This window comes from Nomascus leucogenys, chromosome 1a (assembly GCF_006542625.1).
Source record: "Nomascus leucogenys isolate Asia chromosome 1a, Asia_NLE_v1, whole genome shotgun sequence".
Lineage (NCBI taxonomy): Eukaryota > Metazoa > Chordata > Mammalia > Primates > Hylobatidae > Nomascus > Nomascus leucogenys.
Window position 1 is genome coordinate 71,323,158 of NC_044381.1, and position 68,816 is coordinate 71,391,973.

General features: G+C 40.1%; 1 protein-coding gene across 4 annotated transcripts; it reads left to right on the top strand.

The window, feature by feature from the left end:
* Nucleotides 1–18,603: 18,603 nt before the first annotated feature.
* Nucleotides 18,604–52,460, top strand: CGRRF1 (cell growth regulator with ring finger domain 1). 4 transcript variants are annotated; one of them, XR_004029664.1, is made up of 7 exons: nt 18,604–18,839; nt 31,290–31,429; nt 38,729–38,906; nt 39,222–39,369; nt 46,063–46,170; nt 46,397–46,848; nt 49,010–52,460. XR_004029664.1 is itself a non-coding variant. In XM_003267712.4 (6 exons), exons 1-6 carry the CDS (start codon nt 18,736–18,738, stop codon nt 46,715–46,717), a joined length of 999 nt encoding a protein of 332 aa, XP_003267760.1. In that variant the 5' UTR covers nt 18,604–18,735; the 3' UTR covers nt 46,718–47,644. The 4 variants fall into 4 exon arrangements, 3 of the variants coding, with proteins under 3 accessions (XP_003267760.1, XP_030666635.1, XP_030666641.1); XM_003267712.4 differs by lacking the exon at nt 49,010–52,460 and having other exon boundaries at nt 46,397–47,644; XM_030810775.1 differs by lacking the exons at nt 18,604–18,839; nt 49,010–52,460 and adding an exon at nt 21,857–21,920 and having other exon boundaries at nt 46,397–47,644.
* Nucleotides 52,461–68,816: the final 16,356 nt, after the last annotated feature.

The following is a 68,816-nucleotide window of genomic DNA, read 5'->3' on the forward strand; positions in this document are numbered from 1 at the left end:
AATTTAGATCAAATGCCTAAATTTTGAAGATGTTTTATTTTATTAATAATTTGTAAAACTGTCTTTACCAAAGATTACTAAAATAATGTGGACTAAAATGCATTAAAGCTTTTCTTTTGACCAAATATTTTATTTAAGCACTGAATTTTCTTTAAGCCAATTGATGAGAGCTCTTTTATATAAACATTACTCACACTACATATAAGCACAGACACAGGCAGAAGCAGGTCTGGTAGGGTTACACATTTTTCATTTGCCAGTTAAGTTTTTCTTTCCCATTTTAGACTATCAGTGTCTTGATTACCTGTTTTCTGCCTTAAACAGTTGTCAGCTAGGCAACTCTAAATTTGCATTTTTCAAAACACAACTCAGGTAAACAAGATACAGAATTCACATTTTACTCAAACGAAGAAAAAATGGCCTGAGTAAAAGTTAAGATGGCCAGGAAAAGCAGACATTCTTACACATCAAGATTTCCTTAAAGATATAAATTTTGAAAGTTAGATTACTGGATTTAGAGTGGAGCCTTTTAAAGAACAGAGACCAGAAAGCATGCAGTTTCTAAGACCTAATAGGTGGGCATGGCTGAAAGGCAGAACAGAACCCCAGAAGCCAAGGAGCTCATTTTTATACCAAATTTTGGGTTCTCAAAAAAAAGAAACCACTACAGGATGCGACAGTGTAATGCTTTCACACTGTATTTCGTTGTTTTTTGTTTTGTTTTGTTTTTTTGTTTGTTTGTTTTGAGACAGAATCTCCCTCTGTTGCCCAGGCTGGAGTGCAGCGGCGCAGTCTTGGCTCGCTGCAACCTCCACCTCCCAGGTTCAAGCGGTTCTCCTGCCTCAGCCTCCCTAGTAACTGGGATTACAGGCGCATGCCACCATGCTCGGCTAATTTTTTTGTATTTTTAGTAGAGACGGGGTTTCACTGTGTTGGCTAGGCTGGTCAACTCCTGACCTCAAGTGATCCGCCCACCTCGGCCTCCCAAAGTGTTGGGATTACAGGCCTGAGCCACCGTGCCCGGCCCACGGTGTATTTCATTGTAAGGACATTTTCTGAAGCTGCTGGACAACCAAATGCCTATCAGCCAGCTCTGTAATCAGCCCATCTCACATTTCATACCTTCCAGGTGCACAAGAGCCTGTTTTTCTCATCTAAATGTGCAAAGAAAGGAGTATTACCCTGTAATAATAACTGTTCACTGTAAGCAACTGTCATTAACCATCCCTAAAAGTGTATTTCCTACCTAGCTATTACATACAAAAGCTAAAAGTTTTCTCACAAAGCAAAATAATTTTTGATGCCCCCAAAAGTAAAACAGGTCAGGTAACACAATGCAAAACAGAGCAAAGCCTTCGATTTTAAGAGGAACCTGTTTGCTTACAATTCTTGGGGTTCCACGAGGACAACAAAATTTTCTCCCAAAACAGGGTCGATGGCACCTCCTATGTTTCTCCCAAGGAGTCCCAGGCTGCCAGAAATTACCTTAGGTCCTCTCATGTGGACGTACAGGGTGGCAAGAAGACAGAAGTAAATGGAGAAATGATTCAGTCAACTGAGAAGGAAAAAAACACTTTTCCCTGCCAAAAAAAACAAGACCTAAGAAGAGAAAAAAGCCTAAAAGCCTTATAAAATTAGCTGACTTTTAACCATAGAACTCTTAAAAACAAAACAAAACAAAAAACTTGGCTAGATGTGGTGGCTGATGCCTGTAATCCCAGCACTTTGGGAAGCCCAGGCGGGCAGATCACTTGAGCCCAGGAGTTGGAGACCAGCCTGGCCAACATGGCGGCGACACCCCGTCTCTACTAAAAATACAAAAATTAGCTGGACATGGTGGCATGCACCTTTAGTCCCAGCTACTTAGGAAAATGAGGCAGAAGAATCACTTGAACCTGGGAGGCTTTAGGTTGCAATGAGCTGAGATCATGCCATTGCACTCCAGCCTGGGTGACAGAGTAAGACTGTCTCAAAAAAAAAAAAAAAAAAAAAAAAGCCAGAGGTGTCAGCTGTTTGTCCCAGATAACAAAAGATTTAAAAATATATGTATACTTTTTGAGAAGGAGTCTCACTCTGTCGCCCAGGCTGGAGTGCAGTGGCGTGATCTTGGCTCACTGCAATCTCCGCCTCCTGGGTTCAAGCGATTCTCCTGCCTCAGTTTCTGAGTAGCTGGGATTATAGGTGCACGTCACCACGCCCAGCTAAGTTTTTGTATTTTTGTAGAGATGGGATTTTGCCATGTTGGTCAGGCTGTTCTGGAACTCCTGGCCTCAAGTGATCCACCCGCCTTGGCCTCCCAAAGTGCTGGGATTACAGGCGTGAGCCACCATGCCCGGTCACCTCTGTCTTTTAAACCTTTCATATATACGTATATGTCCGCCACCCCCTACTCCCCCTTCTCCAGTCCCTGCAAAGGTATTTTCCCTAGTGAAACCAATAAGCCTTAGCTAAAGCTATGACTTAACCACGAGTGTATGAGGTGTCTTCAAAGAGATGTCAAGTGGTTTTTACATGATCTAGAATCACCCCAAAGGTAGCTTAGAGAAGGGAAAATTCAAGACAGAAAGTCAGAAGTTGTTTATGGAGGGGAAAAGAATCAATAAATAGCAAAGATCACACAAATAACAAATCAGAAAAGACTCATTCCTTGGGAATTGAACTCAGGCGGCCCTATGTGAAGGGAGAAAGCCTTAGCTACTGAGGTAACATATGGGGTCATTACCATGCTTTTCTCTGAAGGAGCCTAGAGCAGTCATTTTCAAGCCTACACAGGATTTTAACTGCTTGACACGATTTTTTTTTTTTTTTTTTGAGAGGGAATCTTGCTCTGTCCCCCAGGCTGGAGTGCAGTGGCGCGATCTCGGCTCATTGCAAGCTCCGCCTCCTGGGTTCACGCCATTCTCGCCTCAGCCTCAGCCTCCCAAGTAGTTGGGACTACAGGTGCCCGCCACCACGCCCAGCTAATATTTTTGTATTTTTTAGTAGATACGGGGTTTCACCGTGTTAGTCAGGATGGTCTCAATCTCCTGACCTCATGATCCGTCCGCCTCGGCCTTCCAAAGTGCTGGGATTACAGGCACGAGCCACCATGCCTGGCCACTGCTTGACATGATGTTTAAGGCTAATCATGACATTATTATACATTCTTCTTTTAATATAAATCTTTTTGAAAAATTGTTAAGAATACGTGATCTCTAAAGTCCTTTTTCTCTTAATGTTGTACTTACCTCTGATAGAGACTCAATCCAAAAGCCTTTTAGAGCCCAGATGGTAATCATTCAGGTTTTTTTTTTTTTAACCATACAAGCTAAAGATATTTCTAGAGAGATGGTAAAGGAGGCATCTTCATGGTCCCCCAAGAATTAACTCTCAGAAATGAGCTTAAGATAGCAAAAGATGACAAAAGCCCCATAGGGATGGGACATTTTAAGACAAAACTCACCCCAGGCCTTGACACTTTCGCACCAAGAGTGTGCTGGCTCATCTCAACCTCTCGGTCCTTTCAGACTGGCCTCCTGATATGAACCTGATAATTTCTGCCCTTTGGATGGAAGAGACCATGAGAGAGTATCCCCATATGGCAACAAGGTCAAGCTCCCAAGGACATAAAACAAGATGAGAGGGAAACCTCATCCACTTTTTGGTTCAGGGATCCACAGCAAAGTTTGTAACTAACCAGTTTGCCAGGCTGCTGAAAGCAGCGGTCTTTTGTAAGTCCTAAGCCTGCGTTCTATCCTGTGGTATCCTTCTCCTTGACAGAGTGACATAGAAAGACAAATTCATAGCGCAAAGTACACCAGATTCACTACAATCTAAAACGTGTCACACAAATCCCTGTTCCCATTAATTAGAACCTTGCAGAGGAGACAAACAATGATTTTCATCATTCACTTAACTGGTTTGCACAGAGAGAGAGAGAGGCCAGAAGCCTGGCTAGTAAGGAATCCTTACCCTTTTACCAGCATGCCAGAGGTTTGGGTTATCTTTCTGTGAATGGCTCAGGTGACCCTGCTCTCTCTGCCATACCTGTGGGGGCCAAGGTGCCTACGAAAGAAAATCATCTTTTCTGTTTTATGGAACCATAGGCGAAAGCCTCTCAAATTTAAATTTATGGAGTTAAGTTTACTTATCTCTATAGTTGCAGGTTAACCATTTGAACTCTGAACTTTTCCTATTAGGCAGAGAACCAATACTGGCAGTTGCACCCAGGCATCCCTGGTGCCTTCCTGAAGGCTAGATGGGCGTCCTCAGCACTGTGTCTCAGGCAGTCTCCCCAAACCAACAGGACTATACGTTTGTACAGACAGAAACTCTAAAAGATTACAGGCCTAGGGAAGTGACATAATGAGGGGTTTCAAATAGTTACAGGATCAAAGTTCAGGGTGCCAGAGACAGAGAGAGGAAAAGAGAGAGAGAGAATTTTTTTCTTAGGATTTGAACCCACAACAACTTAGGCCAGGGAGGGATGTGACCTGTCCCAATGCCTGCTGAGTTGACCAGACCTGGATAGTCAACTGTTTTCATCCTTCCTGCATGGATGGCTATTCAGGTGACCCAGACCGGTAAAATAGGCAGGCTGTTTCAACCTGTCCCTCACAGATGTCTATTCAAGCAACCCAAACCAGTAAGGATTAGGAGAGGAGAGGCAAAGCACTCTGAGTGACAGAAAAGATAGGAAGAGGAAAGGAGACAGAGGGAGGAAAGGGAAGGGAGAAAGGCATCGTCTGTATGGGGAAGGCGAGGAGTTCTAGGAGGCCGGAGAAAGACTCACCCATTGCAGTGACATTGAATCAAAACTTCAGGCAGCCGCTTGTCAGCCATAAAGGGATCTTTTCCAGCAGTCCCGTCACCTCACAAGTCACCCTCTCAGATAGAGAAAGCCTCTCCACGTCCTGTGATCTTGGATGAGCCCCCAAAGAATATGTTACTGACCATAAGTTTTGGGGCTCTTAATGCAATAGGAATTGACATGAGGCCAAAATAGTTTCCCCAGACAAGGCTTCATTGGAGTTTATGTCCAGGCATAATGGAGGCAGCATGAGACAGACAGAGAATTCCCTGACTCAACTTCTGAAAAGAGCTGGTGGGGCTTTTTTATTAGGCAATATTAAATACATTTATATAGCCTATCTCCAATTAATTTGCCTTTTGTCAGTTGATTTTTCAGCAAAACTTCAGAGGGCAAAGGGGAAGTTTCCCCTTGGCTCAAACACCCTTTTCCTTCTGTTTTTTTTTTTTTTTAATGTTTTCCAGGCCAGGCACAGTGGCTGACGCCTGTAATCCCAACACTTTGGGAGGCCGAGGCAGGTGGATCACGAGGTCAGGAGATCAAGACCACCTTGGCTAACACGGTGAAACCCCATCTCTACTAAAAATACAAAAAATTAGCTGGGCGCAGTGGCAGGTGCCTGTAGTCCCAGCTACTCTGGAGACTGAGGCAGGAGAATGGCGTGAACCCAGGAGGCGGCACTTGCAGTGAGCCGAGATCGTACCACTGCACTCTAGCCTGGGGGACAGAGCGAGACTCCGTCTCAAAAAAAAAAAAAAAAAGTTTTCCAAACAGTATAAGCTATAAAATGGCTGGTCTCATACAGACCCGAAACAGGCTGCAGAGACTGATGTATTGACAAGGAGGCCAAATTGATGAAAATGTGATTTAGTACATGAGAGGTGTGAAATGAATATAGACTATTTGCACTCAGTCTATAGAATATATTTAATCAGAAAAACGTATTTCTATTTACAATGAGGTTTGGGAATGCCATTCTGGCTTGGGTTATTGTAGGGTAAGGAGCAAGTTCCAGAATGTTTTCCAGCATTTTTCTGCCATGGAAATAGCCCTAGATCACCTCTGTAACAAACAAAAGAATCCATCAGTATTAAGCCATGTCGAGTTCACCAAAATGTGCTTTATCTCATGAAAAGATTTGACGTAAGACAAGATCAGGGTAGAAAGGAGTATTCTAATTAAAAACTGGGGAAAGATCAGAATTAGATTAATCATTTCTGGCTTGAACTTTTCTAAGTTCTTCATTCTATGAATTAGCAGCCTTGCTAGTATATTTGTATTATCAACATAAAATAATGTAAAATATCAGGATCCAGTTAAGAGTTTACTTGAGTGCAAGGTATGAGGGTAACAGGCTGTCCATGGGCACACAGACACAGAAGAATGGTGAGTAGTTCTCCTCTGTGGGGGAGAGTGAAGATTGTTTGCCTAGGCAAAAATGGACATGCTGAACAGAATTATAACATGTTTCATAAAAAGGCTAACATACAAACATAAGATTTGATTGGCTACTACTGATTACTCTCTAAAGGGGTTCCTTCACATTCTATCAGAAAGAGGTAACAATCACAAAGGTGTCTATCTCCAACGTCATTTAGTCTAGGTTTGAAAGAAGAATAGGGATTCTGGTTAATGTATAACAACTCAACACAAAGGTCAGGAAGCAACAGTCATGCACTAAAGAAGAAAAACAGCTGTGTTATGTGACTCAGTTTCCAGGGCTGAGTTTTTCCTTTTGGCATAATAAATTTGGAAAGTCCTGAAATTTTCTTTTCTTTTCACAATTTTCTTTAAATATTCCCACACATTCATTAGTTCAACAAATAGTTTTTTTGTTTTGTTTTGTTTTGCTTTTGTTTTTATTTTGTTTTGAGACAAGGTCTGGCTTTGTTGCCCAGGCTGGAGTGCAGTGGCGTGATCTCAGCTCACTGCAACCTTCACCTCCTGGACTCAAGTGATCCTCCCACCTCAGCCTCCTGAGTAGCTGAGATTATAGGCATATGCCACCACTCCCAGCTGATTTTTTTGTATTTTTAGTAGAGACAGGGTTTCACCATGTTGCTGAGGCTGGTCTCGAACTTGTGAGCTCAAGTGATCCACCTGCCTTGGCCTGCCAAAGTGCTGGGATTGCAGGTATGAGCCACTGCACCCGGCCAACAGATAGTTTTTGAGGGCCTATTATGTATTCTTCCTGGATGCTAAGGTCCCAAGTCCTTTTCTCCTGGAAGTAACATTCTAGTGGAAATGAGGAAGTGACAGACAAGAGCATAGTAAACAATATTGTATGTTAGAAGGTGATTAGTGCTATGGGAGAAAAAATAGGAAAAGGGAGGTTGGGAGTGCAAAGAAGGAGGGATTTGCGATTTTAAATAGGATAGTTGTAGTCCTCACCAGGAAGGTCATGTCTGAGCAAGTATTTGAAACTGAGAATAAAAAAGGGGGGACTGGGTGCAATGGCTCATGCCTGTAATCCCAGCACTTAGGGAGGCCAAGGCAGCAGGATCCCTTGAGTCCAGGTGTTTGAGATCAGCCTGGGCAACATTGTTAGACTCTGTCTCTACAAAAAAAAGAACAAAATTATCTGAGCATGGTAGTGTGTGGCTGTAGTTCCAGCTGCTCAGAAGGCTGAGGTGGGAGGACTGCTTGACCCCAGAAGGTCGAGGCTGCTTGCAGTGAGCCAAGACTGTGCCACTGCACTCCAGCCTGAGTGACAAAGACCATGTCTCAAAAAAAAAAAAAAAAAAAAAAAGAGAGAGAGAGGGATTTTGAAACTGTGGGAATTAGCCATGTGGATATCTGGAGGAACATCCTATGCAGAGGGAACTGCACTGCCAAGGTCATGAGGCAGAAGCATGTATGTTGTTTTAGGGAACAAGAAGATAATCAAATGACTGGAGCAGAATGAGCTTGGGGTGAGTTGTAGGAGGACATGAGGTCATATTGGGATTGGAGGGCTGGATCACCTAGAGCCTCCTTAAGTGATCACAAGGACTTTGCCCACCCTAGGGTTATGGGGATGGCTGAACACACCCCACCTGACACTGGACAGGTGAGATCAACAGCAGTTTATTCGTCTTATATACTTCCAGCAAAGGGGAAGAGGACACAGCATGGCCCAAGGGTGCTGCACTTGGGAACAGAATGAACAATCAGGAGCTGTGGAGGGCAGACTTTGTAGTGAGTGGGATACTCAAGAGGGTGGGATGCTCCAAAGGAGTTCAGGGAATGCCACCCCCAAATATGATGCTTTGGTATGCAGATTACTTTGAACTGAGGGCACGTGGGGAACAAGAGTTGCAGGCAGAGGCATTCTCTGAGCATCCCCCAATCTGCCTGAAGATGAATCCTCCAAAAGGAATTCGATTGTCATGAATCCCCTTTCTGGGAATCTTATTAACCATATCAACCAGGGAAGATGAACTTGGATTGCAGGGGAGGAGACTAGAGGTTGACCCATGCCCAGACAGACTATCACCTATGTTTTTGAAGGGTGCTTTAAGACAACTTTTATTACCCAAGGGACTTTTTATCTGTATAACAAGACAACCTTTATTCAGCAAAATTTCCTCCCCTCGCTTTTCCATAACTTATATCATCATCAGCCCTCAGAAGCCCCTAGCCACTATTCCTTTCTGTAGCTCAGGATGCTATATAAGCTTCAATCATCTGACTCTTCTTCAAGTCTCATATTTTGTGGGATTCTCATGCTTACATCCATTATTAAATATGGCTTTTCTCCTGTTAATCTGTTGCATATCAATTTAATTTGAGGCCAGCCAAAGAACCTAGAAGGGTAAAGGGAAGCTATTTTTCCCTCCTCTACAGCTCTTTGGTTCCTGCAGTAGGATGTGATGGGCTTGTCTAAATAATCCCATGGGCTGGCAGGGAACTGAAACCCACTACTCAGGGATAAGCAGACACTGTGCCTGGTACTCCTGATAAGGAGGGCAGTTTGGCTAGGGGACTTTATCCATGGGAGCGGAGTGGGGAAAGGAACTTGAGGTTAAGCCTTTCCCAATTTCACCAGATGTCAAGACAGCACATAATATTAGATCTTAACTTCAGGACTTGCACCACAGGAAGTCAAAACTTGTAGAATGACTAGAATGACACCCAAATTTTCTAGTTCTTTTTTTTTTCTCCTTTACTGTCTGACTCTGACCTAAGGAGGCTGAATCAAAGAAGCTGACTCAGATAGCAAAGTAGAGACTTTGAAAACTGAGCTGCCCTTCTGTATCTTGATTGTGATTACAGTTACATAACCTCTATACATCTGTGAAAACTCATAGATCTGTGCACCAAACATGGTGAACATTACTGTATATAAATGAAAAATTAAATTAAATTTTAAATAAGTTTTTTTCTTTCTTTCTTTCTTTTTTTTTAGACAGAGTCTTGCTCTGTCGCCCAAGCTGGAGTGCAATGATGCGATCTCAGCTCACTGCAACCTCCGCCTCCCGGGTTCAAGCAATTCTCCTGCCTCAGCCTGCTGAATAGCTGGGATCACAGGCACACACCACCATTCTCGGCTAATTTTTGTATTTTTAGTAGAGACGGGGTTTCACCATATTGTCCTGGCTGGTCTCGAACTCCTGATCTCGTGATCTGCCCACCTTGGCCTCCCAAAGTGCTGTGATTACAGGCATGAGCCACCGTGCCCAGCCTTAAATAAGTATTTTTTAAAAAGAAAAAGAATAGACTGTGGAGAGCAGAGGCAGAAGGACACTATTCAGGAGGCTACTGTGGTAACCCAGGAAAAGACATGGCCTGGACCAAAGTGGAAACAGTGATTTGGTGCGAAGTGCCCAGGGCCAATAGAATTTTCTGTACCAGGGTTTCTCAACCTCAGCAATATTGACATTGGATAATTGGATACATTTTTTGTTGTGAGTAGCCTGCACTGTGCATTGTAGGATGTTTAGCAGCATTCCTGGCCTCTACCCACTAGAGGCCAGTAGCAACTTCCTAGTTGTGACAAACAAAAATGTCTCCAGACATTGCCAAATGTTGAAGTGGCAGGGAGGAACACTCCCAGTTGAGAATCACTGTTCTAGATGAATGTCCTAAGCTTTGGGCCACAGACTAAATACCATATTAATCATCAGTGTCAGCTCAGTTGGAGCAGGCTTCAGATAGCCTCCTACCACTTAGTATGTATAGACAATAGAAGTCCAACATCTGAAACCATGAGAGTTTCAGGAACTTGGAAGTTCAATGGGCTATAGAGTTAAGCTGTTAGGTTCTGCCAAAGTACTATAAGATTTTTCACAATTCCTGTTATCTATGACCTCATATCAAAATTGCACATTCAGTTCCGTTTGCCAGTTTCTCAAGATTGAAACTCAAATTCAGGACACTTATTATTTATATTCCTACCTATTTATATTTCCAAATGGAGATAAATCTGACCTTCCAGGAAAGAATGTGGACTATAGGAAGACAATATGAATGAAAGGGTTGGCAGCTCCAAGACCAATACATAAGGGAGATTATAACTTTCAAAAACATGTTAATATTTTTGCGTTTCTTGGCCGGGTGCGGTGGCTCACACCTGTAATCCCAGCACTTTGGGAGCCAAGGCAAGTGGATCACCTGAGGTCAGGAGTTTGAGACCAGCCTGGCCAACATGGCGAAACCCCACCTCTACTAAAAATACAAAAATCAGCCGGACGTGGTGGCTTGCACGTGTAGCCCGAGCTGCTTGGGAGGCTGAGGAAGGAGAATCGCTTGAACCTGGGAGGTGGAGGTTGTGGTGAGCCGAGATCATACCATTGCACTCCAGCCTGGGTGACAGAGTGATACTCCATCTCTAAATATATATATGTATATATTTTTTTTGCATTTCTCTTATGGGACCTTCTCCTTGGCCAGTCAGAAGCATCTATCAGCATCAAAGGATAAATAGAACTGTGATGTCAGAAATTAAAAAGAAAAAGCTAGGCCGGGTGTGGTGGTTCACGACTGTAATCCCAGCACTTTGGGAGGCCAAGGCGGGCGGATCACAAGGTTAGGAGTTTGAGACCAGCCTGGTCAATATGGTGAAACCCCGTCTCTACTAAAAATACAAAAATTAGCTGGACGTGGTGGTGGGCACCTGTAATCCCAGCTACTTGGGAGGCTGAGGGAGGAGAATCGCTTGAACCCAGGAGGCAGAGTTTGCAGTGAGCTGAGATCATGCCACTGCACTCCAACCTGGGCAACAGAGCGAGACTCTGTCTCAAAAAAAAAAAAAAAAAAAAAAAAGCAGCTTTTGACTTCTAAAATAAGATGTTTGAATCTCAAGAAACACAGTCATCTTGAAAAAGCCTGACACTACCAAGAAATAAAGGCTTTATAAACTTTTAAAGTTCAGTTAACATTTCAAAATCGAGACCTTGGCAACAGTAAGAGTGGTATTTAATGTACGCCATACGGCAGGGAAAGTGAGGCTATGACATAAGGAAAGTACCTGCCAAGTAGGAGGGAAGGAAAGTCTTCTGCTTGTGATCTGCTGGAGTGTGGAGAGAAGAAAGGGCTAGAGCAGGTGCAGCATCATATCCACCCATTCTGGCTTCCGCCTTGTTCTGTGAAAAGGCCGTAAAAAGCCGAAGGAGCAGAGAAACCAAAGAAGGAGGCAGACAAATACAGTTTGTTGGTTTTGTGTGATTTATTAGGGAAACTTACAGACAGAAATGTTGTCTTGGGCAGCTGCAAGACAATTAGATCTCTGCACTACAACACCCCAGACCCAGGGCTTATATCTTGGGAAAAGAGCATATGTGCTCTGGAAGGAATGTGTAGGTGGCTATGGGTGTCAGAGGAGAGCCTATGGTTTCTGCAACAATGAGGGTTGTTTTGGAGGAAACTTAAAATGAATAGATGTTCCTGTTAGAGAAACCCCTGCTTTTCAGGCCTCTGGTTTAATAAAGCATGAACAGAGGGACTCCATCTTGAGTGAGTAACTAAGCACTCACAAGGCACTTATAAGGTTAATATTTCTGGTCTGAAAATAGTCACATCTCAAGCTGACCACCACTTATAAATGCAGAGTATTTATAACCATACAGAGCATCTCCCACCAAGCCTTCAGAATGTCCAGATGTCCTAAGCGTGCAGCCCACTTTACTTAAAGATACCATTAACTAGGAGGCTTAGGTTGAAGGATTAATGGTCATCTGTAACACCAATAGCCCCTACCTTTAGCGAGCACATCTGCATGTTCCAAGTTTATTATTGCTCCTTTTAGTTTCTTATAAGTATAGAGGCACTAACAAAGAATGGAATGTTCCTTCTCCTGCTGAAGACTCCTACTTTGTAAGAGAGTAGTTTCCAATAAACTTGCTTATTTCACTGTTCTCTCTGACTCGCCTCAAAATCTTTCTTACACGAGATCCAAGAACCCGCTCTTGGGGTCTGCATCGGGACCATCTTTTCCAGCAATGTTTCTACATAAAGAGTAAGTAATCCCAGCACTTTGAGAGGCGGTGGCAGGAGAATCACTTGAGCCCAGAAGGTTGAGGCTGCAGTGAGCCGTGATCATGCCACTGTATTCCAGCCTGGGTGAAAGAGCGAGACCCTGTCTCAAAAATTAAAATAAAATAAAATAAAGACAGTTTTGTCCCCACATCCCTCCAGGCTGGGATCTCAGGGAAGCAGGTGGTTGTAGTGGAAGCATCCAAATAGTTGGGGTATTGGGGCTGGGCGCGGTGGCTTATGCCTGTAATCCCAGCACTTTGAGAGGCCAAGGCGGGCAGATCACTTGAGGGCAGGAGTTTGAGACTAGCCTGGCCAATGTGGTGAAACCCCGTTTCTGCTAAAAATACAAAAATTAGCCAGGCATGATGGCGGGTGCCTGTAGTCCCAGCTACTTGGGAGGCTGAGGCAGGAGAATCGCTTGAACCCAGGAGGTGGAGTTGCAGTGAACCAAGATTTCACCACTGCACACCAGCCTGGGCGACAGAATGAGACTCCGTCTCCAAAAAAAAAAAAAAAAAAAATTAAAAAACAAATAGGTGGGGTACTGGAGAAACTGAAGAGATTGGAGCTGGTAGTCCACTTTCCCTCTAGGAAAGGAGGAGAGGCCTTGCATTTGGCTTCACACCACCTTCACCATGGTGCTAGAGCAATGGCGTTCAGTGGCAGAGGTAGCCTGATTGGGCATCCTGAGATGACTGCTGCTTCTCAGTAGCCTGCATGTGACATATGCGCGAATCTACATGTTTACATATTGCCCCAGTAAGTAACACTGGAGGTCGTGAACAGTCTGGTGAGCTAGTAGAGCTAAGGAGCCATGGCTTATGAGGGTTTTACAACCAGAGGTAAATGGCTGGAATCCTGGATCTCTGCAGTGAGGGCTGGCCTGGTACCACAAAAAGTCAGATGAAACCCGCTTCCCCTTAGTGAGGACCTACAGGTGTCATGCAGAGCTGAGGTCTCATTTTCCTGACCTCTACCATCAGGTCATATGAACACCTTGTACAATCAGATATTGTCTTGGGAAGAATCAAGAGAAGAGAGAGGAGAGACTAAACATTTTCCTAACGGAGACCAGCTTCTAAAAGGTGCAATTAAACTTGAAGAGTCTAAGATACTTTTTTTTTTTTTTTTTTTTTTTGCCGGAATCTTACTCTGTCGCCCAGGCTGGAGTGCAGTGACACAATTTCGGCCCACTGCAACCTCCACCTCCCAGGTTCAAGCAATTCTCCTGCCTCAGCCTCCTGAGTAGCTGGGATTATAGGCGCCCGCCATGAGGCTGGGCTAATTTTTGTATTTTTAGTAGAGATGGGGTTTTGCCATGTTGGCCAGGCTGGTCTCAAACTCCTGACTTCAGTTATCTACCCGCCTCAGCCTCTCAAAGTGCTGGGATTACAGACTTGAGCCACCATGCCCGGCCTAAGATACTTTTTATTGATAAATTTAAGCTCACATTGTCTTCTCTTTTTACTCCGTCTAATAGTAGGGTGGGGCTTCTTTCTTTTTCTTCTTTTTTGAAACAGGGTCTTGCTTTGCTTTTTTTTTGTTGTTTTTGTTTTTGTTTTTGAGACAGCGTCTTGCTGTGTCACCCAGGCTAGGGTGTAGTAGCACAATCGTGGCTCACTGCAGCCTCAACCTCCCTCGCTCAAGCAATCCTCCTGCCTTGCCCAGTTAATTTTTTAATTTTTTGTAGAGACAGGGTCCCACTATGTTGCTCACCCTGGTCTCAATTCCTGGGCTCAAGCCATCTCCCTGCCTTGGTCTCCCAAAGTGCTGGCATTACAGGCATGAGCCACCATGCTGGGTCTAGGGTGGGGTTGCAAGCTAAACTAGATCAGTTATAGATAATAAAGAACAGCCATTCTTCCTGTTCATCTGAGAGTCAAACTTTTTTTAAAAAAACTTGAATATAGATACTTTGTGCTTCCAAGTAATCTCATGGAGAAAAGCTTATTTCATTTATTTATTAATTCAGTAATGTGACTACCCGACATATGCTAGGTACTGGTGACACAAACATCAATTACGTGTCATTCCTGTGCTCAGACAGCCGGGTTCCTAGCAGGCTAAATACACTAGTGAGCAGATGCTCACACCAGAAATAAGGGCTCCCATACAGTTACATACTGGGCTCCCATACAGTTACATACTGGGTGCTTTGGGAGAGGCATCTCCCCAAGGTTTGGAAGCATCCAGGAAGACTTGCTGGAGAAGGGAGCTTCAGAACTGAGTCCTTAAAGGTAACTAAAAGTTAGCCAGGAGAAGGAGTGGGAGGAAAGAAGAAGGGCTTTCCAGACACGGGAAGAAATATGCATGGCCAATTCTGGGATCTGCAAATGGCTTATTTAATTAAGTTAAAGATTGGTGTCCTCTTCCCCATCCCCAACCCCAAATTTTAACTTCTCTGAAGTCAGGATGCACCTAAAAATCCATGGCATGTTATAATGTTTAATCTTGGTGATAGATAAAGTAAAGGTGCAGCTTAAAATATCCTAGTGTGAATGAAGTTTATTCAAGTTTGGGGGCCCCTCATTTGCGTGGGGCCTTTCCAAGGCCTTATGCTTAATTTTGTAATTGTAATTTTATGTTCACCTTCTTGGAATGGGTCCCCCAAATGGTATGAGCTTCAGGCCTTGAAAACCTACATCTGCAATATCTCTAGTTTGTTTTAGAAGATTGATAATTCAGTTGGGCTAAGATTAGCGTTTGTAATAAGGAGGAGAGGATACGGGAAAGGGAACAAGGATGAATGGTGAGAGACTGGAGATTTACAATCCAATTTTAGTGAAAGATAGACATCCATTCTTCTTGGGAAAGAAGCCAGAAACCTCAACTCCTGCCTGTCTCCCATATGCCATGTCCAATCTAGCATGAAGTCTTATATACTTCTATGACAGAAACTCCTACCTCTCTTTTAAATTTTTTCCTCCATCTATAAGTAATAGGACTCTCTAGCGTAGCCAAGCATATGACTATCTTGAACAAAGACTGTCTTTTCCAGCCTCTCTTGCAGTTAAATGTGGGCATGACGCTGATTTCAAATGTATGGTGTGTCCCTAGAGTATCCTTAAATGGAAATGGTGTCTCATTTTCCCTCCCCTTCCTCCTCCCTGCTAACAGGAATATGAACCCGATGGCTGCAACTGGAGCAGCCATCTTGGATCATGAGGTGATCTTAGGAATGGGAGCTGCACATGGAAGAGCGAAATAAAAGCCTAGGTCCCTTGTACTGTGGAGCACTATATTGGCCCTGTATTGCGTACCTCTGGACTTTCACTTGAGAGAGAAATACACTTTTATGTTCATTAAGATACTATTATTGTTGGTTTTCTGTCACTCACAAATAAAACCATTTCTAATTAATAATTCACCTTGCTGCAAGTCCTGATGACGTTGCTAATCAGAGTTAGTAATATTTCTTGCCTGGCCTTTTGAAAGAATCTATTAATTGATGTCCCTATATTCACTCATATCTGCCTCAGCCTCTTTCCAATTAGTTTTTTATACAATAGCCAAAGTGATTGCTACAAAATTGTCACACATGCCCGCTTCAATCTTGTCAGTGGATTCTCATTGTTCTTAGTGTAAATTTGTGTAGTTAAAATGGCATGACTCAGGAGTGTGGTCTGGGTCCTACCTATCTCTCCATCTGCATCACATACCCCATTACTTCTCACTCGCTGTGCTTTAGCCATAGTAGTCTTTCAGGTTCTCACCTCAGGGCCTTTGCATGTGCTGTAGCTTTTGCCCTAAATGCTCTTCCTCCCCTCCTGTTCCTTTGCCTCTCTCCATCATCTCAACTATCTGTTCTTCAGGGAAGGTTTCCTTGTTCTACATTATATCCTCCTCGTTCTCCCCATTATATGCTCTCATAGCTCCATATTTCTCTTTCTCTCTCTCTCTCTCTCTCTTTGAGACAGAGTCTCACTCTGTCACCCAGGTTGGAGTGCAGTGGTGCAGTGAGTCTCGGTTCGCTCCAACCTCCACTTCCCAGGTTCAAGCAGTTCTTGAGCCTCAGCCACCCGAGAAGTTGTGACTACAGGCGTGCAGCACCACACCCAGCTAATTTTTGTATTTTTAGTAGAGACAGGGTTTTGCCATGTTCCCCAGGCTGGTCTCGAACTCCTGGCTTCAAGTGATTGGCCTGCCCTCAGCCTCCCAAAGTGCTGGAATTACTGACATAAGCCATCATGCCTGGCTGCCCATGTTTCTCTTTTTAGCAACACTTGTCATAATTCTGCTTTTATATTTTGTTCACGATACTTTGGTCAACATTTATCTCTTCTCTGAGATACTAAGCTCCATAAAAACAAGGATATGTCATTTTCTGATTGTTATTTTATCCCTAATTGTATTCTAGAGTGTCTGGCACATATCTGACACTCAATAAACATTTTCCAAATGAGTAAATGAGAGAAAATTAGAAGTTGAGTCATGAAGAAGTGAGTATGCCAGGCAAGGATCTTGGGAACTTTGTCCTCAAGGAAATAGAACATGACAATCAAGGGTTTTTGGCAATGGAGTAAAGTACGTGCTGTGGAAAAATCGTTTTTGCTATCACTGTGCAGAATATATTGGAAAATCTATGCTGGAACTAGAGAGACAAGTTTCAGTGGCCATAGCAGATATCCCAGTGGGAAATGACAGAGATTCTAGTTAAGTTTGTATTAGGTCTTGTTCTTTTTGAGAATTCTTCAAAGTAATTCAGTTTGGGTCTCAGTTTTCTCCACAGCTGGTTTGGGATTTGGCTTTCATGTATTGGTTAGTGAATTATCCTCATTCATCATCCCAATATGTTGCTGCTATTTTATATTTCCTGTTCTTGTTTTTGTAGATTTATGTTTTTAATCTCTTTACTGTAGTTTTAATGGACTTGAGGAGGAAGAAAAATTAGATGTATGTGTTTAATGCCACTCTAACTTGGAACTTCCTACATTTTCATTTCATTACAAAAATTCTTGTTTTTTTATTGTTGTTACAATAAAACTGCCTTTCAGATTGGCCAATATTTTTATTAAGTGACAATATCAAATGATGGCAAAACTGTGGATGAAAAACTGGGAATACAAATTGGTACATTTCTGGAAAGCAGTGTTTTTAAAATGTACATTTTTTTTAAACCATAGTTTCACCTCTAGTAATTTATCCTAAGGAAATACTTTAGCTGTAGGGATGTTCATTGCAGTGTTATTTATAGCAATGAAATAGCAATGAAAAATCGTCCAACAATTGAGGGCTGATTAAAGTATATACTTTCACAAATCAGATATATAGTAATTAAAAATTGTGTTGTAGAAGCAAGCTTCTCAAACAGTGCTGCTCCAGAGACTACGTGGTCATTTGCCAAGGAATATGTGAGGCCATAAGACAAACTTAGTTCATCTTTCTCAACACGAATTTTACTGGTGATTTAGGAGTGTGACAGAGGCTACTAGTTACCTATCCCAATGTCCATTCTCTTTCCTCCTCAGGAACAAAACTCTTGATTTGTAGCAGGGTGTGTTGCTGCTCACGAATAATAAGACTACATATTCCCATTCTCTGATGTAGCTAGATGTGGCTTTAGGATTAAATGCAAACCAACGAGGTGTCATTGAAGTGTTATGACTCACAGAGTTGAGACAAGGGAGTGACCATTTAGCTACTTTCTGTACTTTTTAAAAAGCTTCTGTGTGGTTAAAAAAGTTTTTTAAAAATTATTCTTAAAGTGGAAACAAATACAGGTTCAAACATTTGGCTAATTCTAATTTGAGGAGTACAAGAAGAGGAGAAAAGGAGGGGGATGTGGGAGGAAGCGGATTTCTAAGAGAATCTTGGATAAGCATTGCTGATTTTCCTCTATGATTAAGTCCAATCTGAAAAGGCTGACAAGTCTCGTATAAATTGCTTGTGGTAGAGACTCCTTTTTTTGTGTTTTCACTGTGCCTATGGTTATTTCATTTTGTAGAACCCAAGATGCCCGCCCTCCTCCTCCTCCTCCACCTTCTCCCAAATTTGCCTAAGATATAATAGGATTTAGAAACGATGCACGTAGATTTCAGACTGCGCCTCTCTCTGACATCAGAAAACCTACATTGCCTAAGGCTGGGACAGAGTTGGCCCCAAAGTCTACTTAGAATTTGCCGGCGGAACAGCAATGACCACTGGGCCACAGCTCCTAAGACGCCCGCTGGGTACCAACCCTGGGAGTCGGGGGCGGTGCGAGTCGGGCCCCCCAACCCCGATCCCAGGTCTGCGTAGCCAATAGCTTGGGACGGGAGCGGGAGGGGCGTGGCGTGTCCTGCAGGCGGCGCCGTGATTGGCACGCCGGCTCCCGCTGCCCGCGAGGCTGCCCTAAAGTCTAGCTTACGAGAACCCCAAGCAAGTGCGGACCTACAAAGTTTGTCCGCTCCAGGGCACCGTAGTGGCTTTTACCCTGGCCGGGCGGGCTGGGCTCAGCCGGGCTGGGCTGGGCTACGCGGCTGGAGCCGGGCTCTACCCAGAGCAAGACCCTGATGGCTGCGGTGTTTCTGGTAACGCTTTATGAATACTCGCCGCTTTTCTACATCGCGGTGGTCTTTACCTGCTTCATCGTGACCACTGGCCTGGTATTGGGATGGTAAGTGTCCCAGGGGTGAGAGACGAAGGGGCGGACACCGCGGGAGTGGGGTCGCGACGAGCAGCAGGGGGCACAGAGCCGGAGGGCCGCGGCCCGGAGGACGTCGGGGATTCGGTGTCCCCGGGTGCCTAGGACTCCGACTTTCTCTGGGAGGAAAACAAGGTGGACGCTGCACCTGCGTCACTGCCCTGCATCACCGTTTGGTCCGCGTCGCTGGGGCATCTTTGGGTGGTACCGCATTGGGGTGTTATACTCAGCTTTGTTTCTAGGCGATAAAGCAGCCAGGAAGGGCTTGGGCTTGGTGTTGGGAGAAAGTGCTTCTCTAGTAGGGGTCTGTCCCGGATTCGGGCCTACTGTGTGTCCTGGATGAATTAGTCACCTGTGCTACAGTGCACAGACCGGACAGTAAGCGAGGTTAACAGTTGTGATTCTGACCTGAATAGAGCCCTTAGCCTCAGATCTTTCAGAGTAACTTGTAACTGAACTGTTACCGTTTGAGAATTTAATGGTTTCTGTATACATTCCACACCTTTTGAAGTAATATTTAGTCGATAGAATTGTAAAATCATAATTTTAGAGCTGGAAGAGACCTTAGAAGTAAGTTACACCGAGGGTAGGATAGTTGCCTATTGGAGACAAGGAGAATGGTCTGTTAGATAATCGCTGAGCAAGTCTTCTAGCCTAGAGGTTCAATTTCTCTCTTGAGGAGATGCTATTGTATCATGTTTAGACAAGGCTTGTAAATAACAGCGAGTTGAAACCGTGTAACTAGCCCACAACAGTTTTTCTAGGCTGCAGTCTCCAAAATCCCTTTGAGAAGATAATAGTTACAAAAAGATCAAACAGCAGTTCTAAGTGGATAACAGCCATGGTCTGAAGAGGTCAGAGGGGACTCTGTTGAAGAGGGACCTGAGCTGGATTTTGGAGAATGAGCATTTTGAAAAATAAATGGAGTTAAATGTATATAGTAGGGAAGAAAAGGCATTTCAGAGAAGACAGCGTGAGCATAGGGGCAGAGAACATGTTAGTGAATAAAGAAGGCTACTTAAAACGAGTTTTAAAATAGCCTTTGGTCACATATATGTGATTGCCTTAAAGAACACGGGCCCTTGTCAGTTTCTGAAAATATATGCCATCTTTAGGAAGTGACCAAAGTTTTAACATGTCCACACTGTTCCTCACCCTACCGGCAATAGAGCATAGAATTCCTTGCCTTGTATGTGGGTGAGGATTGGAAATATAAATTCCTTATATGTGGAGGTAAGATTGGAAAACAAAGACCAATCTTACACAATTGGTTATTCTTGACCCATCAGATTTTATTGCTAATGTTCATTACACAAAAGTTTGTAATTGGAATTAGGAAGGTGTTGCCCATGTGAGAAAAGCAGTCTTAACACAAGATTTTTGAATGACTATAATGTTAGTGTTATTCTCTTAATGAAGCATAATTTTCCTCCACTAAGGAAAATAGTAACTAGTTGATAATTGCCTTATGTGCTTTAATTTTTATTTTAAATAGGCCAACTAATTAGATATCTTAGATATCAATCTTTAGTATTGGGAAGATGGTAGTCAGGAGCCTCATGTTTGTAGTGGTTAACAGACTTTGGAGTCAGACAGACATAGGTTGAAATCCTGGCTCTGCCAGCTTTAAGACTGGGTTTGAAAATTTAATAATTGCCAAATCACCCCATTTAGGTAAGACTTTTTACAAGAGTGGAAGCCCATGTAATCATAGAACGTTGGGAAGTCTGGGCTAAGCACTGCTGAGGCCACAAGACCATGTAAATCCAGTCACTTCCATCCTAACTGAGGCCTAACCAGTCATCTTGTGCCTAACCCAACCGTTCTCTCCATCTGAGTTAGCTTTGCCCATGTCGATAAACTTTTTACTATGTTTATTTGCAAACTTAAGCCAAGGCCATGTATTTATTGACTAGAAATGATGAAAACTTGGACACCATCTAAATCTCATAAAAACATCTTTCTAATAGTACCAATAGTACCCCAGTCAGAAGGGTAAACTAGTTAATACACATATTTTTCACCCTTGTCATTGTTTTGTTTTAACCTCCCATAATACCATCTCTACTGTTCATGTGTTTTCTGTCATGGTTTTTCCCTTAGTACTGCTCTGAGTTTTTCACTGTTTGCTTCTTTCCACTGTTTGCCATGTCTGCCTGTACTGTGTGGGAGTGGAGAAAAAACAGGAGCATATGATTATTGGAATCCCAATAGCAATAGCAAAGAAGCATGCGACTGGAAATGTAGTATTTTTCTTTCACCATGTAGTGGTTTCTGTGATCTCTGATAGCTTTCTCCAGGCACTGAGCAGAAAGAAGCCCAAAAGTCCATTTACATCCTTTAACAGTTTCAAATAATCAGGGACCATGACTCCAGTAGCTACTCCCGGCCTCCTCTTGACCACAGTTTATTAAGCAGTTGATCTCAACTTCATACCACCCTCTGCTTTGTGAATCTAGGGCAGAACTCTAAACTGCATTTCTTCTCTGCAAGCTGACTGCCTATTGGGCTTTGCCAACAAGGGAGGGAGACTGGAAAGCTGGAAGAGGATGAAGGGACTTGCTGCTTCCTGTTGATTCCTTTTCTTGTCTGTCACTTGCCACAATAGTGCCTCACTCTGGCATTAATAATTGGTCCCACTTGTTCCAGTTTATGCTTTCCTACTCTGTTAGAATCAGCCTTATGCACTCCCTTAAAGATACCAGTATCCTTTCCTCAGATCTGAGTCCTGAGCTCCATAGAGTCTCTCCTCCACATTTCTAAACTATAGTAAATTCTCTTTATTCTCTTTTCTCTGTTCCCTTGTCCTAGGAGTGATAGCTGCTTCCTGCTGTTACTACTTCTTATCACATAAGTAGTAACTCGGTGTCCTCTTTTTGCCTTTTCAGTTCTTCAACATATGGTTAACATTTTTCATATGAAGGTTTCTCTTGATGTTGATGCTGGCAGCTTTAAAAATCAAGTCAAATCTCTCTGTTAAAATAACGGATGCATTTTCAGACTCCTGCCTGGACCCTGACTGATAAAGAAATTGTCACTAAGAATGGGATCCTGGTGAGAAAACTTTCAAAGATAGAATTTGGGAGGTCGGTTTGGTAATTTCTTTAGCTCTTTGCCAATGGGAAATAATCTAGTAACCCACAACATGTAGTGGCATCACAATCAAATTGATACATTTGGTTGATTGTGATAAAATTATCTCTGAAGCTGTGTGCTGGAGGACTAAGTGGCTAAAGCGCTTGTTATGTTATTACTGTTATGGCAGTAATGATGACTACAGGGACTGAGGGAGAAGTGAGAAGTGAGATAGGTGCTTCTGTGTTCACTGGAGCACTAACAGAAAGAAAATGACAAACTCAGGTCTTCAAAGCATTAGATCGGTCAAGTCTTAGAGAATCAAAGTTTCTGTGGTTCTAAAGCACTTTATTTCGTGTGGCCACAGAAAGACTTGCTAAAAATTGAACACAGTTTTATTTTTATTTTATTTTATTTTTGAGACAGATTCTTGCTCTGTCGTCCGAGCTGGAGTGCAGTGGCATGATCTTGGCTCACTGCCTATAATCCCAGCACTTTGGGAGGCTGAGGCAGGAGGACTGCTTGAGCCCAGAAATTCAAGACCAACCTGGGAAATATGGCAAAACTCGGTCTCTACAAAAAATAGAAACATTAGCCAGGCATGGTGGCAGGTGCCTCAACACAGTTTAAACTGCGATAGTAATAGAATTACCTGGCCTTTGTCAGTGCCTCATTTAAGATATTGTTTGGAAAGAAGTAGAACCCTGAGACTTGGAATGGGGACATCTAGGTAGACATGGACAGAGCTAAGAATCTTGAAAAAAACTCCAGTCACTCTGAGCCTCCATTGTTGACAGAAGCTGCTTACTTTTCATGTGCGAGAAAATTAGCCTTCTCTGGCTGGAAGATCCTGTAATAACCTCACCTAGGGCAGTTGCTTTGCAAAGGGCTATCCACACTTAAGAGCTACCTCTATTATCTTGTCATGAGGCCCAGATCTCTGCATGTTGCCTAGTATAGGGACAAAATCTGATCTGACTGGAAATAGTCTGTCCTTGAAAATAATTGCAAAATTTTGCTAATTTATATCTGTGGAATCCTGAGGAATATATGTGAGGATGGATTGTAAGCCGGAGAATAGAATGCAACACTAGATCAGATCGTATTTATTGATCTGGGTATATTCTCAAGAAATTCTGCATCTAAAGCGTTAACTCATACTTGTTTGTTTGATGGAAACTTGGACTCATTGGTGGCCTGTATTTTATAATGTTGAGATTTCTGTTGTTGTTGTTGTTTTTAAACATTTAGGTTCAGAGGTACATGTGAAGGTTTGTTACATAGGTAAACTTGTGTCATGGATTTGTTGTACAGATTATTTCATCACCCAGGTATTAATCCCAGTACCCAATAGTTATCTTTTCTGCTTCTCTTCTTCCTCCCAACTTCCATCCTCAAGTGGATCCCAGTATCTGTTGTTCCCTTCTTTGGGCTTACAAGTTCTCATCATTTAGCTCCCACTTATAAGTGAGAACATGCCGTATTTGGTCTTCTCTTCCAGGAGATGGAACAGAAATGTTTAGTGCCTTCTAATTTCCCTGTAAGTACTGCTTTATCAGCATTCCCCACATTTTGACACATATGTCTTCATTTTTATTCAGATCATAATTTAAAATAATTTCCCTTTTGATTTTTTTTCTTGACCTCTAAGTTATTTGGAAGTTTGTTATTTAGTTTCCAAATATTTGGAAATTTTAAAGATATCTCTGTTACTGATTTATAATATGATTCCATTGTGGTTAGCATGCTTTTTATGATTTGACATCTTATAAATTTATTGAGACTTGTTCTATAATCCAAATATATTCTCTCTTTGGTAAATGTCCTAATGCACTTAAAAATAATAATAATATATATTCTGCTATTGTTGGGTGAGATTTTTTTTTTTTTTTTTGAGACAGAGTCTCGCTCTGTCTCCAGGCTGGAGTGCGGTGGTACGATCTCGGCTCACTGCAACCTCTGCCTCCTGGATTCAAGCAATTCTCCTGCCTCAGCCTCCGGAATAGCTGGGACTACAGGTGCGCACTACCACGCCCAACTATTTTTTTTTTTTAATTTTTAGTAGAAATGGGGTTTCATCATGTTGGCCAGGATGGTCTCAATTGCTTGACCTCATGATCCACCCGCGATGGCCTCCTGAAGTACTGGGATTACAGGTGTGAGTCACCGCGCCTGGCCGGGTGAGATGTTTTATAAGTGTAAATTAAGTCAAATTGGTTGATAGTGTTATTCAAGTTTTTGATGTCCTTACTGATTTTCTATATATTGGAGCTATCAATTATTGAAATTGTGGGGAGTATTAGAATTTCTGACTATAATTGTAGATTTACCTATTTCTCTTGGCAGTTGTATCAATTTTTGCTTTATATTTTGAAGTTCTATTAATAGGTACATAAACATTTAGGATTATTTTGTGTGCATGATGAATTGACCCTTATATCACTATGAAATGGGCCTCTTTGATTCTGGTAATAGTCTTTGCTCTGAGATCTACTTTGTCTGGTATTAATGTAGCCACTTCAGCATTTTTTTGATTAGTGTTAGCAGATACATCTTTTTTTCATCCTTTTACTTGTAAACTCTTTTTGTCTTTTTATTTAAAGTGGGTTTCTTGTATGCACCATATAGCTAGGTCTTAATGTTTTTATCCAATCTGATAATCTTTGCCTTTTAACTAGGGAGTTTAAAACATTTACATTTAATGTGATTATTGATATTGTTAGATTTAATTCCACCATCTTGCTATTCGTTTTTTGTTTGTTTTGTCTGTTCTTTGTTTCTTTTCCCCTCTTTTATTTTACTAGTCTGTTTTTTGTTTCTTCTTCCCGTTTGTTCAGCCCTCATTTGCATTAGTTAAATAATTTTTGTGATTCCATTTTATCTCCTTTGTTGGTTTATTAGCAATAACTTTTTTTTAGTGGTTGCTTTAAAGTTTATAATGTATCTCTAACTTATAACCATCTACCTTCAGGTAATATTTTAAAGAGATATAAGAAAAGCGTTGTAATTCCTCACGTAGTTACCATTTCACTGCTATTTATTTCTTTGTATCAATCCAGATTTTTATTTGGTATCATTTTTCTTCTTCCCAAGGCATACTTTAATTTTTCTTGTTGTGCAAGTCTGTTGGTGATGAATTCTTTTAGCTTTTGTTATGTTTGAAAAAGTCTTTATTTTGCTTTGGAGAAATATAGGTATAGAATTCTAGATTGACAAGTTTTTTTCCTGTTCTTTAAAGATATTCTGCCTTCCATTACTTCTTATTAATATTAAAAAGCTACTGTCATTCTTATCTTTGTTCCTCTATGTGTAGTATATCTTTTTTTCCTTTTCTTTGGCTACTGTAGCATATCTTCTTTCTTTTTCTGAGGATTTTCTCTATATTACTGGTTTTAAGCAATTTGATTATTATGTGCCTTAGGTAATTTTCTTTGTTTCTTGTGCTTGGAGCTCATTGAGATTCTTGGGTCTGTAAGTTTTTATAGTTTTCATCATGTTGGGGAAGTTTTGGCCATTATGTGTTCAAATACTTTATCAGTCCTCTGCAAACTTTAGTGGTATGTTAAGACTTCAGTTACATGGCTGCCTAAAAGTTGGCTTACTGATGCTTTTTGTTGTTGTTGTTGTTGTTCATTCTTTTTCCTTTCCGTGTTTCAATTTCAGTACTTTCTGTTATGTTGTCTTCAAGATTACTAATCTTTTATTGTGCAATACCTAATCTACTGTTAATCTCACCCACTATATTTTTTATCTAAAACATTATCTTTTTCATCTCTAAATATTGATTTGGGCCTTTTAAATATCTTCCATGCCTCTATATCATATGTGTAGTCATTACTTTTCTTCTGAAACATACGGAATATAGTTCTAGGAGCTATTTTTATATCCTTGTCTACTAATTCAAGTATCTGTATGATTTCTGGATCTATTTCTATAGAGTTTTGCTCCTCATTGTGGGTAATGTTTTCCTGCTTCTTTGCATGCCTGTTAATTTTTTTTATCAGATGCTATACATTGTGAATTTTACCTTACTAGGTGCTGGATATTTTTGTATTCCTCTAAATATTCTTGAGCTTTATTCTGGGTCACTGTTAAGTTACTCAGAAATAGTTTAGTCTGTTAGAGGGTTGCTTTTCAGTTTTGTTAGGCAGGACCAGAGCAGTCATACCCAACTCTTTTATAAAATCAGAGTCATCAAAAGTGAATTTTTATTTCATTTGTTAATTTTAGTGGTTATCTCTCAGTGTTAGACTTGTGTGTTTTGAAACTTTAGTTTTCAACCTGAATTTTAGTGGAAGATTTGTTTTGTTTTGTTACTTTTCTCCCTTTGTTATCACCCTGACTGTTTATCCACTTTACAATTATTATTATTATTATTTTTAGCTGAGTATTTTATTTTATTTTTTCCTTCAACTTTTAAGTTCTGGGGTACATTGCAGGATGTGCAGGTTTGTTACATAAGTAAATGTGTGCCTTGGTGGTTTACTGCACAGATCAACCAGTCACCTTGATATTAAGCCCAGCATTCATTAGCTATTCATGATGCTCTCCCTCCCCCAACTCCCACCCTGATGGGCCCCAGTCTGTGTTGTTTCCCCTCCATGTGTCCGTGTGTTCTCACTGTCAGCTCCCACTTATAAGTAAGAACACGCAGTGTTTGATTTTCTGTTCTTGCATTAGTTTGCTGAGGATAACGGCTTCCAGCTTCATCCATTTTCCTGCAAAGGACATGACCTTGTTCCTTTTTATGGCTGCATAGTATTCCGTGGTGTATATGTACCACATTTTCTTTATCCAGTCTATCACTGATGGGCATTTGGGTTGATTCCATGTCTTTGCTATTGTGAATAGTGCTGCAATAAAGATATGCATGCATGTATCTTTATAATAGAATGATTTATATTCCTTTGGGTATATACTCAGTAATAGGATTGCTGGGTCAAATGGTATTTCTGCCTCTAGAGCTTTGAGGAATCGCCATACCGTCTTCCACAATAGTTGAACTAATTTATATTCCCACCAACAGTGCAAAAGTGTTTCTTTTAGGCCAGGCGCAGTGGCTCACACCTGTAATCCCAGCACTTTGGGAGGCTGAGGTGGGCAAATCACCTGAGGTCAGGAGTTTGAGACCAGCCTGCCAACATGGAGAAACCCCGTCTCTACTAAAAATACAAAAAAAAAAAAAATCAGCCAGGCGTGGTGGTGCATGCCCGGAATCCCAGCTACTTGGGAGGCTGAGGCAGGAGAATCGCTTGAACCCAGGAGGTGGAAGTTGCAGTGAGCTGAGATCATGCCATTGCACTCCAGCCTGGGCAACAAGAGCGAAACTCCACCTCAAAAAAAAAAAAAAAAAAGAAGTGTTTCTTTTTGTCCACAACTTTGCCAAGATCTGTTGTTTCTGGATTTTTTAAATAATTGCCATTCTGACTGGCGTGAAATGGTATCTCATTGTGGTTTTGATTCGCAATTCTGTAATGATCAGAGATGTTGAGCTATTTTTCATGTTTGTTGGCTGCATGAATGTCTTCTTTTGAGAAGTGTCTGTTCATGTCCTTTGCCCACTTTTTAATGGGGTTGTTTTTTTCTTGTCAATTTGTTTAAGTTCCTTGTAGACTCTGGATATTAGACCTTTGTCAGATGGATATATTGCAAAAACATTTTATATTTATTTATACCCAGATTCCTAGACCTCCAGACCAGGACCAGGTTTTTGTTGTTTTGTATTTTTTGAGACGGAGTTTCACTCTTGTTGCCCAGGCTGGAGTACAGTGGCGTGATCTCGGCTCTCTGCAACCTCTGCCTCCTGGGTTCAAGCGATTCTCCTGCCTCAGCCTCCCAAGTAGCTGTGATTACAGGCATGCACCACCACGCCCAGCTAATTTGTTTTGTATTTTTAGTAGAGACGGGGTTTTTCCATGTCGTTCAAGCTGGTCTTGAACTCCCGACCTCAGGTGATCTGCCCACCTCGGCCTCCCAAAATGTTGGGATTACAGGCGTGAGCTACTATGCCTGGCCTTTTTTTTTTTGAGACAGAATCTCTCTGTGTTGCCCAGACTGGAGTGCAGTGGCACAATCTCGGCTTGACCTCCCAGGCTCAAGTCATCCTTCCACCTCAGTCTCTTAAGTAGCTGGGACCACAGGTGGTATACCACCATGCCCGGCTAATTTTCTCTCTTTTTTTTTTTTGGTAGAGATGAGGTCTCACTATTTTTGCCCAGGCTGGTGTCAAACTCCTGGGCTCAAGCATTCCTCCCTCCTCAGCCTCCCAAAGTTCTGGGATTATAGGCAGGCGCCAGTGCACCCAGCCTAGGACCAAGTCTTATAACGACAGTTCTGCCTATTTTGGTATTGACCTAATCCAGCTCCTGGTTCCAAGTTATAAACCTGGCTCTGGCCCTTGTCTGGAGTAGACGGCCTATGCTGATCTGCTTAATACATGAAAGCTTGGTTGCCACTGTCTGCTACCAGACTGAGAACTATGAAACCATGGCATAGCCTTACTCATTACTTTATGTTTCTTTGCTTTTTTTGGATCCATAAAGGTATTTGTTCCCAGCATTTTATTATAAAAATTTTCAAACGTACAGAATACTAGAAAGAATTATACAGTGAACACACATCTGCCCATCACTTAGATTCTATGATCAGCATTTTACTGTAATTTCTCTATTACATATCTGTCCACATTAATCCACTCTTTTATCCACACATTGGGCTATCTTATTTCACAATGCCCTTCAAAGTAAGTTGTATTCTTCACCTGTAAGTTCTAAAACATTACATGTTACTGACTAGAGTTCAGTGTTTGTTTTTGATTATAGTTTTTTGAAGTAACATTTACATATAAGATATACAAATCTTATTTTTTATTTTTATTTTTTGAGATGGAGTCTCGCTCTGTCACTCAGGCTGGAGTGCAATAGCACGATCTTTGCTCACTGCAAGCTCCGACTCCCAGGTTCACGCCATTCTCCTGCCTCAGCCTCCTGAGTAGCTGGGACTGCAGGCGTCCACCACCACACCTGGCTAATTTTTTTTTGTGTGTGTGTATTTTTAGTAGAGATGGGATTTCACTGTGTTAGCCAGGATCTCGATCTCCTGGCCTCGTGATCCATCTGCCTCAGCCTCCCAAAGTGCTAGGATTACAGACGTGAGCCACCACGCCTGGCCAAGATGTACAAATCTTAAGTGTACCATTTACCAAGTGTTACCAGACACATCATCTATACAACTTAAGCCTCTGTCAAGATACTGAACATTACTGTCAATTTTCTTATGTTCTTTCCCAGTCAGTCCTACTCCTGTACTTCCAGAAGCAACCATTGTTCTCATTTTTATTTCTACCGTAAATTTGTTGTGCCTGCTCTAGAATTTTATATTAGAGAAGGATACAGCATTTATTCTTTTGTGTAAGGCTTCTTTTGCATAGCACGATGTTTCTGAAATTTATCCATTTGATTGTAGCAATAAGTTGTTCCTTTTCAGTGCTGAATACTTCTATTCTTTTCTTTAAATGTACCACAGTTTGTTTATTCATTTCAGCAGAGTCTTTTTTTTTCTTAAAGCATATGGGACTCAGGTATCTGTGGGGTCTTTTTAATTTTTCTTTTTATTTTTTATCTATCACTGATATGTATTTGGAGAGAAGGGAGTGCATTAAATAGGCCCCTAACTGTGCCGTCTTAAACTAAAGTTTCCTAGTTTAACTGGCGTATATTAATTTTAGATTATTTTATGTAAGTTGAGTAAACTAGCTGTTTTTTAATTTTATTAGGAATTGAATTTAGCCCCTTTCATTTTCCTTTTAATTCTGTTCCATGGGCATTGTCAGAGTTTACATTTTTACATGAAATTTAAAAGTAGAAGATATATAAATGAAGAGCTATAGTTGGTGTTGTAAAAGTTCCATCGTCCTGGCTGGGTGTAGTGGCTCACGCCTGTAATCCCAGCACTTTGGAGGCTGGCACGGGCGGATCACCTAAGGTCAGGAGTTCGAGACCAGCCTGGTCAATATGGCGAAACCCCATCTCTACTAAAAATACAAAAATTAGCCAGGCGTGGTGGTGGGCACCTGTAATCCCAGCTACTTGGGAGGCTGAGGCAGGAGAATTGTTTGAACCCAAGAGGCAGAGGTTGTAGTGAGCCGAGATCGCACCATTGCACTCCAGCCTGGGCAACAGGAGTGAAACTCCATCTCAAAAAAAAAAAGTTCTGTTGTCCCATAAATCATATTAGTCTACCTCTTTTTTTTTTTTTTTTTTTTTTTTTTGAGAGACGAATCTTGCTCTGTTGCCCAGGCTAGAGTCCAGTGGCATGATCTCGGCTCACTGCAACCTCTGCCTACCAGGTTCAAGCGACTCTCCTGCCTCAGCTTCCCAAGTAGCTGGGTCTACAGGTCCACGCCACCATGCCCAGCTAATTTTTGTATTTTTATTAATGACAGGGTTTCACTATGTTTTGGCCAGGCTGGTCTCGAACTCCTGACCTCAAGTGATCCTCCCACCTTGGCCTCCCAAACTGCTGGGATTACAGGCATGAGCCACCACACCCGGCCAATAGTCTGCCTCTTGAATATATATTTCTTTTTCACATTTAAAAAAATTCAGTAAGTTCATCATGTGTTTGCTGTTATATTAAGTATAATTTATCTATAATCTCCATACTCCTTTGGTGTTATCAACAGTATTAACAATAGAGCTCTTTGTTTTCAAGAATATGTTGATTCAGCCAGCTGAACAATACATAGTCCTTCCTTGATATCTGAGGGGGACTGATTCTAGGATCCCCACCCCCCATATTCTAGGATGCTTAAGTCCCTTATATAACATTACATAGTATTTGCATAAAACCTACACACGTCCTTCTGTATACTTTAAATTATCTCTAGATTACTTATACCTAATAAAATGTAAATGCTATGTAAATAGTTGTTATACTGTATTGGAATTTGTATTTTTTTATTGTTATACTGTATTGTTACTGTATTTTTTGTTATTTTTGTTATATTTTGTATATATATTTTATTATATGTTTTGTTTATTTTATTTTGTTGTATTTATATATATATATTGTTATATTTTATTTTGTTATATTTTGTATTTTTTTATTGTTATTTTTTATTCTTCCCCCACTGTCCCCAAATATTTTTGATGTGCAGTTGGTTGATACAGAGGGCCAACTGTTTTGCAGTTCTGTGGGCTCTCTAAAATAACGTAAATTGAGAAATTTAACCTCTTTTTCTGACACTTAATGCTAAAAGGAATCGCTAATGAAGCATAACAGATTTTACATGTAACATAAAGTTTCAACATTTGTTAAAATAATATTTTATTTTTTACCTTTTTTTAGGTTTGGTTGGGATGTTCCAGTAATTCTGAGAAATTCAGAAGAGACCCAGTTCAGCACAAGAGTTTTCAAAAAGCAAATGAGACAAGTCAAGAATCCTTTTGGTTTAGAGATCACTAATCCATCTTCAGCGTCAATTACAAGTTGGTGGCTATTTTCCAAAGATTTTCTCTCATTGTTTGCCCTCTTTTTTTAGCCCTTTTATTTTCTTTCTCTATTTCTTTCCCTTCATTAGACTTTTAACAAACATTTGTTGGGCAACTATTTTGTTCCAGGTGCTGTACTGTATATGACAGATATAAAGATTAGAAGTTACAGACTTTACTCCTGAAGAATTTATCACCTAGTAAACAGAGGTAGATGTGTATACAAAGGAGCAGAATGAAGTATTACAGGTGTTAATAGTGAAGTCTTTTAGGACACTATGCCATTTTTATTGGTCTGTAGTAAAGTGAGAAATGATGTGTTATGTCTAAATACAGTTAACATAAGGTTGTTAACCTTTTGAAGAACAATTGCCTTTTTTTTTTTTTTTTTTTTTGAGACAAGAGTCTTACTCTGTCATCCAGGCTGGAGTGCAATGGCATAATCTCGGCTTACTATAGCCTCCACCTCCCAGGTTCAAGCAATTCTCCTGCCTCAGCCTCCCAAGTTGCTGAGATTACAGGTGTGTGCCACCATGCCTGGCTAATTTTTGGTTTTTTAATAGAGACGGTGTTTCACCATGTTGACCAGGCTGGTCTCAAACTCCTGACCTCAGGTGATCCACCCACCTCGGCCTCCCAAAGTGCTGGGATTACAGGTGTGAGCCACTGTGCCTGGCCAGAATGATTGTCATTTAATCTGAAACTATGGTATTTTGGTATAAATTATTTTGATATAACATGTTCTTTTGTAGATGGTAGGTAATAGATGGCGGTTGTTTGCTTTTGTACTTGCTTGGAAAAATAAGTTGTCTACAGGACCATATAGGAAACATTAGAATTGTAAAGAAAGACATGTTTAAATTTGTTAAGGTGAAGAGGCATTTTCAGGAAAGCCTTCATAAAAAAGAATACGCTGAGTCTCTCTTATTTTTTTTTTCTTTCTTCCTTCCTCCTTTTTTTTGAGTAGAATCTTGAAAGATAGGTGTTTACCTCTTGGATGAGAAATGGAGTGATACATTAAAGAAACAATAGTTATGGCTAAAGCATAGGATGGGACAGGTAAGAGAGGAGTCTAAGAAGACTCAGGTTCTTCCTGTGAGTCCTCCATAGCCAGATCCTGTTACAAAAATGAGGAGTACAGAAAGAATAGCAAGTTTCAGAAGAAAGGCAATGAATTCAGTTTTGAACTTTTGGACTTTGAAATTCTTTTGTGACAGTTCAATAGAAATAAAGAGTAGGCAGTCCTAGATATGGTTCTGTAGTTTTTTTTCTGGGCCAAGATCCTGTCCCTTCTGTATTTGCTTACATTTCAGGTTTCTTGAAAACAAATAAACCAGATCTTTCTCTGCGTTTCATCCTCTTCTAGCTACTGCCATATTTCTCTTCTTCCCCTCACAGCAGCTTCTTAGAAGCTGTTTGTATTTTCCTTCTCTTAGCCTGCTTCATTTTTACTCCTCAGTGCAGTGCAGTCTGACTTTTCCCTGTATCCCTTTACTGAAATGGCTTTCTCTGAGGTCACTAATTACGACTTCTGCCCTGCACTTTCGACCCCCAGCGGTCATCAAATCCAGGGGGAGCCTTTCAGGGCTGAGTTAATGCTCTCTCTGTAGTATTTTACAGAGTTGACCTTCCTTTGCAACATCCTGCTCCCTTACGTCTATGGACCATTCTTGTCTATTCATCCTTCCTGCCTCTAACTCTCAGAATCTAATAACTGGTCAGAAATCAGTTTTCTTAGTCAATATAGATCATCAGGCTTAAGTAAATCTTGATTTGTAAGGAAAAAAAAAATATATATATATATATATATATATATATTTTTTTTTTTTTTTTTTTTGAGACAGGATCTTGCTCTTCCACCCAGGCTGGAATGCAGTAGTGTGATCATAGCTCACTGCAACCCCAACACCCTGGGCTCAAGTGGTCCTCCTGCCTCAGCCTCCCAAGTAGCTGGGACTACAGGTGTGCATGACCATGCCTGGCTAAATTTTAAAAAAATGTTTTTTGTGGAGATGAGGTCTTGCTGTGTTGCTCAGGCTGGTCTCAAACTCCTGGCCTCAAGCAGTCCTTCTGCCCCAGGCTCACAAAGTGCTGGGATGACAGGTGTGACCCACCGTTCTTGGCCCCAAAAAGTACAAAATTTGTTATTCATCCTCTTTAGCTGTAAATACTGTTACCCTATGAATTGATGGAAACTAGGATCTCGGCCACTCCCCTCCCCGCTCCATCCCTATAATAGATAACAGTTCATTCTGATATTTTTTACTTGGGAAAACCAACTTTTGAGATATGACACAGAGAAAACTAATTTGTTAAAAAGATAGTAGGTTGTGCATGCCTGATTAAAGTGTACATCCAGCTACCAGCTACTCGGGAGGATGAGGTGGGAGGATCACTTGAGTCCAGGAGGTCGAGGTTGCAGTAAGCCGTGATCTCACCACTTCACTTCAGCCTGGGTGACACAGTGAGACTATCTCAAAAAATAAAATAAAAAATCAAGTGTACAGAATAGTGGTGGTTCAATAACCTCCCACTTCTGTGGCCATAGGCTAAAACCTGCTACAATGTCACATCTGACTCTTGAGCAGGACCCACAATGAAAAACCTACCAGCTGCAAGGCCTTCCTTCCTGCAGTACAGTTCCACAGGTCTGAAAATACACTGAAAAACTAAGAAGAGCTGATACATTGTGAGCAAGACACAGGGCACTTGTGAGGCAGAAAGTGTGAGGAAATCCATCAATCTGCTTTTCAGGCAGAAATAGTCACAGATAGAGCCAGCCCTGCAAATGTTTGAGGCAAATGAAAAGATAGCCAGTAAGTAGCCCTCCTGGCTATGCCTGCACACTAGTTGCTAACCAACAGTAGTATTACTGAAGTCATGAAAAATTATTTAAATGTGTGGACGTACAGCATGAATACTGAAATATTTTAATTTTTAAAATACCGATGCATATCATTTATTATCTTTCTCCTATGGGGAAATAGAAGGATTTTGAAAGGACTTATACTCAGCAGAGTAAAATTCATTTGTTTAAACGTGGAAAAGTGGATATCATTAAAGATGTCTACACAGAACATTAAAATAATATTGTAACAATATTTTTGACATTTAAAAAAGTTATTTCATTTGATGCGTAGATAGTTTAAAAATCTTTTTTTCACCATTGTACCCAAACTGCCTGACATATAGCAGAAGAGGGTGAATGATCTAGAGACCTGATTTAACTGGAAAATAAACCAGAGGCTGCACGTGGTGGCTCATGCTTGTAATCCCAGTACTCTGGGAGGCTGAGACGGGCGGATCCTTGAGTCCAGGAGTTCAAGACCAGCCTGGCCAATATGACGAAACCTCATCTCTACTAAAAATACAAAAATTAGCTGGGCGTGGTGACACATGCCTGTTAGTGCCAGCTACTTGGGAGGCTTAGGCTGGAGGATTGCTTAAGTCTGGGAGGTTGAGGCTGCAGTGAGCTGAGATCACGCCACTGCACTCCAGCCTGGGCAACAGAGTGAGACCCTGTCTCAAAAAACAAAAACAAGAAAACACACATGCTTTTTATTTATATTTAAGATTTTTTTAGTACTGATTTCATTAGTACTGAAATCTTGGCTCACTGCAACGTCTGCCTCCCAGGTTCAAGCAATTCTCCTGCCTTAGCCTCCTGAGTAGCTGGGACTACAGGTGCATGCCACCACGCCCAGCTAATTTTTTGTATTTTTAGTAGAGACAGGGTTTCATTGTGTTATCCAGGATGGTCTCAATCTCTTGACCTCGTGATCTGCCCACCTCGGCCTCCCAAAGTGCTGGGATTACAGGCGTGAGCCACCACGCCCTGGCCATATTTAAAAATTTATAATTAAAAAAAAGAAAACCAGAGAATCCACTTTAATCTTAGTCATTTAGTTCTGTTTACTAGGGGTGAGTTGCTGGGATTTTTTTGTTATTGTTATTATGTAATGATATATTTGGATTTGTGTTTCCATGTCTGCAATATAGAGTCTTTAATGAAATTGAAAGTTAGGTACTCAGTGTATATTAGTTGAGTTGAATTAATTTGATTCAGGAATTCTGCTGTCTTTTTGTAAATAGCTTCCTTGTATTTTAGCTTATTCACTCTGGTAAGAGCTAACATGAAAGCAAAAGGGTTAGGAAAAAAACACAATGTACATGGCATGTTTGGAGGCGTTTGTGAACTTCCGTTCCCTACAACCTAAAACTTTCATCTCCCAATACTCTGTCTTTATTATCCTCATGAATGGTCTCCTTGTTTTATTACTACTTCTCTCACAGGGATCCTTCCTCAAGAAGGTTTGAGGCTTTTCCGCCCCATCATTTCTCCCTTTTTAGTGGCTTAGCACATTTTCTACAGTGCTTATTTTTTCACTTTTTTGCAAGGCTGTCTCTTACACTCCACTTTATTTGCCTGTTATAGATAGTCGGGGTAAGGACAGTTTGAGAGATGTCACACCCATGTGCTTCACTTATTTTGATTCTGAATTTTCTTACAGCTATGTCCCAATTCTGTTAATGCTATTGATCTAAAATGATATTGTGTGTATACTGAGTTTTAGAAGGCAAAAAAAAATACATAAAAATTGAAACTCTTTGCAAAAAGGTGGAAAAGGTAAAGGGAGAATAGTTTTGATAGGGGTACTGACACTATCTTCAGATAGTGGAAATCATTACATTCTCCCCTCAGTTTATGTAATGGACAAGTTTGTAAAATATGGAGAGTATAATTTTATAGATTCTGTAGTTTTTTTAAAATTAATTTCAGAGACATTTTAAAATCTGATTAATCTCCAATTGTCAAAGGTCTCTGACACTCTTCCCATTTTAGTTAAGTACACAAAGTCTATAAACGAGTCTTTTAAGTAGCTCTTAATCTTTGGGACTCTGACTTTTTTTCCTCTTTACAAAGCAAATAAACAGAGTAGTTTTATATGTTCTGTAAGCCGTAAGTTGAGTTTTAAAAGGCTTATCCTTCCATTGTTCTTTTTTTTTTTTTTTTTTTGAAACGGGGTCTCACTCTGTCATCCAGGTGGGAGTGTAGTGGTGTGATCATGGCTGACTGCAGCTGTGATCCTCCTACCTCAGCCTCCCAAGAAGTTAGGACCACGGGTGCGTGCCACCGTGCCCAGCTAATTTTTGTATGTTTTGTAGAGACATGGTTTTGCCATGTTGGCCCAGGCTGGTCTCAAACTCCTGGCTCAAGCGATCTGCCCATTTTGGCCTCCCAAAGTGCTGGAATTACAGGCATGAAACACCACACCCAGCCTGTTCTTTTTTAATGTAAACAAATACATATATGGAAATCCATTCTTGTGAGATAAGCAGTAGCATATATATTTAATTTTCTCTACCTTGCTTTTTTTTTCATTTACTTATATTCTGAAGATCATTTCATAATAGTGTGTGCAGATACTCTGATATACCTCAATTCTTTTTTTTTTTTTTTTTTTAAGAGACAGAGTCTCACTCTGTCACCCAGGTTGTGGTGCAGTGGCACTATCTCAGCTCACTGCGACCTCCGCCTCCCTATTCACTTTTAATAGCTTCTTAGTACTTTATTGTAGAGTACTATATTTTATTCATTTAATCCTCATTGATGAACATTTGGGTTTATTCCAGCATTTTGCTATGATAACTAGTGCTATAATGAGTAGCCTTATACATATATCTTTTCACATTTTTGCTAGTAATACAATAATAAATAATCATTTTGTGTTTCTTGTTTTTTCTTTTTCAATGTTTTAAAATATGCATTTTCTATTTTTTCCTTTCGTGTCTACCTCCAGCTTTTTTCTTCTGCCTCATGTTGTGTGGTTCTACAGTGACAAAGGGAAAAATATGTGTGATTTTATGTGTGTGTGTATATGTGTGTACATGTATTTGTGTATGTATAAATAAAATGTTTTCCTTCAGCTATTTAATATCAAATGGAATTTTTCATTCTTGAATTAATACCTGATGATTGGAATCATAAAAATTTGAAATCAAAGCCTGCTCCAATTAACCTATGCAAAGTTCCTACCAATTAAAATTTTTGCTTAAGTATGATTAGAAATGGCCATGTATCAGTGCTACTCAGACTCTCAGACTCTATATACATACTACTAAATACTGAGAGTAAAATTGGAAAAATCAGTTTTTGGTATCCTGTGGAGCATCTGCTTGTATTTGTGTATCTTCTTCTAACATATACTCGTGATCACATTTTAAAAAATAGGTAATATATCAATCATTATTCTTATTAGCAAGCAACAGAAACAACTTCAATAAAAGGATATTGGGTAGCTTACAGAATTGCTGGCAGGTTTGCAGAGCCAAAATCAGACACCAAGGCTGTTGAGCCAGGAACAATGACCAAAACCATGCCCTTTTGATCTAGTCAGTATATCAGTGCCAAGGAGTACTACATGTTACAGTTTGCGCTGCTGAAGTTTGCACCCCCAGCAGTATGAAAGGCTGGATGTTGCTACCCTTGAATGTGATATTGCTATAAATACCACTAGGAGGGGGAAATCACATAGGTGACACAAAGTAAGTCCTGTACAAGTGTTAAATAAAACCATATAATATAATTTCATGTCTACTTACAATTTGTATATCCACTTAATCAGGTCTACTCAAATTGTTATATCTTCTTAAGTTGAAAGTGAACAACTGAATTAAGATACCACTATTAAACTCTTTATGTTTTGGAATCCCCACTCTTTTCCTCAGGATATTTTGCGTATTACATGGGGCATTAAGTCTGTGACAAGCCTGTATGTTAATGTTGTCAGTGTACATATTAATGTTAGTAAAGCTCAATTTCTTTTTAATATTTTTCTTACAACAGTGATCATGTTGTGGACCCTATAGGTTGTACATATCCACTTTAGAGGACAGCTCTATTCTGCTGCACTGTTTCTTGTTGTTAGGATCATATACACTATGAGAGTGGTAGGTTATCAATAGTGAACTGTATTTTAGTTTTAAAAATCTAGATGGGAAATGTCTTAGAGTCGCCAAAAAAGAAAATTAAGTTGACAGTTTCTAAGCTTAAATAGATAAATAGTAAGAAATAGTTTTTTGATAGCTCTCAAAAAACGTGTAGACATTGAGCTTTTATATCTCTTGTTAGAGAGGCCAGTTCCTTCATTTATAGGAGGCATAACCTTTAACAAGTTCTTTTAACTGCCATCATCCTGGCCAGCATCCAAAAGGAAGCTTTTGTTACTCACCCTGTATGATTGTATTAGAAGTTACATTAAATCACTTTCATTCTTTCTCCTTTGTTTTTTACAGCTGGCATAACCTTGACAACAGATTGCCTTGAAGATAGCCTCCTTACATGCTACTGGGGGTGCAGTGTTCAAAAATTATATGAAGCTCTGCAGAAGCATGTTTATTGCTTCAGAATAAGCACTCCCCAAGCATTAGAAGATGCTCTGTATAGTGAATATCTCTATCAGGAACAGTATTTGTATCCTTTTATCTAATATACCCATTAGTACTGAAAATTAGACTTCTTACGGATAAAGTGTTGCTAACTTATTGATCATTTTTGGTATACTAGAAGCTTGTTTATTGCTTCAGAATAAGCACTCAAGCATTAGAAGATGCTCTGTAGAGTGAATATCTCTATCAGGAACAGTATTTATATTCTTTTATCTGATATGCCCATTAGCACTGAAAATTAGACTTCTTATGGATAAAGTGTTGCTAACTTATTGATCATTTTTGGTATATTTTTGTTCTTATGGTTATAGTGGCAATTTACCCTTACATTTTCAAAAAGTATTAAAAAGGATAGCAAAGAAGAAATATATTGCCAGTTACCAAGAGATACTAGAATTGAAGACTTTGGTACAGTACCCAGATCTCGCTATCCATTGGTAGCGCTATTGACCTTAGCTGATGAGGATGACCGGGAAATTTATGATATTGTAAGTAATTGAAAAATTTGAAAGCATTACCTTTAAGTGATTTGAATGGTGGTTCTTCATTATTTGATAAATAGAAAAAGTTTTATTTTAATTTCTGAGGATGTGCATTTGGCCTACAGACTATATACTTGGTTTTTATATGTGTAACAGTACCTTCATATTATGACTCTTTTCTTGCCTTATGGATCACAGTAATGTGACTTTATTTGGAAAATAAAAGATATATAATGGTTGAATTAAGTTAATTTCATCATTAACACCTATTTGGTTGTGTACAGCTATTTGGTTTTTATATGTGTAACAGTACCTTCAGAGTATGACTCGTTTTTTGCCTTAGGGATCACAGTAATATGACTTTATTTGGGAAATAAAAGATACATAATGGTTGAATTAAGTTAATTTAATCATTCTGTATTCTGTCATATTTGCTGTATAGAAACAGTCTGTTGGGAAGCATGTTTATTCTGAACATGTTTAGCACTGAATAAATAAGCACAATAATGATCTAAAGGGCTCAGTTTTAAGATAGTATCCACTCTTTTTTTGCCTACTTGCAGTCACCTTGTTTCCATCAAAGTCCCTGCTGCACCTATATCTTATATGTCTGGTCCCTGTATTTTCAGTAATTATAGTAATCTCCTTTCCTCATTATGTGCTAATTATTTTTTCAGTCTGGTAGTTGACTCCTATTAGGAAGTTAAAAGTATCTTAGAGATCTAAGAGGACTGAAACTTTGACAATCATCTGAGTATAATAGAAACTTAGACATGAAATAAACTTTTGATGAAATTGTATCATGGTAAAAATGTCCTTACACACAATTGACTACTTTTCTGAAGTATTTAATATAGATTATTCATTAATAAACATATGGTAACGTTGTTTTGTGATACTTTGTAATGTGCAAAGTACATTCACAAACATTAACTTATTTTTTTCTTCCAACAACCTGGTTTCTTAGGACAGGGCAAATATTCTCCTTTCACAGACTGAAACAGAGTCAAGAAAAATCCCAGTCATTCAGGCAGTAAGAGATGGAACAAGGGCTTGACTCTGAGCATTTTGTGTTTGTTTGTTTTTGTTTTTTGAATTTATTTATTTTTAGCAGGAATATCTTCCTGCAACAAGTGTACATTGAGCTTTGGAAGGTACAGACTCTGAGAAATCTAGACCCTTCTTACTCATTTGCAGTTAAGCATCTAGGTTTTTGGTTTTTAATATTTTCAAACTGAAGTTCCATTGAGCTGAGGTCAGCTTATTTTTTCCAAGTCATGGGGAGCAGAGGGGAAGGAAATGGGGATATATAGGTCACTAGAGACAAAGTTACAGATATATGAAATGAGCAGGTCTAGAGATCTAATGTACAGCATAAGGACTATAGTTAATATGGTATTGCTTTTGGGATTTTTGGTGCTCTTGCCACATGCAAAAAAAGTGGAAGTAACTATGTAAGATGATGCGTATATTAATTTGCATTATAATGGTAACCATTTCACTAGGTGTATATATAGCAAAACATCCTGTTGTACACTTTATATACAATAAAAATACAAAATACAAAAGTCATACCAGCAGTAGTGTATTTCCAGAACCTAGTACAGTGCCTAGGATACAATAGGGGTTCAATAAAGGTTTGATAAGTAAAAAAAAAAAAAAAAAAAAAAAAGTCGTACTAGGCAATGTTAATGAGCCTCATAGAGCTTGACAGCGAAACTCCTTAGCTGTACATCGCATGCACCTTAGCGTGTGTGAGAGGCCTTCTGGCCTCTTCCCTCCTTTCTCTCTGTTTCAGTTAGAGATAAATAAAACCTGTTAAATTGGTGTCTCCTATTTCTAGCTCCTTTGTTCTTGACCCTGTGTACTTGGGCAAGGAAGCCCTTCTGCCCCCACTGTGTGCCCCATCTCTTCTAAGTTTCTTGGGTTCTGTTCTCCTTTTTCCTTTGGTTCAACATAAAAGGATCAGATCGCAGTCATTTTCCCTCCCAGCTTCCCCATTGCATTCCTTTTCCCTTCACTGATAGTGCTATCTACTCTAGGTGCTCAGGGTCTTTTTTTGTTTCTAACTTTCTTCCCCTGTCCAAACAGGGAGTGATTGTGTATCTGTGTGGTAAAATATATGTATTTTATATATAAAGTTTACCATTTTAACCATTTTTGTGTGTGTGTTTTCAGTTCAGTGGCCTTGTAGGCCAGAGAAGAGTTTGCTGTCAGGTCACACTGGATGATGACTGTGTGGCCCAGCTGTAGTTGTGGGAGGCTTGTTCCCATAGGGAAGTCTGAGTGTCTCCCAAGGGTTAACAGCCATCTTCTCTTGTGCTTTGTATATGTCTCTGTGTCTGGGTCCTTTTGAATGTCTTTTATTCTCATCTGTGGGCTCCCTCCTTTTTTCCTGTTAATCCTTGCTTCTCTTGTCTCTTATTTCTCAGATTGGGGGTAATATTGGCACTCAAATATATTTATTAGTGTATTTTGTATTAATGTTCTCTGTTTATAATTTTAAAAGCAAATGGACCATTTCCTATTTCTTTTTCATATGTGTTTTTTTCCGTATTTTATCTGCGGGTCAGGGACTATATTTTTTTAAAAAACTTATTAATAAAATATCATTTTTATTTTAACAGCAAAGAATTATATTTAGGTAGTACAGTTAGGAACCACTTTGTTGTTTTAGGTTAAAAAAAGGAAAGCAGGAATTGTTACTACAAAATTTTGACTTTAAAATTTTTTCATTTTTACTTAATTACATTGGCTTTTTTTCGGTATTATTCAAATAATACATTTGTGGCAGGAAAAAAAATTAGAAAGTGTAGATAAGCCAAAAGGAGAGAAGTACAATAATCTGTATTCTATCATCCAAAAATAATCACTGTGAATATTTGTCTGTATCTTTCCAAATCTTTATATATGTAATTTAAAAAAAAAAGGATAAGATTATACAGGATAAGATTAGAAAAACAGGATAAGATTGTACTATTTTGTGACCTGCTTTCACTTAATAGTGTATTTGAACATTTTTTCCATATCAAATATTTACCCACAACTCCATATATAACTAGTATGATAATAGCTTCAGAGACTTTTAATATTAAATCAAATGACAAAATTGTTTTTTTGTTTGTTTTTTTGAGACAGAATCTCACTCTGTCGCCCAGGCTGGTGTGCAGTGGCGTGATCTCAGCTCACTGCAACCTCTGCTTCCTGGGTTCAAGCAATTCTCCTGCCTCAGCCTCCCGAGGAGCTGGGACTACAGGCACGTGCCACCACACCCGGCTAATTTTTGTATTTTTAGTAGAGATGGGGTTTTACCATGTTGGCCAGGTTGGTCTTGAACTCCTGACCTCGTGATCCACCTGCCTTGGCCTCCCAGAGTGCTGGGATTACAGGTGTGAACCACTGCTCCCAGACGATGAAATTGTTAGTATGAAGTGGTAACTACTATTTTCTACTAACCCTGTCATTTTGATTTAGTATTAAAAGCCTCTGATGCCATTACTAAATTAATAAATCTTTATAAACTTGTAAAGAATATTGTGTTTTTGCAACTAATGTAGGGTTTTAAAACTTTTTATTTGTACATAATTTCAAAAAGTTGCAAAAATAAAAACATGAAAGAGCACCCATATACCCTGTACCTGGATCTCCTATTGTTAACATTTCTGTCCTTTGCATTATTGTTCACCCATTTATGTATGTATGTATTGATTGATTGATTGAGATAGGGTCTTGCTCTATCACCAGGCTGGAATACAGTGGCACAGTCATGGCTCACTGCAGCCTCAACTTCCTGAGCTCAAGTGATCCTCCTGCCTCAGCCTCCTGAGTAACCGGGACAACAGGAATGCACCACTGTGCCAGGCTAAATTAAAAAATTTTTTTTTGTAAAGACAGGGTCTTACTGCATTGCCCTGGCTGGTCTCAAACTCCTGAGCTCAAGCAGTCCTCCCACTGTGATCTCCCAAAGGGCTGAGATTACAGGCGTGAGCCACCACACCCAGCCTGCCCATATGTTTATACATACACATATATATGATCATATAGATATTTTAAATCAATGATTTGAGAATAAGTTGCATACATGATGATTCTTTACCCCTAAATGCTTCAATGTGTATTTCCTAAAAATAAGGATGCTTTCTTATATAACCACAGTATAGTCATCTGCTTTATAAATTTAACATTGATACAGTATTTTATCCAATTCACAACCAATTTTCTTCTCCAGTTCAGGTTCTAGTCTAGAGCCAGATTTTGTATTTGTCATGGATCTTTAGCTTCCTTTAGCCTGGAACATTTCCATACTCTGTCTTTTATGACGTGAGCATTTTTGAAGGATATAGTCACACACACATACACACACACACCCTTTTTGTAAATTAAAACATTCTCATTTTGTTTGTCTGATTTTTCTTATGATCAGATCAAAGTTATACGTCTGCAGCCAGTGAGCTGCCCAGTTGATGTGTCCTTTTCAGAGTGCCACCTCTAGAAGCATGCGATGTTCTTTTCTCTAATTGGTCATGTTAATTTTGATCTCTTAGTCAAGGTGTTACCTAATTTCTCCACTCTTCTGGTTTTTTCTCCCCCTTGGTCTGTGAGGAGGCACTGTAAGATCATGTAAATATCCTGCTTTTTATTAAAAAAAATTTTTTTGTCCTAGATTTAACATCCATTGATGATTCTTGCCAGATTTCATCTTTACTGTGATGGTTGCGAAATAATTATTTTCCAACTCCAGCCCTCCCTCCAGTCAGTTCTTGGCATTCTACAACGAGCAAGAGACTTCCTGTCTCTCCCATTTGTTTGTTTGCTTATCTGTTGTCTCTATGGCCTCATGAATTTTTCCCCCAGTGTTTTATAATTCATGGCCGAATTTAATTATTTTGGTGCTCAAATTGCCATTTCCCTGCTTCCTGCCAAGACTGAGGGTTTGTAGTCAAACTGTGCCCACAGATTACTTGGATTCGTTCTCTCAAAAGTCAGAAAACCATATAAAGAAATACGCTCATGTTGTTTTCTTCCGTATCCCTTCCACGCCATTCCCACACACCCCAGTCCTTAGAGATAGTTGTTGTTTTCCGATTTATCCTCCCTGTTTTTTATTTTCTCTTTTTTCTTACACAAAAGATAGCACATTCTCTATGCTACGTATGCTGTTTTGTACTTTGCTTTTTTTCACTTCAGAAAATCTGGAAATCACTGCACACCAGTTTGCAGAGATTGTCTTCACTTTTTTTTTTTTTTTGATAGCTGCATAGCACTGCACTGTGTGTATGCTGTGCATATTCCATAGTTATTCTGCCAGTCTCCTGTGCTTGGACATTCAGGTAGTTTCCAGTATTCTGCAGTAACAAATAATCTTATGCTGAATAATTCATATATACATATCTTAATATTGTTGGAATTGTATGGTTGAAGTGTAAATGCATGTTGTTTTGTTAGATATTGCCATTGGAATTGTACCTTTTCGGAAAAAAAAATTTCCACCAACAATATATGAGAGTGTATTTCCACAGAGTGTATTGACAAGCTTTTGGATTTTTGTTACTTTGATGAGTGAACGATGGTACAGTATTAATTTTAATTAAACATCTTTTAATATGGTCAAGGCTTATGTTTATATCTTTTTATGAATTGTCCGTTCATGTCTTTTGCCCATTTTTCTATAGGATTTTGGCCATTTTCTTCAGTTTTTAAAAGTTCTTCATAAATTAGGAATATTAACCTTTAATTTGTGACACACCTTGTGAATATTTATTCTAGTTTGTCATGTGTTTTGACTTTGTTTATGGTGCTTTTTATCACGTATATTTTTAATTCTTATATAGTCAAGTGTATTTCCTCTGGGTTTTGAGTTGTATTTAATGTCTTTCCTTACACTGAGACTAAAATGGATTTTGTTGATTTTCTTCTAGTACTTGTACAGTTTTATTTTTTACATTTAGATCTCTTATGTGTCTGAAGTTTATTCTTATGTATGGTATGAGGAATGCATCTAATTATATATTTTTCCAATAGCTATCCAATTGTCCCAATACTGTTTATTAAAAAAACTCTTTGGTGATTTGACATCACACCTTTATTATATTTTTGTACGTAATTAGGTCTGTTTCTGGACTGTTTATCCTGTTTCATCCATCTGTCTATTCATGTGCCAGTACCATACTGTTTTAATTTTAAAGGCTTTGTAGTCTGTTTTATTATCTGATGGGGCTGTCGCCCTCAGAGCTCTCTCTTTTCAGTATTTTTCTAGCTGTTCTTTTGTGTTCATTTTTCTATATGAGAATTTTAGAGTCAATGCATGTAGCTCTCTAAGCAAAAGTGTTTTCTCTGGTCCCTTTACATCCAAGCTTCTTAAAAGACTGTTTAATACTGATTTTAATTCCTCTCCGTTTCCTTCTTTAGTCCTCTCAAAGATTCCTTTGTCCATTGTGATCACATTAAATTTGTAAATTTGAGTACAATTAAAATAACTCTGCTAAAAATATGTCAGTAACTGATTCCTCTGCAGTGATTATGATTTAATCAGATTGATGTAAATTTTCTAATTTATCAGCCTTTTATTTTTGAGAAGCATTTTTCTTTTTTTTTTTTGGCAGAAGACAGTGTCTAGAAGCAGTTGAAAAGCATTTTTCACATATTTGTGAAATAATATAAAGATTTTAAGTGCTGACCAGTGTTCAATTTTTATTTTAGATTTCCATGGTGTCAGTGATTCATATTCCTGATAGGACTTATAAACTATCCTGCAGAATATTGTATCAATATTTACTCTTGGCTCAAGGTCAATTTCATGATCTTAAGGTAAGTCGTACTCTGTAGTCTTATCTCTGTCTCTTTTGTTTACAGAGCTTCAAAGAATGGCCATTTATGAAAAGATGATTATATTTTTCAGTTAATAATTATAGAAGATAACTATTCTTTGCAATTGAATTTGCTAGCTCATAAATTTTGAGCAGCTTCTTATGACCCCCAGTTTTAAAGAGTAATTATTTATAATAATCTTTAAATTTATTTCTTTGATTTGCAGCAACTTTTCATGTCTGCAAATAATAATTTCACTCCCTCCAACAATTCCTCTTCAGAAGAAAAAAACATAGACAGAAGTTTGTTGGAAAAGGTGGGACTCTCTGAAAGTGAAGTTGAGCCATCAGAGGAGAACAGCAAGGACTGTGTTGTTTGCCAGAATGGGACTGTGAACTGGGTGCTCTTACCATGCAGACACACATGCCTGTGTGATGGCTGTGTGAAGTATTTTCAGCAGTGCCCAATGTGCAGGCAGTTTGTTCAGGAATCTTTTGCACTTTGCAGTCAAAAAGAGCAAGATAAAGACAAACTGAAGACTCTTTGAAGGCATCGTAACACTGAAAAGTACACTTTCTACTAAAGATGCAGAAATTGATGATCTTGGAATTCATCATAACATAGAATCTACAGTACTGACCATCAATGAAAATTCTATTTTAACTTCATATTTGTATGGTATAAAAATTAATTATTCCTTTCTGCTTAGTGAATGAATATTGGAATCCATCTGCATTGATACATAAAAATTCATTCAACTCTTGAAAAGAATCTAAGAGTATGGCCTTTTATTAGCTAGATTTTCTCTCATGTTAGTTAGAAAAATCATTCTGAAAGGCAATCCATTGAAAATTTGAGGAGGTTAAAGTCTTAAGGTCGCTAAATGTTTTACCTTTGATGTAATCTGGAGTGCAATTAAGAAAAAACTTAATTCTACTTAAAGTAATTGTGTGTTCCCTAGTTTATACAAAGGAGTTGGAATGAGCTTCTTTAAATCTTTTCTTGAAATAAGTTTTTATAAATATCCATCTGTTTGGTTTCTAATGTCCCTTATTATAGTTACATAAATACAGGTCATAGTTTTTAAATATAGGTTCTTAATTCATAAATACAAGATATAATTCTTGACTGTTCTCAGTGTATTATAAAATGATACTCATCTATAGGAGGCAGATATATGAAATGTGGATAATAAGATTTTTTGGATAATTAAATTTATTAAATTGATAGTCAAGTGTGATTAGATTAGCATAATGTGGTCTACCAGGGAAGATCTGTGAGACCTTTAATGCCTTACCTTAGATTTCTGCCTGCACAGCAAATCCATCCAGAACTGAGGTGGGTGGGGGCGGGGGTGGAGGTTATAGAGCTAGAAAAATCACTAAAAGAAACAAATAACTATTTTTTCTAGTGTATTTTTATTCCAAATAAACCCTGTATCCTTCTGAATAGTAAATTACTTTGTTCATCCATTGTTCTGTCTTTGTAAGAACTGAGAAACTTGGTAGGCAGAAAGACCCCACCCTCTTCTCTTTCTAAGATAACTAAAAGAAAAAGGTAAATCAGAGCTTTCCATGTTTTCAGTGAGAATTATCCTAACTCACCAAGAAAGCAGATCATGGCAAATAAACTGTGACCTTCAGGGAGATTTTTCAAGCCTCTTTTTGTCCTGTTTGTATTAAGAATAATGCCTTACCTTTGTATCTGTATTTTTGTATAATTCCATTCCAACCAGGTATAGCACTCCTAGGAAGACATTTTCTATTCTCCATTTTATAAACCAAATCAAACTTTCATCTACATTCACTAGCTATGTAATAAATACCGTCTAGGAGCCAGATACTTGTTGAGAGTCTGGGCTACAAAGAATCAGGCAAGACTCCTGATGTCAAGTATTTGAGCATAAAAAGATCACTGATGGCTAATTAGAACTCCCCCACTTGCCACCCCACCCCTGCCCCGAAGTTCCTAAGACTGTGTTCCAACCCTGCCACTGGAAGCAGGGTAGTCCAAAGCTGCAGTCCCTGCTGCCCTTAACTAGCAGCATAACAATCTTGAAAACTCTCTTTGTCATGTAAATTGGGGGAGTATTCAGACTCCATCCTAGCTCTGCTGCCTCTCTATAGATCTCTTTGTACCTTAACTGTCCTAGACACAGTTGGTTTCTCATCAGAAGTAGATTCCACCAAGCCTGCATTCTTATTCCATGTTTCGTAACTTCTTTTGTAGTAAAATATACGTATATAAAACTTACCATTTTAACCATTTTTAAGTGTAAAATTAGTTGACATTAATTACATTCACATTGTTTTGCAACATTCACCAGTATCCATCTCCAGAATTTTTTCATCATCCCAAACTGAATTCCATGCCCATTAAACAATAACTACCCATTCTCCCTCCCACCAGCCTCTGGCAACCACCATTCTATTTTCTGTCCCTATAAATTTGACCAGGTACTTCATGTAAGTGGAATCATACAATATCCTTTTGTGTCTGTCTAAACTTAGCATTTCTTAAACATTCATCCATGTCAGCTTACATCAGAATTTCATTCCTTTTAAGGCTGAATAATATTCCACTGGATGTGAATGCCACTTTTTTTTTTATCTATTTATCCATCGTTTTCATAACTTAAAGATGACTTGCCTTTAGTTCTTGTTGCAGCTGAAGTAATTGTAAATATGAAGGATTTGGTAGGTTGTCAAGTAAAAACAAGTGCACTGATTCCTAGGGGCTTGTGTCAGAATTTGTCAGTAGATGTGAGTAGTGACATTTTGTGAGAACAACTATAAATTTATTTAAATGGATTATTAGATAAAATATTTGCTTTATATAGATGCTATTTTTCAAAAGTAGCAGCTTTTGGAACCAGGGCAACATCTAAGCAGACTTGACAGGTGAGTAGACACCTCTTCTTTCGGTGACCCTTTCTTCCCAACTTAATGGAGTCCATTGCAAAGCCACATAGTTTAATTGCACCAGGCCTTCAATGCTTCTCAACAATTCTTTAGTTTAATGGACTCCCAACTGAACTCCCAAATGGTTATTTCAGACCTCTTCTACTTTTCTCAAGTTCTGTATCCCACCACTATTATATCACCCTCAGTAAAGAACCTTCAAGATGTAGTATGGTGTGGAGGTTATGATGGACCCTGAAGTCAGATAACTTGATTTTTATTCCAGCTCTGTCACTTAATGGCTAGTCACCTTGGAGAAGTTACTTAACCTCACTCTGCCTCAGTTTCCTTATCTATAAAATGATGATAATAGAACCTGCCCACAGGCAGTTGAGAGGATTACACCCATAAATATGTGTAAAGTGCTTACACTTGTGACCTCCATAGTAAGCCCCATGTAAGATTGGTTCTACTGTCATTTCTTTGCTTAGATGTTCAAAATCAGTAGATATTTTTTTTTCTCTTCCCCAAGAGAAGAGATGTATCTCCTTTTGAGGCTAACGCTTTACTTATGATCTTGATTTCATCCCTGCTTGCCCCGGAACTCATTTGATTACTCATTCAATAACTAAACAAATAATTATTGAGTGCCAAAGATACTATACATCTTTGGTCATTGGGGATACAGGAATGAATAAAATAGGCAAAACTCCTTGCCTTCGTGGAGCTTACATTCTAGTAGACAGAGAAAGAGACCAATTAGTAAAAGATAGAGGATCAGATGGAAGTGAGTGCTATGGAGGAGATCAAAGCTGGGATGGGTAGGTAGGGAATGTGAGGGATACAGATTGGGTTACACTGTATTTGAAGGCGTCTTTAGGAATTTTGGTGGAGACCTGAAGGGGAACAGGGAGTAAGCAGTTTGCAGTGAAGAGGTCTTAATGACTGCAAGGCTGGGAGTTGGAGTTTACTGAGATGGGGATGATTGGAAAAAGAGCAAGTTTGGAGGAAAAGAACAACTGTGTTTTTGTTAAGTTTTAGATGCCAGTTAGAAGTTAAGTGGAAATGTCAAATAAGCAGGTGCATATACTAATCTAGAGTTCAGAAAAGAGGTCCAGGCTGAAGATATAAATTTGAGGGTCATTAGCATGGTATTTAAAGCCAAAAGGCCACGTGAGAGCACCAAGGGAGTGAGCATAGGAATAGAAGTGGCCCGTGGTTTGACACTTGGGATACTCCAACATTCAGGGAGATTAGGGAAGAACCCATAGACTGAGGAGTAGACAGTGAGATAGGAGGAAAACTAGAAGAGTGGTCTTCACACTGATCTATTTCTTCTTAACAGAATTGAAGGGGTGAAACAACCACTATTTTATTGTGCTCAGAGATTCTGTGGTCAGGTATTGGCACACGCTGTGGCGCAGATAGGCTTGCCTGGAACCTTATTTGGGAAGACTTAAATGGCTAGTGGGGTAACCCAATGGCCTGAAGGCTAGAATTATCTGAAGCCTTCTTTACTCAGGTATTTGGTGCCTGGGCTGTGATGATGCAAAAGCTGGGCTGAGCTAGGACAACACATGGCCTTTACATGTGGCTTGGGTTTTGTGACAGTCTGGTGGCTTTAGGGTAGTCAGACTTCTTTAATGCAGGCTCAGGGCTCTAAGATCAAGTGTTTGCAGTGAATGAAACAAAAGCTGCATGGCCGTTTTTGTCTTTTTTTAAAAACAGCTTTGTGGAGATCTAATTTACATACCATACAATTCCCCCATTCAAAGTGTACCATTCAATAGTATTAATGTGCTCACAGAATTTTATAATCATCACTGCAATCAATTTTGAACATTTTTATTACCCCCAAAAGAAAACCTGTGCCTATTAGCAATCATCCCCAATCCCTCCATCCTCCCAGCTCTAGGCAAGAACTAATCTACTTTGTCTTTATAGATTTGTCTGTTCTGGACAGTTCATGGAATGGAATCAAATGTAGAATCATAAATTGAATCACACAATATAAGATTTTTGTGACTGGTTTCTTTCATTTAGCATGTTTTCAGGGTTCATCCATGTTGTGTGAATCGGTATTTTATTCCTTTTTATTGCTGGATGAGACTTCATTGTGTAGCTATACCATATTGTGTTTATCCATTCAGCATTTGATGGGCTTTTGGTGTTTTCCACTTTTGGGCCATTATGAATAATACTATGAAGATTTAGGTACAAGTTTTGGTAGATATGTTTTCATTTCTCTGGGTATATACTGTGGGGAAGGAAAAACTTTTAATCTATTTTTTAGATTCAGTCATGGGAGGCCTGCAAATTAAATTGATAAATGAAAGATTAGCAAAGGAAAAGACATTTTAATCACATGCAGACAGGAGTTCACAATGGAAAGTGACTCAAAGGGATGATTATTTGGGATTTATATACAGTCGTAATAGGGGAAGGCAAGAAGGAGAAAGACACTTGTTGGAAAACAATGACTTTCAGGAAAGATAAATGGGCCCTTAGGAGATTACATGGAGGATATGATAGATAGTTTTCATGACAAACGTCTATTTAGGTGTGATATGGAGACATCTTATCTCTGGTGATAATAGTTAATCTTCCCTGGTTGTTCCTGAGATGGGGATTTATGACGTTTCGGTTATTTTGACTTCTTTTGGGAGACTCTCCTTTTAGGCAGAAAAGAGATTTCAGGAACTCAAATATCTTCTGCTTAAAATAATTTTTTATGTCACAGTGGCTTATTCCAGACCTATTCAATACCTACAAGTGGAATTACTGGCTCATATGGAAACTCTATGCTGAAGCTTTTGAGGAACTTCCCAATTGTTTTCCAAAGTAGCTGTACCATTTTACATTCTTACTGGCAATGTATGAGGGTTCCAGTTTCTCCATGTCCTCCCCAACACTTGTTATTATCTTTTAATTATAGCTTTCCTATCCTAATGGGATAAGATACTTTTACCACCTCACTTCACACTTGAATACCCTTGAAGTGGTATAATTATGGTGTATTTTTTAAATTGTGGTTGGAAAAAACACACATAACAAGTTACTGTCTTACTCACTTTTAAGTATTCAGTTAAGTAGTGTATTCACATTCTCGTGCAATAGATCTTCAGAACTTTTTCATCTTGCCAAACTAAAATTCTGTATCTATTAAACAACGCCCCATTTCTCCCTCCCCCAGCCCCTGACAACCACCCATTTTATGGTATAACTGTGATTTTGACTTGCATTTCCCTAATGGTTAATGATATTGAACATGTTTTCATGTTTTTATTAACCATTTGTATATCTAGTTAGTTCTTTAACCCTTTTGTTTTTCAGACGGAGTCTGGCTGGCTCTGTCGCCCAGGCTGGACAGAGCCATCTTGGCTCACTGCAAGCTCCACCTCCCGGGTTCACGCCATTCTCCTGCCTCATTCTCCCAAGTAGCTGGGACTACAGGCGCCCGCCACCACGCCCGGCTAATTTTTTGTATTTTTAGTAGAGACAGAGTTTCACCGTGTTAGCCAGGATAGTCTTGATCTCCTGACCTCGTGATCCGCCTGCCTCGGCCTCCAAAAGTGCTGGGAAGAGCAGTCGTGAGCCACCACACCCAGCCAACCCATTTTTAAATTAGGTTGTAACAGTTCTCTATTATTGAATTTTAGGAGTTCTTTATATATTCTAGGCACAAGTCCCTTTTGGTACATGATCTACAAATATTTTTCTCCCATTCTGTGAGCTATCTTTTCACTTTCTTGATAGTGTCCTTTGAAGCACAAAAGTTTTCAGTTTTGATGAAATCCAACTTATCTATTGTTTCTTTTGTTACTTGTGTTTTGGGTGTCATATCTAAGAAGGCTTTGCCTAACTCAAGGTCACAAAATTTACACCTATATTTTTTATAAGGGTTTTATAGTCTTAGCTTTTACATTTTGATCAATTTTGAGTTAATTTTTATATTCGGTGTGATAAAGTGAATTCCACTTCATTCTTTTACATTTGGATATCTAGCTATCCCAGTACTGTCTGTTGAAAAGACTACTCTTTCTTTATTGAATTGTCTTGGTACCCTTGTTGAATTGACTATAAATTTGAAGGTTTATTTCTGGACTCTCAATTCTATTCTATTGATCTATATGGCTATGTTTATGCTAGTACTGTAGTTCTCACTTATAGAAGCTTTGTGCTAAGTTTCAAAATTGGTAAGCAAAAGTCCTCCAACTTTGTTCTTTTTTAAGATTGTTTTGGCTATGCTGGGTCCCTTGAATTTTAGTATGAATTTTAGGATCAGCTTGTCAACGTCTGCAAAAAAAAAAGCCAACTGGGATTTTGATAGCAATTACACTGAACCTTTAGATCAATTTGGAGAATATTGCCATATTAACAATATTAAGTCTCCCAATCTATGAATATGGGATATCTTTTTGTTTATTTAGGTCTTCTTTAATTTTTTAAAATAATGTTTTACAGTTTTCAGAGTGTAAGTTGTACTCGTTTTATTAAATTTATTTCAAAGCATTTTATTCTTTTTGATGCTATTGTAAATAGAATTGTTTTAATTTCATTTTCAAGTTATTCATTACTGGCACATAGAAATAACGATTTTTGATTATTGATTTTTGGATATTGGTATTGTACTCTTCAAATTTTAGAACTTGTTTATTAGTTTTAATAGTTTTTTAGTGGATTCCTTAGACTTACATACAAGATCATGTCGTATGCAAGCAGAAGTCATTTTACTTTTTCCTTTCCAGTTTGAATGCCTTTTATTTGTTTTTCTTGCCGAATTTGCCTGGCTAGAACTTCCTGTCTAGCTCTTCCCTCCTAGTCTCCATTACCCTTATATGTCATTTACACACGGAAATAGTGTGGTAACTGTCAATATGGGTTTACCAGTGTTTAGTTTTAAGATGAGAGAAAATAGCATGTTTGAATGCCCATGAAAACAAATCAGTGAAGAGGGAAAAAATGATAATGCTGGGATACTAGGAGTAATTGCAGGAGTGATGTCTTTGAGAGAACAAAAGAATACTAGCATATCTCCTTTCTCTTGTGTCTTCAGTCTAACTTATTTCCTTCTGCCTCAGATTATGCTGGATATTACCAGTACTAAAGAACTCCCCCACCCCAGCCCTGTTTCTCATTCCACCATATAACTCCTATTTAGCTTCCATCCTATTACTATTTCTCTTAGTTCCAGACATCTTGAGAAAGTCTACAACGATTCCCCAGTGCTGCTACTTAGCAGAATCACAACTCAGATCTTAGACATACTGAGTCAGAAGTTCCCCAGGTAATTCTAATACTACTAAGTCTGGGACCCTCTGAACCCCACACTATGGTCATTTTTGTTTTCTTGTTTCTTATTCACGATTAATTATGCCTCCTCTTTTATATTCTGATTATTGACTTAAACTGATTTCCCAAGGGTGCCCATTAAGCTCCTGTTTACCCCATGCCATGGCCTTTCCTTGCTCCTCATTCTTCATGGCCCCGCTTTGAAGGATTCTACACATAACTATTTTTCTCCTCCTAGAAAGTTACTTGTCCTGGCTTCTGAGTCACCATGTTCCACTGCATTTCAATGGTGCTTAAGAACTGCTTTTAGGGGAGAGGTAAGAACTGCTTTTAGGGGAGAGGTAAAAATGCAGATCCCCAGATCTATCTGTCTTAAAATTCTGATTTAATAGGTCTAGGATCTGGCCCAGGAATCACCCCTCTAACAAGCCTGTGGATGATTCTTTTTTTTTTTTTTTTTTTTTAGATGGAGTTTCACTCTCGTTGCCCAGGCTGGAGTACAATGGCGCGATCTCAGCTCACTGCAACCACCACCTCCCGGGTTCAAGAGATTCTCCTGCCTCAGCCTCCTGACTAGAGTCGCTGGGATTACAGGCATGCACCACTATGCCAGCTAATTTTCTATTTTTAGTAAAGACAGGGTTTCTCCATGTTGGTCAGGCTGATCTCGAACTCCCGACCTCAGGTGATCTACCTGCCTCAGCCTCCCAAAGTGCTGGGATTACAGGTGTGAGCCACCACCTGAAGCAGGTGGTCCACAGATATCACTGCCATGAATTGTATCTTTCCCTAGGTCTCTACAGGCCTCATGCATCATTCATGGGACCAATGTCTTGTTAAGCACCATTTCCACGGTGTATCTGGCAGTGCATGGAATAGACACTGAGGAGTCAAGCATAGACCCGCTATTCTCAAAGAGTGTACCATCTATGATCTCTCTTATTTATTGCAATCTGCCCTTAGTTCTAGACTGATTCTTCTCAAATCAATTTATCTATTTTTGGTCTTTCTGCTGAGTTTGAAACTTTCATTGCTAAGTGGCTAATGGATGTTTCCACTCACGTTTCCCACAGGCCCCTCCACCATGTCCAAAGTAGAACACATCTTCCTACAAAACCTGTTTCTCTCTCACTTTCCCCTCCTGAGTTAGCGACATTGCTATCTTCCCAGAATCCCACATTCCCCTTCTTCTGGCCCCTGGTCTCTCCCCCAATATTTGATCAGTCAGCAAATCTTGATTCCACTCCTGTATTATTAGTTTCTGTGTCTGTCCCCTTTCCCTGCCTGCTAAACCTGACTTACTCCACACTCCTAGTCTCCATTACACCTTCCTCAGCCTGGTTCTTTAAAGGTAGGTGTACCTCAATGCTCAGGCCTCAGCAGTCTCTTCTTACCACCCATCCCATCCTTTGGCTGATTCCATCCATTCCCATGTTGGCAATTCCTAAATTCTCTATCTTCAGGCTAGAACTTTCTTTTGAACCCTAGACCCATGTATCTCCACTCCGTCTCACAGGTTCCTTAATCTCAACATGTCCAAAGCTCAACTCAGCGAGTTCCCCATAACTCTGTTTTGCTTCCTGAGTTCCTCATCTTGATGAATGATACCATCCCCATCCGTGTTGGCCAAACCAGAAACATGGCCATCATTTCTTACCACTCCTGTTTTGTACCCTTATCTTTCAAATCTTATCTTTACCCCTGCCTCTCTTCCCACCTCCACACTAGGCTTCTCACTACCACCATTAGATGACTTTGTAGCCATCTCCTAACCGTCTCTTGGCCTCCTGTTTGAGTCCTCCCATCATACCCATTCATTCTCCACATCCAACCAGGTAGCTCTTTATAAAAAACTAATCAAGTTACTTCTGATTAAAACCCTTCAATGACTCCCATTTACTGTCAGGAGAAAAGTTTAAGTCTTATCAAGCCCCTTCCTGATTTTGCCTCTGTTTATGTTTGCAGCCTCCTTACCTCTGTTTTCCTCTTTCACACTCCCCACTCCAGCTAGCCTGTACCACTTCCGTGTCCCATAACATACCATGGTTTTTATTTGATTTTTTTCTTTTTTTTAGAGATGGGGTCTTGCCCTGTCACCCAGGCTGGAGTGCAATGTTGTGGTAATGGCTCGCTGCAGCCTTGAATTCCTGGGCTCAAGTGATCACTCCGCCTCAGCCTCTCGAATAGCTAGGACTACAGGCATGTGCTACCATGCCTGGCTTTTTTTTTTTTTTTTTTTTTTTTTTGAGACCGAGTCTCTCTCACTTTGTTGCCTAGGCTGGAGTGCAGTGGCGCAATCTTGGTTCACTGCAAGCTCTGCCTCCCGGGTTCAAGCGATTCTCCTGCCTCGGCCTCCCGAGTAGCTGGAATTAGGCACGTACTACCATGCCCGGCTAATTTTTGTATTTTTAGTAGAGACGGGGTTTCACCATGTTGGCCAGGTTGGTCTTGAACCCGTGACCTCAGGTGATCCACATGCCTTGGCCTCCCAAAGTTCTAGGATTACAGATGTGAGCTACCACGCCCGGCTACCTAGCTATTTTAATTTTTTTTTTTTTCAGTAGAGAGAAAGTCTCGCTATGTTGTCCAGGATGGTCTTAGATCCTGGCCTCAAGTGATCCTCCTGCCTTGGCCTCCCTAAGTGCTGGGATTATAGGCATGAGCCACTGTGCCTGGTCAACATAACATGCTTAAGCCCATCCTAGCGTTTATCACATTGTACATTATTTGCTTGTTTATTTCTCTCTGTCTCTCAGTAAACTAAAAACTACTTAGGACAGGAGCTGACTTGTTTCTCCGTGTATTCCCATTGCTTTGTACAGAGTTTACCATTTAACAAATACTTGTGAAATGAATAAATGAATCTTAAAAGTATTAAGGAATCACTGCAGTAATTTTAAATATAGCAATATATCAGATTTGTATTTTTAAAATATCAGTATGGGAAGTGGTTTGAAGTGTAACAGTCTACAGAGTGATGTATGGGAAAAGTATTAGAACTCATGTTTATTTTTAGCTACATAGAAATTAAATTTTACTAATATTCGATTAGCTTTAGGACATGTCAATCGCTTGTCAATAAATGTACAAATTTGGAGGATAGTTTAGTGTTTGAATTGGGGGAATACTTAGAAATAAATATACAAATTTGGAGGATAATTTAGTGTTTGAATTGGGGGATACTAGAGGTAGGAAAATTAGGATCAAGATGCCACTATAGTACTACAGTTGAGGAACAGTAAGGGCCGAAGGACTTGATTTTTGATAATGGAGAGGAGTGGCTTAGGATAATTCTTATGCTTCTGACTTGGGTAAGGTGATTGATAACAGTCAGTAAATCTCGGACCACATGTACACTTTTTCCATTGGAGTGTTGCTCCCTGGAGGCAAGACTGTCTTAGTCATGTTTGTGCCTCTCTCCTGAGAACATCATTCATTCATTCATTCAAGCACTCATTAGTTCATTCAGAAAATACTTAGGTCTACTTTGAATGAGCTGCTGTCCTTGGTGCTAGAGAGAGGACGAACAAGATACTAGAGGTCCTGGCCCTCGAGCAACTCACATGGATGGGTAAGGGTGAGGGGAGACTAACAATAAACAGTAAGCAAAAAATATCATGAAGGCACCATGAAGGAAACAGACAAGTCGGGGAGTAGTTGTAGATAGGAGAGTGTCAGGGAAGGTATCTCTGAAAAGCCTTCAGTTGAGCTCAGCCCTCAGGGTTAACAGAAACCCAGCTTTGTCAAGAGCCTGTCTGTAGCATTTTGGGTGGAAGGAACATGAAGTACAGTGGCCCAAAGTGGAAAAGAGTTTGAGGTGTTAGAGGAACAGAAAAGAGGCCTGTGTGACTGGAACTGAATAAACAAGGAGGAGCAACATGGATGGAGTTGGAGAGAGTACAGGCCTTACTGGCTATGGGTAGGAGTCGACATTGTCTTCTATGCAGTGGGAAGACATCAGAGAGTTGAAGCTGGGAAGTGAACTTTTCTGAGTTGCACTTTTAAAAGACTGAGGAAGAAACGTATTTGGAGAAATCAAGTGTTCAGTTTCAGACATTTTACATGTGAGATGCAATGTTAAGCCTACTTTATTTAATCAGTTGAACCTCCAGGCGTTTAATTTCTTCTGTGTTTATCATAGCTAGGTCCTCTGGAATTCTGCAGATATGTACCAGGCATAAGACTGAGTTAACGAGTCAGATTAGGAGGAGGAGGGGGAACAGCTATCGTATGTTTTCTCTGCTCTGAGCACTTTGTATTTGTGCCAGTAGTGCAGCTCTAAACCCACCTGTTAGGCCCAAACCCACCCTTCTATACTTTGCTTAGTGATGCTGGGACTAGGCCTCTGCAAACCACATGTATGCTTTCCCAGCTGCTCCCATGAGGCTTTGCAAATCAGAGCAATGGAGGGAGACTGGAAGATAGATAGGAGGAAGAAGGGATTTGCTCTTTCCTGTTTGTTTCCCATGAGCTTCCTGTTTGCTTCTCATTCCTGTGAGCATCACCCCAGCCTCACTTCTGTACCTTGAGAGTAGTGGTTGATTCCAGGAGCAGAGTTGAATCCAGGTTACAGTTTTTCCAATATTTTCCAAACCTGCCTCCTCACCCCCACCCAGGACCCAGCCCCAGGCCCAGCAGCACCCCCTTCTCAGAGGTTTCAGTGTTTCAGATCTGTCGGGCTCCTCCAAACTTCTACATTTTTGTAATTCCAACTCCACTTTGTTTCCCCAGCTCTGTGGATGGTAGCCGTTTCCTGCAATTGCTACTAGTGTTATACCTTAGTGTTTTCCTTTTGATTTTTCAGTTAACAACTCTTTGTGTTAATCTCTGATAAAATAATTGGTGTGTTTTTTGTCTCCTGGCTGGATTTCAATCGATATAATTAGATATTATCTCCTATAATTCCGGCACAATTTCCTAAAGTAGACAGAAAACTGAAACCAAATAAGGTTAAATAATTAGCTCATATTACAAAGCTACAAAGTGGCAGAGTTGGGATTTGAATCCAGTTTTGTTTTGCCTGAAGCTTGTGCTCTAAAAACTAGTCACCTTCCTACATTGCCTGAAAAATACATGGTTTTTAAACATCAAACTGTAGGTACAATTTCCAAATTCTTTCATCATTTTTATTGCTTTTCTATAACCTATTATCAGACTCAGCATTTCCCAAAATATATCCCAAGTGACAACAGTACTACAAAAAGACCTGTGAAATGTAGATTCTGTACTCAAGTCAGCTTAAGCACGGTCACACAGTGTACTCTTCGGAAGACTCACAACACACATTAGCATAAGAAAGGCTCCGAGAAATCTTGGAATAAAATTTAAATTTGCATTCAGTCAGTTTCTTATAAATGTCCTGACTCGGAACATCCCAAGGATGTGGAAATGGGGAGTTAAACAATATCAAATCTCATGTGTCCCTTGCAACAGTAGTGCCTGGTTAGGAGAAACCTGACGGTGCCGGCTATCGTGGGATGCTCTCATCATACAGAAGCTGCTTTTCAAAAAATCTCGGGGAAGGGGATTCTGGTCTTTGTTTAGGTTATAAAAACATGATCTCAGATTGGTACTTGTTTGCATTTAAACTATTTCAACCTGTGGATACATTTCCATTTCACTTTCAGTAGAAAAAGATATAAGCAATTCTTGGATCAATAACCAAGGTAAGAATAGGTATTTGATGACTTCCAGTATAAGCAACTTTTGTTACTCTCATGTCAGCCTGGGAGCAGGTTATCTCTGCACAAGATCTGAAGTCCCACTTTTGTAATCCTGACCTGTATAAATCCTCTAAATAGGAGTGGCTTTGCAGTGCTTATATTTAACTTTCTGAATGTATTTACTTGAAAATTTATCTATGATACTTTATAAGACATTCTACTGTAAAAAAAACCCTATAATTAATACTTCACACATTTGCTTATTTTTAAAAAGTGAGAACCCATCTGCATTTCTGTTTCAAATTGTGGTTCATTTTATATTTACGTTGTATTTGAATAACTGTATCAGTTAATTGGTTTGAGTTATTTTGATTATTTAAATTTTGATTTAAAAATCAGTCAAAAATACAGGGTCCCTGACTAAAGTAAGTCCAAAAAATTAGTTAACCCCTGTCATCTGACTCCATTTCAGAGAAAGCTGCCTCAGAAGTTTTCTTCATGGAATATTACTCTGCCTTAAAAAGGACTGAAGTACTCCCTGCAGCTAGACACTGCTTATTACTGCATGGAGGTGAACATGTCTTATTTACTTAATTGGGTTTATTGAGTGTCTTCTATGTGCCACTCACTGGGCCAAGTGCTAGAGACAACAACAACAGCAACAACAAAAGGAGCCAGGTGTGGTGGCTCACACCTGTAATCCCAGCTACTTAGGAGGCTGAGGTGGGAGAATTACTTGAGTCCAGGAGTTGAGTCCAGCCTGGGCAACACAGTGAGAATCCATCTCTTTAAAAAAGTAAAAAAAAAAAAAAAAAATGGCCAGGCACAGTGGCTCACACCTGTCATCCCAGAACTTTGGGAGGCTAAGGTGGGAGGATTTCTTGAGGCCAGGAGTTTGAGACAGCCTGGGCAATATAGTGAGATCCCGTCTCTACAAAAAATAAAAATAAAAAAATTAGCTGAGTGTAGTACTATGCACGTGTAGTCCCAGTTACTTGGGAGGCTGAGGTGGGAGGATCGCTTGAGCCAGGGAGGTCGAGGCTGCAGTGAACCTTGATTGTACCACTGCACTCCAGTCTGGGTGACAGAGCAAGACCTTGTCTCAAAAAACAAGAAAAAGAAATGAGGTACTGATACATGTTACAACATAGATGAACCTTGAAGTCTTTTTGAGAAGTGAAATAAGAAGCCAGTCACAAAATAACAAATATTATATTTCACTTACATGAGGTACCTAGAGCATTCAAATTAATAGAGAAGGAAAGTAGAATGATGGTTGTCAGGGGCTGGGAGAAGGGAGAATGGGTAGTTACTGCTTAACAGATACAGTGTTTCAGTTTGGGATGATGAAAAAGTTCTGGAAGTGAGTTGCGGTGATGATTGTACAACATTGTGAATGTATTTAATGCCACTGGAATGTATATTTAAGAATGGTGAAAAGGGTAAGTTTCATGTTATGTGTATTTGAGCACAATGAAACATGTATTTTTCTTCATGGATTCAGCATGCTTGTCCAATTCACATTCCAATGTGACTCCTAAAGAATAAGAATCACAATTGTTCAGGGCTGGGCAGGCTCATGCTTGTAATCCCAGCACTTTGGGAGGCCAAGGCAGATGGATCACCTGAGGTCAGGAGTTCAAGACCAGACTGACCAACACAGTGAAACCCCGTCTCAACTAAAAATACAAAATTAGCTGGGCCTGGGGGAGCACACCTGTAATCCCAGCTACACGGGAGGCTGAGGCAGGAGAATCACTTGAATCCAGGAGGCAGAGGGTGCAGTGAGCTGAGATCGTGCCATTGCACTCCAGCCTGGGCAAAAAGAGTGAAACTCCATCTAAAAAAAAAAAAAAAATCAGAATTGTTCATGGCCTTTGGGCACTGGCATTCTATTTACTTAAAACCGGGTTCAAGGAGTCTTTTTTTCTGGAAAAATTCTCTAAATTGAGAAACTGAAGACAATTTGAAAACTATCCTCAAAATAGTAAGAATTGTAGTGAAAAATGAAAACAGATTCCCCAAGGGTCCCAAAGTTTCACCTGAGGCTCACTCTGGCCTGGCTTCTCCTGTGCCGGCCAGCAGCTGTGGTTTGGGTTTGGATTATCAGGCCATGACCCCACTAGTGTAAAAAGGTGCTAGAGAATCAGAAAATTGGTGCAGGCAATTACTACTCTGCCCCGGGCTAACAGAATGCTGACTTTCTGTTCAAATGTGTGCCCCTGCCAACGCCAAGATATTTCTGAGCTCCTTATGATGAGATCTGAACTCAAGTTTAGTCTCCCTAAGCCACAGCTCCTAGGTCTTCCCAGCTTGCCTTTCACTGTTGCCATCTTAGCAGACCTGACTCCTGATTTAGCCTTCCCACATGCCATCTGTCACCAGTTCTGCAGTTCCTTCCTCCCCCCCTCTCTCTTCATCCCCTCGAATCCTGATTCGAGCCCTGGCAACCTCTCATAGGCCTTATGACATGGCTTTGAGAGACCATGTCTTCGAGAGTGAATAAAGCATCTCTCTGTGTGAGGCAGAGCCACACTGCACATTAGCCAAATCAACACACTCAAATTTGTGTTGAACAAAAAGGAAAATTAATGCTTATTAAGTACCTACTATGTTCCAAGTAATGTGCCAGTTATTTTCAAACCTCTTAACAAGCTTAAGAGGGCAGGCATTACAATTATTTAATTCTTTTTTTTTAGACAGAGTCTTGCTTTGTCGCCCAGGCTGGAGTGCAGTGGCGCTATCTCGGCTCACTGCAAGCTCCGCCTCCCGGGTTCACGCCATTCTCCTGCCTCAGCCTCCCTAGTAGCTGGGACAACAGGTGCCCACCACCATGCCTGGCTAATTTTTGTTTGTATTTTTAGTAGAGACGGGGTTTCACCGTGTTAGCCAGGATGGTCTCCATTTCCTGACCTCGTGATCCGCCTGCCTCAGCCTCCCAAAGTGCTGGGATTACAGGCGTGAGCCACCGTGACCGGCCAATTATTTAATATTTTTAATATAGACACTACTTTCCCACAGCTGGGCCCACTTTTCAGGAAACACGCTAGACCTTAGTGGCAAATATACAGGCAGAGATCTAGCAGATGCCGATGCCACCTGGGCCTTCTTCCAATTGGTCTTCTTATTTCCTTAATTCTGGGCACTTCTGTTCAGTCACCCAGGTCCAACCTTTTACTAGTCAATTCCTTCTCCACATCCAGATCCGAATAACCTGTGCTCACTTGCAAACTCTCACCTGTCAACGGTTCTGTACCTGTCCGGAATTGAGTCCAGAGAATCACCTGTCTGTGCTGGTCTCCTTCTAAGAAAGAAATGGTCTCCCTGCCTGCTGGCCATGTTTCTAGCTCCCCTGAATCCCATTCCTCCCAGATTACTGCCTAGTCATCTGCTCTTTGGAAGGTAGACTTTGCACTAAAATTCATTTTACATTAGACTGTCTGATATCACACCCTGGTAACCCTAAGAATCCTCCAGATCCTTTAAAATATGCAATTAAAAATAAAATCTACACTTTTGGTCACTTTTTATTTGAACATATAAAATGCACTTTTGTAGCTCAGAACAGCCTTTAAACAGTGCAGTTTTCTCTTAATGGCAGCCAGCAGGGGACAGGCCTTTACCATTTAAAAAGCACCAGGCACTGCTAGGCACTTCACATGTTCTTCCCTTCAAGTATCCCAGCAACCCTATAGGTGAGTAGTAATATCGCCATCTTACAGATGGTGAAATAGATTAAGTAACTATCCATAGTTGCACAGCTGGTCAGATCACATTTGAAATACCTTGTCTAGTTCCTAGAGTCACTGTAAGCCAAGGGATAAGTTAGTTCAGGAAGGTTCTCAAACTAGCAGATGCCAAGAAGAGATAGACATGCAAGCCATTTATTGGGGGAAATACCTGTGAACGTTGAACAAGAGAAAGCAAAAACAGGCTGGGAGAGCCATCAGACAAGGATGCAGGTATGGTACATGTAAAAGGAGAGAGCGGGGAGAACGATTGGGTAGCACTACAGCACCATTCTGAGAAAGTCTCTGCTAAGTGGATGGGGTGTCCCTCCTTTGATGCTCTTGGAGGAATCTCACATTGGTCAGGGATGGCCCAGCCCTAGTACCCATGCTGTGCTCCGTCACTGGCTAGAGGCAGCCCAAAGGAGGCATGGCCTTGACATGAAAACTATGGTTAACCCAAAGGGCAGCAGCTGGAGCTGGCTACCACCCAGTGGCAGACTCTCTGGGAGGAGAGCTGAGCAGTGCACCTCATGTCACAGAGAGAGAACAAAAATTTAAAGAAAGCATAGGCTGGGCACAGTGGCTCATGCCCGTAATCCCAGCACTTTGGCAGGCCGAGGTGGGCGGATCGCTTGAGCTCAGCAGTTTGAGACCAGCTGGACAACATGGCAAAACCCTTCTCTACAAAAAAAAACCAAAAAAAATTAGGCAGGCATGGTGGTGTATGTGCCTGTGGTTCCAGCTACTCTGGTGGCTGAGGTGGGAAGATAGCATTGAGCCTGGGAGGTTGCGGCAATAGTGAGCTGTGATTGCACCACTGCATTCCAACCTGAGTGACAGCGAGACTTTGTCTTCTCAAAAAAAAAACAAAAAAAAAAAAACATGCTTTAATAATCAAAGGCAACCGGGGAGGCAATGGCCACTAGAACATCATCTAGTCACACAGAGGATGTGAGACCAGTGGCTTCAGCATCATCTAAAGAGTCACACAGATGGATGTGACACCAGTGGCTTTCAGTGTTCTGAATGTCACAAGTCAGAAAGACCAGAAGACCAGTTAAAGTCACCAAGGTTTTATTTTTATTTTTCCAAGTAAGGACATTAAACAGTTAAATACCACTTATTATCACCACAATGTAATAGAAGATACTTTAATATCTCCCAAAACAGGAAGAGCTTAATCTTAGCATAAAGTCCTTGAAGTTGAATAGATTTAGAACAATGAAAAAGCATTGTTCTTACTAGTCTTGTTTTGCTGCAGTTTAGGTAAAAACACCCTCATGAGCTGGGTACCAGTCCATGGACTGGGTCTCAAAACTGTTCAAGGGCATTTAATTATAGGATGGGGATAGACCTGGGCTCTTCTAAGATATTTTCCAGCCCTGAGACTCATTCATTCAATTCACAAGTATATACTGTGCACTTCTACATGACAGGTCCTATGAACATATTGAGGATCCTAGGAATAAATAAGGTGCTTGTAATAAGGGTGTAAAATCTGGTAAGGGGAGAAAGATAATAAAGAGATAAGCGAATGAATAAGCAACATCATTTCTGTTTGTGGTAAGTGCTCCCATAAGGAAGGGGCCACCACTTTAGATAGTGTGGTCTAAAAAGTCTTCTCTAAGCAGGTGGCATTTGAGCTAAAACCTGAGGGAGTCAGCTTTTTGAGGCTCTGGGTGAGGAGTAGGAGAGACACAATTCTCCAGGAATATCAGTGGAAAGGCCTGGAGAAGGGAATGAGCTGGATGCACCTGAGGAACTGAATGCAGGCCAGGGTGGGGGCCGGGGGCCCTGTAGCAGGCTAGGGAGGCAAGGCGTGTTTCTAGAATGTCCAGCTGAGAACCCACTCTACTGCTCCAAAAACGTAACTTCGCCGACAGACACTTCTCTTCATCTAAATATGCTGTAGAAGTCCAAAGGATAGTAGAGTGTGAAATTGCTTGGAAAGAAAGGGATGTCTGGGTATTTTCCCAGAAATCTCCAAAGGGACACATTTACCTTAGCAAATTCGCCAGGGTCCTCCTTTGTGCAGGGGGAAAAAAAAAAAAAGGATCAGGCCAATTAGGCCATCTTTCAGGAGTTGACATACATTCAGCAAGCTTATGAGATTGTTGCATGCATCTGACATGAAAGAGAATTAATTTACAGTGAGAATTCTACTGCTGAGGGCACCCAAATCTTGCACACGCCTGCCAGCACATTTTCTTCCTGTAAGTACTCCATATGGGATGACATCTTCTAATCAGGCTTTTGGGATTGGAATATGGGGACTAGGATGCCTTAAAGATGGGCCCAACGTGGTGGCTGGCGCCTGTAATCCCAGCTACTCTGGAGGCTGAGACAGAGAATTGCTTGAACCGGAGAGGCGGAGGTTGTAGTGAGCTGAGATCACGCCACCACACTCTAGGCTGGGCGACAAAGCGAGACTCCATCTCAGAAAAAAAAGAAAAAGATGGGCCCAAGTGGCACCGAGATGACTGGGATGCTGTCTTTCATCTAGAGAGGGCTTGTGTGGACACTGCATGGGCATTCCCTTTTCACTCCATCTGTTTGTAGCTGCCCCTGTTGCTTCTCTGGGCCATTCTTTCAGATGGCTTTGCATAATTGTGCTCTGATGTTTCCCAAGTTGTCTTGATGTCAAGAATCACCAGGGTCTCTTGATAAAAATACAGACTTCCATGCCCACTCCCAGAAGATTCTGTTTAGAAGGATTTTGTGAGGTCCGCAAATATGGGTGACTTCCATGAGCGGCCCAGGTGATTCTTATCAAGTGTGTTTAGGAAACTCTGCATTCAGTTTTCATTTTTAAATTTCATTTATTTATTTAACTATTTTATTTTTTGAGACAGAGTCTGGCTCTGTCGCCCAGGCTGGAGTGCGATGGCACAATCTCAGCTCACTGCAACCTCTGCCCCGTGGGTTCACGTGGGGCACCTAAGCCTCCCAAGTAGCTGGGATTACAGGTGTGTGCCACCATGCCCAGCTAATTTTCGTATTTTTAGTCTTGGACTCCTGGCCTCAAGTGATCTGCCCACTTTGGCCTCCCAAAGTGTTGGGATTACAGGCGTGAGCCACCCCACTCGGCCTGCATTCAGTTTTTAAACAGTGTTTTCTAAACTTACTGAATCATACAATTTTCTAGAGCATTTGCTGCATATGCAGATGCTCAGCCCCAGCCCAAGTGAATCAAAATTACCAAGCCAGGGGCCTGGGAATCTATATGTTTAGTGAATGCTCAAGGTGCATCTTGTAACAAGGAGGTTTGGTAAACACTGTAATTGAGACTCACCTGGAACCTTTAGAAATACCCATTCACTGTAACTGCAGAGGAACTCAGGGATCTGCTTTTTTTTGAGTCAGAGTCTCGCTCTATCACCCAGGCTGGAATGCAGTGGTATGCTCAGGCCTCACTGCAGCCTTGACTTCCCAGGCTCAAGCCATTCTTCTGCCTCTGAACCCAAAGCAGCTGGGACTACAGGCATGCACCACCATTCCCAGCTAAATTTTTTTTGAATTTTAATAGAGATGAGAGCTCACTGTTGCCCAGGCTGGTCTTGAACTCCTGAGCTCAAGCAATCATCCCTCCTCCACCTCCCAAAGTGTTGGGATTGCAGGTGTGAGCCACCATGCCCAGCAGGGATCTGCATTTTTAATAAGAGCCCAGGTAATTGTGATGCTCAAGGTTCGTGAACCCCTTTGAGAAACACTGCATTAAACTCTGATGTTGCTACAATTCATGTCTTTGTTCTTAATGCCAAAGCACTGACAGTATTTACTAAGAACTTGCATATCTCCTTGTGTTTGCAAATGTTGTTCACAACCCTCTGTGCCTGTTTTAAAACTTTCTACTTAACTCTGTTTTTTAACTTTCTATTAAGAAAAATCTCAAACACACAGAAAATTAAAAATAATAGTTCAGGGCAGGTGTGGTTGCTCATGCCTGTAATCCCAGCACTTTGGGAGGCTGAGGTGGGATGATCACTGGAGGTCAGGAGTTCGAGACCAGCCTGGCCAACATGGTGAAACCCTGTCTCTACTAAAAATAAAAAAATGAGCCACGCATGGTGGCAGGCACCTGTAATCCCAGCTACTTGGGAAGCTGAGGCAGGAGAATTGCTTGAACCCAGGAGGTGGAAGTTGCACTGAGCTGAGATCGCACCATTGCACTCTAGCCTGGGTGACAGAGTGATACTCTGTCTCAAAAAACCAAACCAAAACAAAAAAAATAATAACAGTTCAATGTAGACCTATTATACTCACCACCTGCTGCAACATTTGCCACATGTATCTATGTGTTTATATCTGTGTTTTTTGCTGAATTATTTCTAAGTAAGTTGCAAACATCTTGACCACTTACCCAGACACCTCAGCATGATCATCTTTTTAAAAATGAAATGAAAAGGTACTCTGCTTCATAACCACAGTACCATGGTCACGCCTAACAAAACTAATAATAATTCCCTACTATCAGCTAATTTCTAGCTTATGTTCAATATTTCCCCAATTGTCCCCCAAATGTCTTTTATAGCTATTTTTTCAAACCTCAATGGATGAAGGGTCATACATTGCTTATGACTGTCATGTGCCCTATGTCTCTTTTAATCTGGAGCAGTCTTGCCATTTTTTTCCAGGCCAGTTATCTTGGAGAATGTCTCTCTTTCTGGATCTGTCTGATTGTTTCCTTATGGAGTTGCATTACACTTAAAGACAAACAAAAAAACATAATGCTGTGTGTGTGTGTGTGTGTGTGTGTGTGTCCTCCTCCCATTCCATACAAATATAATGTGTGTGTGTGTATATATATATATATAACATATATACAAAGATTATATATATATACAGAGAGAGAGAGAGAGAGAGACGGGTTTGCTCCTTCCCACCCCACATGCCCTCTTTTTTCCTCTCAATCACAGCTAATAATAGCATTTATTGAATACTTGCTACATGCCTGGTACTGTTTTAAGAAATCAAGTGTATTATTTATTTACTCCTCATAATAACAACGAGGTAGGTTTGTTACCAGTAACACTAAACCATAGAGTGGGAGTGGCGTGAGA

Bases quoted from the DNA above. Each gene is read 5' to 3' on its own strand.
- CGRRF1 (XM_003267712.4), top strand. From the start codon at position 18,736: ATGGCTGCGGTGTTTCTGGTAACGCTTTATGAATACTCGCCGCTTTTC. The intron at 31,430-38,728 runs GTTGGTGGCTAT...TGTTTTTTACAG, and splicing joins ATCTTCAGCGTCAATTACAA to CTGGCATAACCTTGACAACA. The intron at 38,907-39,221 runs GTATCCTTTTAT...ATTTTCAAAAAG, and splicing joins CTCTATCAGGAACAGTATTT to TATTAAAAAGGATAGCAAAG.